Genomic DNA, 59,616 nt, shown 5'->3' on the forward strand with positions numbered 1-59,616 from the left:
GCTGCTCCTGCTCTACTCCCAGAAAAAAAAGACCCACGGCTACTAGTATCACGTTCCCTGCTTCGTCCCAGCGGCAAGAAGCTATCGGATCGGCTGGGCAAACAACAATCCCTGGTCAAACGCATTGAGCGGGCTTGTACTCTTGCTGCGCGCTCAGTATGGAAACAAGAGGTCGAGCATGCCTTTGTGCCATATCAGAAACTGGATATATCCGGGTCCGACACGCTGAAAGCTCGGCATTTTTTGTTCAGCGAGTCAAAAGAGGCCAGACGAGGATCGGAGGGTTTGCTTGATCAGCTGGGCCGTGTTTACCCGTCAAATGTCTCTTCGCCTCGGTCTCCTAATTCGATTCATTGAGACCAACTTTGTCGACAACTTGAACAGATTATTCACATCTCTGATCTTGTTCTCAAGACGCCGCCGCTAGCTTTACCCCTTGTTAAACAACGCCAGCACAGAGACGCAGAGCTGTGTGGTGCGTCAGTGGTGTAGGCAACCGGACAAATTGAACGTGACCGAGAACGCGCAGCTTCAAGGCCTAATTCGACAGTTTCAGAGAGCGTCAAGCTCTCGTGGACTCTGCGCCTTGTGGGCTTCAGCAATGCCTGCGCAATGTGCGACGATGCGACTAGCCAATGCTGTCCGTTGCGGACCCAGGCTCTGGATCAGTCAATGATCCTCGAAACCGTAGCTTGGCCTTGCGAGCTCTGCGTCAACTTGAAGAAGAGCGAATGCATGCTGAAATAGCAACGAAGCGCGAGGCTTTGATCCTCCTCATCCCATCCAAAGATCTAGTGAGGGTAGTACGCAACCAGCAAGAAGTTCGGCGATGCAACAGAAAACATAACCAAACCGAGAAAGGCTTTGCAATCATCGTGCTCCCGGACGCTGAGGATATTCCATCATTTCTAAGTGAACTCCCCTCAAAGACGACCCGCAAGTGCGTACACTAGACGACAAACCTACGCATACTCACATGCAGGTTGACCTGCACTCATTTTCCCTCCAAAGCATCGCGGGTCTCGATCTCGCCCGCCCTTTCATCCATTTTACACAAGCGTAGACTGGCGACGCGAGCGTGTTCAGAGCCCGGCTTTAATTTCTCCGTGTCTATGACAAACAGCCCAAATCGCTGCCTGCGAGTCTCTGCGCTCTGCGCTCTGCGGCCGAACACGCACTGAAGCACATTCCTGCCGTGCCGAACCCTCCGTCATATATTTTGAGGTTCTGGGGAGGCTATCATGAAGACACGGTCCACGACAGCTTTGAAGAAGCCTTCTCCCCCCCCCAAATTTCAAGTTGACGCGACCATGGTGAATGTCCACAGATATCTAACGACAAGCTTTTCTTGTCGGGTGCTAGAGGCCTCCATCTGTCTCTCTAATCGCATCACATTAAGAGCACGCATTTTCTTTTAATCACAACGTCCTCGCGAAAAAGAATCGGCGGATTGGCTGCAAGCAAGGCTCTCAGTTTTCACCGCCACAACATTGGAAAAGCGCTGGCCAGTCCACTAACGTCATGCCTCCCAAGCGAGACCTCCATCAGACGACACCGAGATGTTGTCTGGATTCCTATATCTAGCCTTTCGTACTCGGCTCCTATACCAAAAGGTTTTAGGCCAGACTAAAATGTCAGCTTCTAGCAACTTTTCTGGTTCGGCGCTTTGATATTTGTCGGCACGGACCTCATGGACGTCAATCATGGCTTGTTGTCGGACCCTTCAGGAACCTCATGGGTCCCTCCATCCACTCTTTCTCTCTTGAGAAGCCAGAAAGCTGACCAATATCTTCACAGCCACTCAGTATACGGGTCCCCAGCTCCGAATCATTCCCCACCCTGAACATCATGATGTACCTGGAGCAGTGCCATGAAGCAACGCCTGATCCGATGCCGCTAGTCATCTCGACTCAACTGCTGCTTCCCTCAGAACGTGCAGGCATTCCTGAGGCTGAAAACATATGCAGCTTGATGACGGCTATATAGAGTCCCTTGAGCAGATTGCCTCATGTTCTTGCCTGACAAGCCCAGCCTAGAGTTAACCGCAACGGCTGCTTGTTTTGATAAGGCAAGCGACGAGGCAATCGCCACGCCAGAGGTCCGTTTTGCATTCGAAATCCGAAATCTATCATAACAACCGGTGAAAACCATCATCTTCATGTGGTTACAGCTGACGATACCCCGAGCTTGCATAATGCAATTCTCTATTCCCCACGGGCGAGCTGAACATCTCCCGCCGTCTTTGCAAGACGCGATGCGCATCAACTCCACTGGCATGAACAATTGTGAGAACGGCTGGGCAGACAGGCGGGGGTTGAACAACCTCGAGCAATTTCCGCCCCTGCGGCTGTTCGTCTGCCCTTTCCACGTGATGTGAGACCCTAGCTTAGTCGCTCGATGGAGGCCCCCAACCTGTTGGCGTGTGGTCGCAACTATCTGCTGGCTCAAGTGCCTGACATCCTCCGGCTTTCCTGTCCCAAGGCGTTGGTTGCATCCTATAAAAGGTGCCTCTGGTACTTCCAACGCACCTAAAGGTAAAAGACAACAGGATGTATGATGTCTTTAATGCAGGAAGAATGTTCTTGGCATGCTTGTCGACAGGAACTCACAGCAACCTGCCTGCGGTGACGCTGAATGCCGAGTCGCGCAAGGATCAAGAGTTGCTCGTGACCATAGGCAGCAGGCATCAAATTCCCCGACAGAGAATTCACGCTATTGACACGCACTTCTCGGTCGCTTGAGGCCTTGTGGAACCGCTGACAGTAGTGGGCGGTTCGCTCGTTTTCTTTCCTTATGTTTGGAACGTTTTCAACCTTCTGCCAAACTATCTCCTCGAAGCCCAGCGCGAGATCAATCGGTAGAGTCTTTGGTGCGTCCACTAAGACTATCGTTAGTTTGATGCTCTTATCTACTGAGGCTTGAATATCGCGTACAGGGTCAAGGCCGGACCTGCAAGCTCCCCAAGCCAGGTGTACCAGCAGAAGCCCTGGTCTACTGAATGATGAGAACCAGTTAACTGGTGTCTCCATGGTGCTCTTCGTCTCGACTACCACACACTGGTTCAAGCTTTTGGATCTCAAGTTGCCAGCCAACTGTCAGTTGTCCCTGAACTAACCTCCTTTCCCTGTTCCCTGAGCTAGACAAAGCATTGACAAAGGACTCTTGCTGTTTGGACGAGATTAATCACTTGGACGAAAATTCGCATGCGTATGGGTGTGTATTTGCACTTTCTCAGGCATGAAAGTGTACCAACGCAGTAATCTGTTGAAGCTTCACGTTGGTGAGGCCTGCTTTCTTGGAGAAGATGAAGCATTTGTTCGACCTTCGTTGAAGGGGACAGTCCCAGTCAGCTCGTGTCCCATTTCTCCATGGGCCCTTTCCGTTGATGCCTTTCCCAAGCCTGATGACCAGCTTTTCAGCGCCATAACTGGATCATTCGGAGATGCGAACTTTGTGCAGTAGGTCAAACGCAGCACCCGCGGGGTTGCCTCATATCCAAGCCGAGCCAGTCACATCTCTTGAAGTTGCCAGTGCCCACGGTGTTCAAAGTGTGCCAGGACGGGAGATGCACCCGAGGTTCAGGATTTTGACTAACGGTAGGCTCTTTTCTCAATTTTCGAAATTTCATCATAGTCCACCAACATCATCTAGTACGTATGACCATGCCGGCGGTTCGCTCTTATCGGGGTAAGAACAACCTTGGCCGAAGGCACAGCTAGCATATAAGAAGGTGAATAATGGAACGGCCACAGGTATCTACAATATGGACAACAGGCCCGGTCAAGTACAGAAAGACTGCGGTCAACAGTGCCAATTGAGCATAATGTCCAACCCCGGTCATCAGATCCAAGCCCAAACGGCTCTCGGCAACCCATTGAATAGGCCGTTTTCACTCGTCCGCCATCGGGTCTTTACTTTTGCTCTCCTCAATCCCATGTAACGTGGCATTGTCCGTTGAAGGCATCCCTTAGGAGAGTGCGGGAAGTTTATAGACGCCTCGGCTTGATGGAAAGGAGTGCCATGCTGGAGGGTACGACGTCATGCGGAGGCTGCGTGTCACATTGGGAAATGTCTGAACGAAGACAGGCAAACGTCACTTTGTGAGGTCCAAGAGTGGAAAGTGGCGTTTCCCCCCCCCCAGGATGCTGGGAGATGGCTGTGCTGGAGGTGGGTGGGTTTCATTCTCTCCGAGTCAGGCACCAACTGATGCTTTGAGCACTGGAATCGGCAGTTGGTCACTGTAAGGCAAGAACAGCAGCACCCTTCCTTCCTCCCATCGTCTTTCTTGTTCCTTCCTCGTTCTTCCCTTGGTCATACTTTTGGGCCTGGAAAGTATGACCGTGCCACAACTGCGACCCTGAAAAGTATGACCATGGCTCTGGGACACTTGCCTGAACCTCTGGCGCTCCCACCTTGTGGCGGCGGGTCGACGGCCTTCCTGATTATTGTTTCGGGCGGCGCTTCCTGACTTCCCGTCCATCACGATGCGTCCAACCACGTCTTCGCAGCAAGCAGGTAGGTGCCTTGCCCTGTACCTGCCTTTCGACGGTAGGCAACCGCCTACAGAAACTGCACAGGAACTGCAACTACTACTATGGTCTGCGCAGTCGGCCTCGGCAGTGACGGACGAGAGTGCACCACAAATTCATGCATACCTTTTCAACCCCCGGTCAGTGGGACCCCTCCAACTTCGACTCCTCTTCTCGGACTCTTCTTCATTTTGCATTTATCCACGCCACATTGAGCAACGGAACACCCTGCTCCCAAGAGTTGCGAGATTACGGGCGTCAGCGCTTTTTCTTTTTGTTGATCTCGTCGCATACCGTCCTTCTCCCGGGGGTTGGGCCAAGGGAGATATGCTTTCTTCCTGTTTTCTCTTCTGGCACTGACAGCATCGCTATCAGTGCATAGCCATCATGCAAGCAACTTCACATACCAAACCGACAACATCAACAGTGCGATCCAACACCCTCCAGAGCCCGAGTCAATATACTCGAAAGTCCAACCTCATACTCTCGACAACCCGAGCCATCTTTGCCCCCGCTCCGAACCAATACCTTCGATTCGAATCAATACCCTCCACGATCCGAACCCATACCTTCGATCCGAATCAATACCATCCATGATCCGAACCCATACCCTCGACAGCCCGAATCAATACCATCCATGATCTGAACCCATACCTTCGATCCGAATCAATAACCTCGACAACCTGAGCCAATATCCTCCACGAACCGAATCAATACCCTCGAAATCTCCTTTTCCGAACACAATTTGATAATCGACAAGTCCCCGTCAGGAGCGTCCGCTATTCCCAGGCACACAAAGATCGATACCTTGATCCAATATCCTCGAATTTCCCTCCCCCATCCACTCCGATACTGGGTTGAGAGCCGACGTCTCCCCATTGATAGGCGTCATCAACCCAATTCGGTTTTGTCGAGATCTCGATTGCATACTCTCCACAACCAGAGCCAACACACTTGACGATACCTCCCTTCTCTAAAACAAAATCCCCTGCCCGCTAAGAGCCCTGTGTCGTGATGAACGGCTGGTGTGTTTGACTTTCCCATACAGGCGTTTATCTGCTAAGCGTCAACCTGTTTTGCAATCACGCACCTCATTGCTCAACCAATTTCCATCCTTTTCCATCCTTCGTCACTGCTCCGTTTGGAGAGGGTCGCTCGTTGGAACCTTTCCATCATCAGTCAGACAACCCCAATCATTCTCCGCTACCTTGCACTTCGTACCGGCCAACATTCGGCGGCTACGTCTTGAGAGCTTTGCAATCTCTCACGCAATCGCAGATGTGGTTAACATCTGTAAATCCATAGTCCGCTGCCCCACCCACCACTCTGCAGAACATTTTGTAGAACTAATGGTTCTGTCAAGCCCTGGCTAGTACCAGAATACTCATCCAAAATGGCACTCCATTCAATTCCCTACTGTTAAGAACGGTTAGTTCCTCGCTCAGCAAGCATGGCTTCTTCCTGTTTCTTTTCATCAAGCAGCATTCGTCTTAGGAATCCTTTTACGAGTCCTTGCGGCGCCCAAAGCATGCCATAGGATGGAATCAGCAAATTGTGCTGTCGGATATCAAGCCACTGGCCCCATGCATTTCACACTTCTGGCGACCAGGCGATCAGCAAGTTCCGCTCCGTGCAGAGGAACTAATTTGGGTCATCTTCAAAATAGACGCGTTTGGTGAGCATCCAACCCTCATCCGTCGAGGCAAGATTTCCCCTCCAAGTAGTCGCTGTCGCGACTTGGGTGTTTTCGTGGCGAGTAATTGGAATGCAGGGACACCACTTCAATCCCCTGTTCTCTTGCTGCTTCCGCCTCGCCTCCAACCGCTCTTACCGTTGATCACCGGATCTGAATCCATCCCTCACCATGAATACCCAAGGCCTCCCGCTTGTAGATTCGTGTATGTAGCGACCTGTCCTAGGGTGCGTTTTGCAAGGTTGCGGCTGCCCTGACCCCTGTCCTCTGAGTAGCTGCACCATGCTGCCCCGTCCCATCATCCCGGCAAAGGTGCCCATGAGCTCTGGCTTTCTGAGCAACAATTTGGGGCCGTGAATGTGGTCTGAATGATTCTCGTATTTTAGCAGCCTCAGGAGCGTTGCTTCGTCCGCTTCCTGCCGGCAGGGAATCGTCAATCTTGGTCCTTTATCGTGGATCTGGAATTGAGTTTGGAATGGGGGGCCTGGGAACGTTGAACTTTTGGGTTTTTTAGGCCAGATCAGCAAGCTTTTCTCCCCCTTCTTTTCGCCAGAGGTAACAGACTTCTTCGTGGACTCAAGATCTGGGTTTCCGGTCACCGAAATTTCCTTTGACGGAATTATGCACAGAACTGGTCTGACGCCTGATGACCAGGCATAAAGAAGATCACAAGATATTCCGGAGTGACTACGCTGCGCATATTGCAAGCCCTGAGACCGGCTAAATCAGCTTACGTGGCTCCGTCTGAATTGAACATTTTCCATAATGCACGAATCACGGATGCAATCTGCACACAAATGACCGTGGATTCATCTGCCGGATAGACAGGTGCATTTGTATCTGCTCACCAAAATATGGGCCGGTATCTGACGCCTGAGCACGGGCAAACATCGAGCTGATGTATATCAAATATGCTCGGCTGGCCGGAAATGCCGTTTAGACAATATCAGGAGGTTGAGAGGCGCCTCGGGAGGTGTCCGTTGCGAAAGGTTCCTTTTGCTTCAATCAAAGCCAGAGGGGCGTTTGCGTGCTGCAGTTCGACAACGATAATCTTGATGATTTGGCAATGCGACCATAGGGACATGGAAATCTTTCAAAGATTATCAGTCTTGACTGGGAATTTCGACCGGGGAGACCCTTGCAAGGTTGTTTTGAATCGTCAAGAGACGTGAATGTCGGTTGTGCGGGCCCGTAATGAAGGCTGGTGATAGGGTGATTCCTAGAGTCTCTTTCGGCATAGAACAGTTGTCTATTATCGCCCGCGGGGGGGCGGGGTCGTTAGCCGGCAGTAATATTCAGACGAGACCTCACGGAGTCTTCAGCGCTTCAGGAGCTCGCTATGCACTCACAGCTCATTTGAGGATAGCTTCCTCTTTATGTTTCACTAATATCCAATGTTTGCTTTCATCTCTTGTCTTGAATTGCGCGCGACGGTAGCAAGGTCCCTGCAGTATACGGAAAGGAGGGACATGAGGTCTGCCTCGAAGTCTACGATGAAGTTCACAGCGCCGAAGTGCTTCTCTTCAATGCGGTGGGTACGGACATGATGACCTAGTGGCTCTGGGTACGAAGCTGCATGCTCCAGGGTTCAAGTCAGCTCTTCGTACCGGCTGGAGACATAGTCACCATCAGTGAATATATGAATATGGCACACTCAAAAGCCCGCAACCATAATTTGAGTAATTGTTACATTTTTAGCGGCTGATCAATCACTTGACTGAGCAATGTTACCTTCGGTCTACTCAAACTGCTTAGCAGTAAAGGCTTAGTCCCGGGCTTGACCGTCGTACTTGGAGACTCCTGGAATGGACGCGCATCTCATCCGGGCCTTCAGCAAGTATGCGCGTCGCGTATTACAGGCTACCAAGGTGCTTTGGAATGAGCAGATGCACGTTGGCCTCGAGCAAGAGACTCCACGGTAACAATGTCAAGGCCTGCGCCGAAGAAGACTCAATCTCGACAAGGAGATTCACCATCTTCTGGCTTTGCTCAGTGGCAATAATGTAACACGAGTCCAATAGTTGGGGCGGGGAGACGAGGTGTGTGCCGTTGTTGAATAGGTCTTTGAGGTGCAAGCTGACGCTGAACTTACCTGGGACACCAGGGCATCGAAATGATTGTAGAACGCCTTTCGCCTTCGCCTTAAGATGTGCGTGGGAGATCGAGTCGTCTGAAATCAGAAACCAGAGCCAGAGAAAGGCCGCAGTTGTGACACTTTCGTATGATGAGTGGACGAACGTACAGGTAGATGGGCTTGACAGAGGTCTTTTCGAGCCCTCGTGAGACCAGAAAGTCAAAACATTGTTGGCTGGAAGCGGCACGAAGTTTGACTCCTGATGTCCTGAAAATCATGAACCACATGAGAATCTCATGAGAATCTAGCCCTCGCCAAGAAGTGCCATCATAAAGTGGCGACTCACTCTGTTTTTCAAGTGCGACTGACTTCCTCACCTAGCTGCCCACCCTAAGGTTGTTGTCTTGAGCTGGTAAAATAAGTCCCGAGGTGAGCGTGGGGCGACTGGGGTGAGCGGGGTGAGCAGGCGGGCAAACCAACGGGCGGCCGCGCGGACCAGCAGGGCCCTATTGCGCTGTGCATGACGGAAGTCGGCCGGGCCCGGGCCCGAGGCCCAAACACCGGCCCGAACCCCGTCTTTACGTACACCTTTTGCAGGCGCGCCCACAGCGCTCGTAGCTAGATTAATCAAGCCATTTCACGCACGCTGTTACAATAATTGTTCTCTCATATATAACCTATTCATCCCTGACAATATCCCGTAGTATTCACAATACAGGTCGCCAAGGGCTTTATATCGTGCAAAGAAATTCCATTTGGGCTTCCGTTCTGTGCGCCTATGCCCCTTATCCATCAAGCTAGGGCAGTCTACAGGTATTTGGCCAGTGAAGTAATGTCACAATCTCCGTCTGAGTCAAAATCCTCGAACCGTCCCTCTAATCGTTTCTGGAACGTGTCGTTAGCTGTACAACTGCCATCCTTCTCCTCAGGAAGCGCCCAGCTTTATCTTGCAACAGTGCACCATTCAGAGGCTCCGGGTTTTGGCCGTAGCTTGGTCCAGTGATGACCTTCGAATCTCCGTTCGCTTCAAGGGCCGGGAAGAATTGGACTGAACGGTTGCGTGCGGAGCGTGGAAGGAAGATGGTTTCTTTGGGTACAATGATCTGGATTCGTCGAACGCCGTCCTTTTCTGCGCGAGACTCTTCCGGCATCAGTTTCAAAGGCTTCCTGTCGTCAAGGGCCACTCGATAGACGCGGAGATACGAGTTGCCCATGGTTACATAGAGGTGTGACGGTGTCCAGGTGAACGCGAACGGCAACGTTGACACTAAGGTGTTCACGGAGCACCCCAGCTCGATGCTCGCGCTGGAAACCATCTTTGGCGGACTCTTACTTGGTGCTGTCGAGGATAGCTGCAGGATAATGACGTGCAAATTCAAACAAATTATGGCCTTGGGGGATGTCGCATTAGCTGTACCAGCTTTTGAAGGAGGTTTTGGTGCGGCTCCAATGGTGGAAACCCGCAGGAAATCGCCACAAGGTGAGAAGGAAATGTTGACGCAAATTCCGCGAGCTGCCTCGCGATTCCACGGTCAGTTATCTCTACACACAAATTGGAAAAGAAGGATAAAAAACTCACATTTCTATCGTGCTGTCACCTTCTGCTCCAAAACAAAAGTTGTTCTGTTTGAAGTCGGCAAAGAGAAGGGCAGTGCCTGTTAAATGCCAAATAACCAAAGAGTGTTTCGGATGAATGACGGGAGGGGTCTCGTAAAGAAGACTGTTGTACTTCTTCCGTATGTGGAATGTGCGTTTTGCGGCATCTCCCAGACCAAGCTGAAAGACAGCTAGCTCATGGCGAATGATAAAGTTGTTCCTCGACACGGCTCCGACGGGGTTTCTGTTTATCATCCCGTAGAGGCGCTATACTCTAACGTCCAGGCGGGATTGCCTCCCCCTGCCGCTCATGCTAGTGCTTTCAAATCGGCAAAACGATGGGCGAGGTTGTTTAGGCAGAGCAGAAAACCTATGCCAAGCGAATCGTAAGAACTTACTTACCGGCGTAAACCCGTACGCCAGCCCCCAAATCTTAGGAGCAGTGAAGTAACCCCTACCCTAAATCATAGGATCAGTAAGGTAGCCGCGGTTCATATACCCTCGATCCTTGGAAAAGTGAGCAGTGCCTCTCAACCCTAGGAACGGTAAACTGTCCACGAGCCTGGATCCTAGGTTCAGGAAACTGAATCCCGTCAAAATGATACCAGCGTTGCCTGAAAGTATCCTTCGGGGCGCAGAGCAGTGCCAACCTCCCGCCGTGCAGCAAACGCACGGTCGCTGGGGCGCTTATTATAATAACGAACGTAATTGCTTAAGAGCGGTTAGCTGTGAAAGACACAGAATTGATATCTACCACGTACTTTCAATACACCAGAAGTGTTATCGCTGTGAATATTATTATGAGAAGAGAGCCCGTCACCAGCTAACTGTTTCTTGGATTCTTGCACCTTCACGACTTGCTGCGATGAACGTTGGCATTATAATGAAGACTACGTAAGAGGGGATCAGCTAGCCTCTTTGAATGAGTTTCGCACGCAGAAGCGAACAGTAATCACTTCACGACTTTGGCCGAATCGATGAATCCGTGCAAGTGCTTGCTCTTCTAAAGTCGGATTCCTGTAAAGTCAGATTTAGCCACAAAATAATGCGTGCACAAATACCGACTAATGTGGCTCTACCAAATACGCGTGTGACGACTGTTAGAGTGAGCCTAACTTTCATCAGCTTCAGATGTATTTATCAATATTACTCTGAGGTTCTTGCTCACCCAACAGCGCCGCATGGCAGAGTAAGAAGCATCACGCGGACATTGGGATCCGTCTCGAACCTTTCCACTACTGATTGACGATCCTTTTGGGGTATCGTTCCATCAAAGCGGATGCTTTAAATACACTACTGGTCCAGACCTGCCTTAATGAGGTCCAGTGTAAGCCTCCAAGAGGAGAAAACAACACTGCGAAAAGTCTGGTTCTAGGCGTGACAGGAAGCCGAAGATCAGCCGACGCACCACTTCTCCATTGAGGAGACGTTTCTGATGCCATGTGTGAGGTCTCTTATTTTCGAAGGAGGGTCGATAGCAGACGCTCCAAGTTGTGGAGCTGTGAAATTGCCAGTCTCCTCCAACGCAGAACCGCTTGTTGACACTGGAGCTGTTTGGCAAGGCGGAGTGTGACCGCATGATAGAACCCCTCCGATATGAACGATCTTGTCGACACGTTCATTGCAAGTGAACTTCAAACAGCTGCTGTACTGAGCCGTGCCCGTGCCGGGGTTCGCGTCATCAAGTAGAGTCTCTGTTAAGCCAAGAGCAGATGTGCAGTGCAGGCAAGTAATTGATGATATGCCTCGTTGCGAGTTGAGAATTGTCTGGGCAGTTTTGATCCATCCATCAGCTTCCACGTGCTTGCTTGCGCCCCTGTCGTCCCTTGACTCGTAGTAAAGTCCCAAGTTGCAAAACAACCTTAGCGACTCCATCTGTTGAAGAACATTGACATGACATCGTGACTGGTGTGTTCCAGTGTTATCCCCAAGGGCTTCATTGGTCCGTGCGGATGTTTGCTGTCTGATGCCCTCGTATACCAATCTTTCTTGTGGTGTGAACTCAACTGTATGCACCAAGTCTTGACGCGGAGGAAGATTGATGGTTGACTTGGATCTTCGAAGCAGTCAGCATGCTGAAAGGCGCTTCAGCCTCAACACGGCCTCCTTGTCCTCTCCGGATTTCCATAATTTCGAAATGTTGGTTCCGAACTGCTTGGAATCGGCATAAGGATAAACACCGACAAATCTAAGTAGGCTAGTGAGATCACCGAGGCGGTTTTGGATTGGGGTACCAGTTGCCGCCCATCTTGATATCGCCTCCAGCGCACACACCGCTCTGGCCCTTCTCGAGTTTACGTTCCGGATGTAATGACCTTTTCAGCTTATTACACTGGCCATGGTCTAGAACTGTGCATATTGATACTCACTCTCGTCCAAGATAATTCTCCGTCAGCGGACAGAGAATATTGTCGATTTTCGCCCACTCTTGCTTGCTTTCCACTCGGCAGCAACTCTATGGTACGTAGTAAGGACAATGGTCACGATTTTGAGCTCCTCCGTTCCGGCCAGCTTCGGTATCTCATGGTGACGGCGGCAAATCAAAGAGTCTGCTAGAGGATGGCTACAACCTGTTAGAAGGCAGCTACACAAGTGTGAATTTGTCGCTCACTCATAGAGCTGCCGTTACCACGTTCCTAAGACTGTGTATGGATGAGCAGGCACTCATCATTCTGATGTTGCGTAGGCATACTCGGGGGTGGAATGATCACCAGGGTTGCGGAAACATCTTGCTTTTCTGCTGGGGCATTTTCGTTATGAATGCTCACTCCTTCTCGGAATCCATGTCTGTGGCGACTAAGGAAATGATCGTCAAAGTTTTACCGAGGCCCATGAGATCCGCGATTATTCCACCATAGAATGATGGAGGTTCTCGGGACTGATACACGCGGGAAACAGTGTTCATGAACTTGCAAATGGTTAGATTATCTAAGCCATGGCTCTGGTACCAAAAGTGTGATGTGGTTGAAGAACGTCGTGCGATACTCACATTGTTCCACGGTCCATCTCGACAGTCTCCCAAACGTTTGGGTATTTCCTGTTGAACTCGCGGCCCTTTTCTCGGTTCAACATGAAAGTCAAGGCCTGCTTCTGGTGTCTAGGATCATACATTAGTATTTACATGCAAGAGGAACCAGCCGGGCTTCACAGGTGACGCACCGTTTCAAAATTGCGCGAATGGCAGATGGCCGCGGCGCTTCCTCCAATTCAACATGGCTGCTCAATGTGTCCAAGAAGTCGGAAGGCTCTGGGAGCTCTTTCGGAGTTAGTGTGAAGGATGAGGAGATGATATCCGAGACCATTGGACAAAATAGAATATCGTTAGACAATTATTTCTGCGGATTACAACATTTGGTGTCAAGTTAGCAGATTGCCGGGTCTTGCAAGTAGACTTCATAGTCTTGGAACCAACCGCCGGTGTCATCAAACAATTCAAAAGGGCCGTAAACAGAGATCTCGAGTGAACAAGCCAATGCAAGATGACCGCGCCCTTTCTTCTTGGCAACGCTATGCCGTTGATCGAGTATGCACCTAACCTGTAGGTTGAGTGACTTCTCTTCCAGAAGCCCCTCAATCATATGGCCATAATCATCCTGAATTTGACCCCGTAGTGTTCTGTAATTTTCAGAGCTAAAGCGGCTGGATGAGTCCAGACATACGGGAAAGTAGCTCGAAAGGTGTTCTTGACCACGCTGCTCGCATGTTCCTTTCAAGTCACAAATACGGAGTTGTCAGCGATGGCACTTATCGTTGAGACGCGTCTGGATTGTCTGCCTACCATCCCAAAGCAGACAATTTCGCTTTGTCCGGCCGTTGCAATCTCAAAAAGGTCGGATGGTATATCCCACTCGTCGGCTACCACTCCTTTGGTACTATAGGTCGCCAAGTCGCTGCCATCAACAGCCATGAGCTGCAATCCAGATGAAGATGAAAGTTCTGGTTCGAGCGCTTCGAACAGGCTCCGCTTTGAGGACTCATCAAGCCAGTCCTGATAGGCCTCTGCTAGGTCGCGATCGCAGAGCGAGGGCGGTTGAACCTGCGTTCGGTTTCATCATCATGATCTGAAACGGGACCCTCGTGCATTGCTAGTCATGTGATCCGAATCTCAGGACAGAGTACCCGAAGGAATACAAACGATGGTGCTGGGAAAACGACTCCGAAGAAACGTCATAGGGTGGTCATAATACTCAGACATGGGGCAGTGTTCGGTGGCTCGAGGAGAACTTCTTGCGTCTTCATGCATGCACGGCGGACTGCAATGGCTTAATACCAGGCCGCGACGACATAGATGCTGAGTCGGACGTACTTCTACAGATTGATCTGATCAAAAGTGATGCTTGGAAAGATGCCTTGTGCATAAGCATGGATTGGACGTGAAGCAGCCACTCAGCCTAGCGGGCTGCCCAATAAGTATTCCAGACTGTCACTCTTTCGGCAGTCTGCTAGCCGTAATACAGTAACAACCCACAAATGACATGCCTCTCAAATCTGCCGCGTCCGCCGCTGCTAGGCGAACTATCAAGACTGCTTTTGACCAACTTGAATAAACCATCCTTCCCGAGGATTCAGTGAGGCCGTAATTGGAAAGCCGGACTTTAAACAAGCACTCGCCGCTTTTTACGCCGATATACTTCAATTCCACAAACATGCGTACAGCTTTGTCCGTCGTGAAAGTAACTCACCTACTAAAATTTCCTCTGTCAAGTCGCTACTAATACTGATTGAACAAGAGGTTGGAGACTAATGTTCCTCACGTCTTGAGGCCGTTTCGGGAGACGTTTTGAGAACATCCTTGACGATATGAAACGCCATGAAGAGCTTGTAGATCTCCAAGCTGGTGCTCATGGCATCGCGGAGATTCGATAGACCCGCAAAGAGATCAAATCCTGGCGAGAAGAAAGTCTTGCACAGGTGCAAAAGTGTAACGACAAACAGGCCAACAAACAATATGAATCGATTATAACATGGTCAAAATCTGAAGAATCAGATCAGTCGGCTATTCTCAACACGATTTCAGCCGATGGGGCTAGGTTTGCTGGCACTTGCTCGTAGGCTTTGAAGAATGATAGGATCAAGTTTTGGCTCCAGAAGACCCCAGAGTCGCCCGTACTGTGGCTACAAGGCACACCGGGCTCGGGTAAGGGCGTCTTAGCCAGCCAAATTGTTAGATTTATGAGGAGTGCCAACATGTTACCCGTTCACCACTTTTGCACTCACAGGTACGCTTCTTCTACAACATATGAGCAAAAACTTCGCTCCATACTTCTTCAATTACTTTGCAAGGATGATGAGCTGATTGCATACGTGTACGGCGACTGCGTACTTAGGAAGAAGCCACCAACAGTTCAAGCTCTTGAGAGACTCATTTACGCCCCCTTCAATATTTCCTCTCGCCAGCCACGAGAGACAGAGTACATATGAATCATCATAGACGGCTTGTTTGCGTGCGAGCCACGGACGCAGGCTAGCATGTTGAGCCTTATTAACGAAATCACGAGGAAAACAATAGGAATAGGCGATACAATTTGCAAAGTAATGAGTTCAAGCCGAAACTCGTCACACATTGCCAATAGGTCGAATACGCAACATATAATGTTCCTCACGGAAGATAAGAGCAGTTTCAAGCTTGCTATTAGGCAATATGTGTCGCAGTGGTTGCGGTTAATGCATGAGAAGCTCTGGCAGCTTGAGCTTTCCAGGAAGGATATTAACAGCATCGAAAGCGTCATCACAAATAAGGCTGATGGTATGTTTCCCATACAGAAAGCTCATTATGGCCACGATTGTACTAACTTTCACGCCTGCAAGGCATGTTTCTGTATGCTCAACTTGTTCTTGATTACCTATCGAAGAACGTTTTCTTCGGCGGCAAGGAGATGAAAGCATCCATTGACGATATTCCGAAGGAGCTGTCCGAGTTGTAAATTCGATTGAAACGCACCATCTGTGAATTGTAGCCAAGTTCGTCCAGCTACAGGGAGGTACTTCTTCAGATACTCGTCCAGCTGAACCCATGGTCTGCTGATCGCATCAGGTGCATATTTGGATGGATCGCTTTTGCCAAACGACCTCTAAAGAGGATAGAATTCCACTCCGCCTTGATATTCAGCCCTGGCAGCTCGAACGTCACCAACCTAGTGCCACAATATGTTTTGGACATATGCGAAGCATTGGTAGAGGAGCGGCCGGACACAACGTTAACTTTCGTACACATCTCAGTCAAAGAGTACGTTCAGGCACAAACCGCGGATACCATCAATCATGTTTTACTAAAGAATGTCTCAGATTTCTTCAGTCATCGTCAAGAAGTTTTGTCATTGAAGAGACTGAAGTTGTGACAGAACACTGTCTTTCCACATCGGCTTGCCTTATGCCCAGCGTGTAGTAAAGGGCATACATGGTTTTCACGTCTATGCTACGGAGCTTTGGACAGAATAGCTGCTTTATTGTGTTTTTACTTGCTCATCCGGCGGCAGTTCATCAGTTTTCAAGCTTGCATCTGAATTAGCACAAAAGCTCTAGAAGCTCGTATGCGCTACTATTACTCAGCTCCTAGCTTCGCAGACCTATCCAATGGATGACAGGTTAAAGTTCTTGGAAGACCAGCCTCTACTGAAGGAACTTGTAGAAACTTCACCTGCCGATTGAGCTTTTGTCCACGCGCTACCACGGGGTTCATATCAGAAGAGTTACGCCGCCAGCATGAGGTCTCCCACACTCAACTATCTATATGCGACGTTCCAGAATGTACATATCCCCCATTTTTCTCTTTCAGGGCTCTCAAGCGCCACATCAACGAGTACCATCGCTCAGAACCGGCCCTCAGGCCGATACGGCGAGCAGGCCCTTCGAGACCTTCGATACCATTCCTCGATTCAGGTGCCTTCCTCGATTCAGGTGCCGAGTCCGCGTCACACGGCTCTCTCGCTCCAGAAGGGCTATTGGAATCTTCATACGATGATCCATCTGGGGATGATGACATCTTTTCGCTAGACAACCACAGAAGAAGGCTAGAATCAGACTTCTTTGGGAGACAAGCCAGGGTTTAGGAGACCAGATTGACCGAGTCATGACTGGGATCCTGAGATCTCAAACACCGACAGTTGCAGAAGGGATTCGATCGTAAGCGAGAGCAACAAATCAGATGGCATTGAGCAAGTCAAGCTCGACTCAATTGGGTTCCGCGTATGTTCTATGCCAAGCTGCGACATGAAGTTGAGCCCAACTGGCGAAGTGGAGCAGTACAGCCGGCACTGCCCGGAGTTCATGGAATACCACTACTGGAAGCGGCATCATGCTGAAAGCATGGCTCGCTGTGCACTCAAAGATTGCGATATGATGTTCAGTAGCAACAAGGGACTACAGGCGCACTACGAACAGAGGCAAAATATGGACGAGAAATCGCTGTCAATGACTTTTTCAATGGCAAAACGGGCGTCCCTTCAAGGACGAGCACAAGTGTAGTCCGATCAGTTGACCAAACTGACTGTTCCCCGCTCAAGTTCCCAGAGCTCTCATATCTCGAACTTTGCTACGTAGACTCCAAGCACTCAATCAGCCAGCAGGGTTCCCAACGTTCCAAGTTCACTGGCTAGTGGCGTAGGTAGAAATACAAACACGCCCAAACCTCAGCAGCCAACTGCTTCGTACCGTTTATGCAAGGGGAATAATGAATAAAACAGGTTGTTATCCATGCCTTAGGGAGAAATCGACATGTAATTAAACTGGTATATGTCTTTGTGGAATGCCACGATTGGATTCGGCTGGTATTTTTATGTTTATTCGACTAACATGGCCCCCACTTACGATGGACAGTTACATGTACCGACATTGACGTCAGTATTCGAATGAGCAAGGTTTTACACAAAGTACAAAGCCATCACCACTTCAATGAACGTCGATTCAAGATGGCAAAGGATCAATAATACCCAAGGCAGGACGTCTGGGCAGCTCTGTTATGCGACATACCAGATGAGAGAGGCAGTAGCTGTATGATCATGGTGGCCATCATATGTTTTGCGATGACTTTGAGACTTAGAATATGGTTAACAGACCTTCAGTCGCTGGAGGATCCAAAGGCCTCGTGGTCACTAAGCGCATTGCGCCATTTCAGCATTCTTAGAATCCGTTCACAAATATATTCAGACATCTTGGAAGGCTGCCTTTGTGATAACAACCCAGCCTGACGTCGTCAGTCTTGATGGAGATCTCACACCTCGTTCTATAGGACACGATGCATGTTTCCCTTCACGCTGTTTATCTTGAACTGACTACGGTGTGTTTATTTTCTTGAAATAGCTGGCTCCTCTCGAGGAATCTTTCTGTGGACCGCGGAGCTCCGCTCTTCACGCTGAGACTTGTGGGGGGGGGGGGGGGGGGGGGGNGGGGGGGGGAATTTATAGAACTTCAGCGTTTCACAATACGCGCACGGCTGGCTACGTGGGTCTCCTGGAGCTTAACATTGCGAAGGAGATACGAACCATTGATCTGGGGTGCAAAATAGGTGTGTCATGAATTTGATACTTCCGCCTTCCTTCTGCGTTCCGTTTCGATTTCGACATGACGTTCTCACTCTCCTCCGAGTCCTTTTGGTCCCAGCAGTGCATGGCGGGCCAGGGATGCCCGAGATGATGGCAGAATTCCTGTGATGGGCAGGCAAGCGGACGATCTATACAGCTGACATAGTTGGCTCGGCAGGACGGAGAAAAAGCATGAACGTTAAATATATCAGTTAACTGCGTGGGCTACAAACTACAGGGCCGAGTACGATTTGCTCGAATATCCAGGTGACTAGCATCCACGTGCTGCCAGTTTCAATCGGCAGACAGAGTTTGATGAGGCACCTAGCCGCTTGAATGCCATCTGTCCCTCTATAGCGAGGTGTTCCGCTGGATTGAGGTCGTTCGCATGCGCGCACTGGTCACATGGGATCTAATGACCCGGGAGTTGTGAATAAGGTTCGCCATGTTCATGCCCGCACTAATCGCAGTAATTATCGCGGGAATGACTTGGCCGGACTGCCGATCTGAGATTGTTACCAACCCGCGAAGAACAGGTCAATAAACGTGACATGCAGCATCATCCTGCAAATTCTTGTTCGGGGGCTTGGGCATGTGGACTGCGGTTGAACTGACGCTAGCGAAACTGAAATCGGAATGGGTTCACTGCTATTGGAGGAGGATGCACCAAGCTGTAAGAGGTTGGATAAGAGGTATCGTGGCTTTGAAGAGCATGACATCCATCATGGGTTTTGTTTAACAGGTTCAAGGTTCCTTCGGGGGAGGTTGTGTGTAGGCCCCTGGTGACAGTTTGTTGAGGCTCCTGATAAGACTTGCGACTTCATTGATTTTGCCCTGGATAATTTGGCTGTGTTTCATTTTGCCGTCAACCTAGTGCCTTGCAGACTTGGTGGCCTGCACACCGTACGCAGTCTCTCTGCAACTTGATCTGGGCCAGCCGAAAGTCTCTCCATGTTGCGTTAGAGGCCTTTGTTCAAAGCGTGTGTTCGACGTGTCCCTGGTCGAACGTTTGGCCGCTGATGTATTTTCCCTCCGTCCTTGAGCCTTCCTGACTCCAACTTTGCTATGTAGGGCTGTGGATTCCAGCAGGTTCTTAACTGTATGATTGTTCGAGCTTTGGCATAATAGCATGATGTGACACAACGACCGGACCGAAGGAATGCGATCGGTCTGTGAAGGTGCGCATCTAGTCATATCCAATTGGTGTTGAAGATCCAAGATCTGGTTTGTTGCTGTCGTGCGGGAGAGCAGTGACGCTGCTCGCCTCCACGGCGAATAGGAGGTCCTGGATCTCTTGGGGGGTGGAGCACGCAACCGGGCAGAGCGCTGAAGCCATTCAGCGAGGGCGTCGCGGACTGGCTGGAAGGTGCAGGAATGCTACGCTATGCAGGGGGCTAATAAAAGCTCCTTGGAGGGAGAAGAGGATCAGAAATTCTATTATGGAGTTGAGCGGGAAGTAAATACTTACTATGGACTGTAGATACTCGCAGACTATCGTTGGCTTTTGGTTGTGGACGATAGGGCAATCCTATTAACGCTAACTCAAGATAGACAGACTGATTTGCAATCTATGTGGGCAGCTTTCTTTGGGGTAATTGCGCTGCATCAGCATGGGTGGTCAACTGTTCTGATGAAAGATGCCGCTTGGCACTTTCTGACGTTGTTCCTGATAATTAAGCGAAGACCTGGCAGACCATGGCGGCGCGTTCGAGTCCCCGAACCAGCGCACGTCAACGTGCTAGTCAGTTACCTCTGCGGTTCAATATCATTGTCACGGGGTTTTATTTCAATACCATCGAGCGAGCTAAGCAACTCAAAACGTCCTGAGGAAGTTGCGGCAGTAGCTAGTTAACTATTAGGCTATCGCACCAGCTTCGGCTTGCACAACCTGTCCACCATGTCGGAGTCGCCGTCCACAATTATCATCCCAGCGCCCTCCCTTTCGATAGATTGCCCTTCAGCTGCTTGGCAGAAGACACCGCGGGGCAACATGCCCTTGAGTCGCTCTAAATGCGCGCTGTTCCCTTCGGGGTTCCATGTTGTGCACAGCGACCGCTCTTGACATTGGTTGGAGGAGGGGGGGGCGGGTGATGCTTTCAAGGCCGACAGCTGGAAGAAATCGTCTTTCTTAATCGATGTCTCGTTGTGGCTAGAATCCGTATGGAGGTGATGATGATCTTGAGCCCGCCTTCACATATTCAGTGGCAGCTGAGGGGGAGCAGCCTTTCATTTAGTTTATAGCATCAAGGTAAGCCCTGGCTGATCTTGGACTTTCCATGTGGATAACATACCTCTGTATCTTCCGAATCTCATATGCGACCTTTTGGGGAATAGTCTTCTCGCTGGGCGGTGGAGAGGTGCGGCGAAGCCTTGCGTGCACCGCGTGGAAGAACTCCGAAACGCCCTGGTGGGCCGGCCATTGATCGGCCTTGGAGGGTGTGTTGTGCCTGTTGGTCAGATTTAGCTGAGGTAGGCGGTTGAAAAATGGGTAGGTGGTAAAGAATCAGCAGGTAGTTGAATCGGTCGTAGTAGAAGTCGGTATGAGGTTAAGAAATTAACAAGAGGTCGAGGCATTGGAGGAATAATGGTGGAAAGTAAAGTGGGCCATTGTACACCCACCGGAGCGTAATGGCCCACTTGTTTTCGTCCAACTGCACTAACAGAAAGCTCGAGGATGGGTACGCTACATACGGCCTGAGAACTCACACACACTGATGAGGCTATAACATTGTGTTAACGGGCCCTGCCACTCGGCTGCCACTCCTGTGGCCTGCTAGCGAGTGCTAGAGGCTGCTATACAGCCCTCTCTAGCGCCCTAGTGTCTAGCTAGTTCTTCTCTATAGTATATTATAGTTATTACTACGTTCTCAGGTTATAAGTTTAGCCTTATTAAATTAACCCTAAAAACGTTAATTTTAAGGTCCTTTTAACTACTCTAAGTTTATAATAATCCCCTTAATTATCTCTATTATTTTACTATTCTTTTTATATATAGATTAGCTAATTTTATTATTAATTACCTTATCTATTTACTTTCCTAACCCTTAATATACCCTAATATACTATAGTAGAGATCTTATTATATTCACCTTTAATTAAGTATATATAGGTAAGCTTACTACTTTATAAGTTAAACTCCTCTTAATAAACGCCTTATATTATTAATTTCTCTTATTATAACCTCTTATCCCTCTTATCTTATTACTATAGGTAAGCTATTATTATAACTAGCGCTACTATAAAAATAACCCCTATTAATATACTAAAGCTATATAGTAAGTCTAATTAGATAACCTAAAAGGTCTCTATTAATACTATACTTTAAGCTACCTAAATTAATAACTATATTATTAAGAATATTCCTAAGCTTAATATAGAAGTAAAAAAAGAGGCTTAAGTAGCTAATTAAAATATTACCTATAATATCCTCATTATAATTATAAAGAGCCTTATTAATAAGCTCTTTAATATAAACTAAGAGGATAATAGTAACCTATATAAGTTAATAGAAGCTTTAAAGAAATATATCTTAAAGGTCTCAGAAGATATTATTAGTATACTTATTAATAAGTTTAATAAAAGTACTATAGAGGATTATAAAATACTTTATAATATACTTAGATATACTTAGTACTTTAAAAGCTATATCACTAACCTTATTAGTATATACTCTAACTATTATTAGTTTATTATCCTTCTTAACTATTTTAAAATAAAGCTTTTAGATATTTATAAGTTTTATACTACTAATAATAAGATACTTATATAAAATAATATTATTTAGACCTTATTTACCCTTATATAAAATAAAGAGTAGAAGATTAATATTACTACTTTTAAAAAGACTACTAATATTAGCTAGTAGAGTATTAATAGTAAGAAGATATTTACTATATTATTAGTTAATAAGTCTACTACTAAGTATAATTACTATAGATATACCTATACTACTTAGTAGTATATAACTACCTATCTTAAACTTATTCTAGATAATTAGGCTAACTATAAGGCTATCTTAGTAAAGGCTAAGAAGTATATCTATAACGCTAAGTATAAGTAGGATATACCTAAGAATAAGTCTATCTATATCTATACCTCGCTAGGTATTCTTAGTTAATTCTTACTAACTAGTATTACTATTAGAAGACTAATAGATATCACTAAGTAACCTATTTATAATATTATTAGTAAGATAGTACTTACTATTATTACTAACTAGAAGATTCTCTATTTAGATATTATTCTTAACTCTAGCTATTCTAACTTTATTTTTAATAAGCATAGCTACTTTGTTATATATAAAGCTAAAGCTAACTTACCTCTATATAAAGGTACTAATAGAGAGTATACTTAACCTAAAAGCATTAGTATAATCTACTTCTAAACTATTAATTTATAAAACCTAACTAAAATAGTTAACTAAACTATTAATAATATTAAGTATAGCCCTCTAAGTCTAGCTAACCTTCTTAGCTTAAGAAAGTTATATAATATTAGTATTAAATATAACTACTATACCTTAGCTATAATATAAGTTTTATTAGGCACTCTATTTACTAAAGTCGACTAATAATTAAATATCTATATTATCCCTACTATTTAGTATTAAAAAGATATTCCTCTTAATACTACTATTAGCCTTACTATAGTTTACTATAAGTAGCTACTATCTCTTAAGCTTATATATTACTATTTTCTATATACCTACTTTAATTAAGTTATTAAAATATACTGCTATATTAATATTATATTTATAACTTAAGAGATTAAGGATTTCTATTATGAGGCTTACTATCTTATTAAGTCTATTAAGATTATTAGTAGAGATCTTCTACTACTATTAACTAGTATTAGTAATAGAATCTATCTTAATATTATTAAAGTTAAGCCTCTCTCTATTATAAGTAAGAGATATATTTTATACTTTATAGATCACTATAGTAGCTACTATTAGGTTATACTCCTACTTAACTATAACTATAAAGTTATTCTCAATATTATTAAGATATTTAGTAATATCTTTATTAATATAATATATATTAATATTAAGACCTAAATCTATAATAATATACCTAAGTTTAAAAAGGTCCTTTAAGACTTATTCTTCTCTAAGTCTTATATAAATATATCTATTACTAACACCTTATCTATAAATAGTACTATTAAAAAAACTAAAAAGACTATTATTAAGGTATCTTAAACTTAACTAATTAATATTAATCTTCTAGAGGAACTTTAGAACTATACTATTAACTCTACTATTTAGATCTTTAACCTTCTTCTATAAGCTAATAAGGGTAAGCTAAATCCCTATAAGATTATAGCTTATAAGCTTAATCTTATAGCTAATTATAAGCCTCTATATATTAAGTATCTTAAAACGTTTAGATATATTACCTATATATATAAGAAAGGTCCTAATAAGCCTACCTATTTAGCTAAAATAGAAGCTAAAGTAATAAAAAACCTTCTTATTAGCTATAGCTCACTTTATAGTTATATCTACTATATCTATATTCTTAATAAGAAGAAGGTATTCTGCTACTAAGATATCTAATTTTATAAATAGCCTTAGAAGATAGTTCTTCTATTTATTACTAAAGCTCTTATTACTAATAATAGTAACTATACTATTCACTTTAATAATTCTAACCTTCTAATTTATCACCCTATTATATTTAATATAACTAATACTCCTAAGAAACTTATTACTAATATTAATAAGTAGACTTCTAATAATAAGAGTATTAATCTAAGGCTAGCCTATATTAACTATATAATATCTTTACCTCTAGAGGAAGTCCTCTATTATTAGAATATTATAAAAGATATAACTATAATAACTAATAATACTATATAAATATCTTTAGAGACTAATATATAGGATAATAATAATAATAACTTATTTAAGAGTGTATTAGAAGATAAAAAAGCTAATTATAAAGATCTAGCTTATACTATAGATACTATTAAAGAGGTAATTAATATAATAGTCTTAAAGATAGTAATCTAAAATAAACCTTATTAAGTAGCTTAAAAGCTTAAGGAATACTACTATTAGCTTACTAAAGTTTATAAGTATAAGAAGAGGCTCTTTATAGCTACTAATATCTAAGTTCTAAACTGTACTTATTACTTCACATTTAGTGCTATTATTACTACTACCCTATTAAAAGTTCTACCTAATAGTATTATTATCCTAAAGTCTTATAATAATATTAAGTCTAACCCTTAGTAGTCTAACTAAAAGGTAGTATTTAAGCGTAAAATATAGCAGTTTTATAATAAAGAAGTATATAAGCTTATATACCCTTCTTATAATACTAAAATCCTACTTAGTAAGTAGGTATTTAATATTAAGATTAATAATAATAATAAGATTATTTAATATAAAACTTATTAAGTAGTCTATAGTAACTATAAGTATAGAGATTAATCCTCTTAAGAGGTCTATATAGCTATTACTATAGCTACTATAATCTATATATTCTTCACTATTATAGCTCTTTATAAACTTAAATATAAGATATATAACTTTAATATAGCCTTTTTAACTACTTCTATCCCTAATAATATAAAAATCTATATATACTAGCCTCTAAGCTTCTCTATAGATAATAGTAAAGTTTAGCTACTTTAAAAAGCACTCTATAGCCTTTATAAGAGCTCTCTCTAGTAATTTAACTATATTAATATTAAGATATAAAAGCTTAGCTTTACCCCTATTAATAGTAAGGTCTACTTATTTATTAATAAATCACTTAAAACTTATACTCTTATATATATTAATAATAATATTATCACTACTCTTAATAAGAAGATAACTAAGTAAGTTTACAATATACTTAGTAAAATCTACCCCCTTAAAAACCTTAGTAAAGCTATTAAGTTTCTAGGTTTTTAGATTATCTAAAACTATACTAATAACTAAATCTTTATTAACTAGACTAAATATACTAAAACTATCCTTACTTACTTTAGATATAAAGATATTAACCTTATTAAAACTCCTATAGTATCCTATAAAGAGCTATTAATAATATAAAACCCTAAAGAGTATATAGAAGAAGAATATACTATTTATATTAAAGAGACTAATTATTATAACTACCTCACTACTAATATATATCCTAATATATCTTATACTATTAGTAAGCTTAGCTAAGTTAATATTAAACCCTCTAAAGCTTACTTTTATACTATAAAGTATCTCTTTTAATACCTTAAGGAAACTATTTACTATAATATTATCTTTAGTAGTCCTAACTTAATAATTAACTATAACCTATATATTATAGTAGATTTATCCTTTATAGATAATAAGCTCTCTTATATCTTAATTAGTAGCTATATTATTTACTTTACTAATAGCCTAATTACTTAAAAGTTAAAGAAGTAGACTTTTATTACCCTTAATTTAACTAAAGCTAAATATATTAACTTAACGCCTACTATAGTTACTATAAAGTAGCTATACTATATAGTTAAGTAGCTTCTTAATTAGAAGATCTTTATACTTACTATTCTTTTTATTAATAGTACTAATATATATATTAATATTATAAACCCTCTTAATAAAGTTTAAACTTATTATATTAACTTCTACTATAAGTAGATTATTTAAGAAGCTATTTATAATAAAACTATTATAATCTATTAAATTAAAAGTAATAAAATACTTACTAATAACCTCATAAAAAACTTTAGCCTTTATAAGTATACTAAATTTATTAGAATACTAAGATTAATAGAAGGTCTTAATTAAGTATAAAAAGATAGAATAGAGGATATTAACTAGCTTAGAAAAAGATTAATCTAGGCTTTTTAAACTAATTAGAGGCTAGAGATTATCTAATATTTCACTAAGTTATTAAATAATTAAAAACTCCTCATTTTTAAGCTTTTTAGCTTAAAGAGCAATTTTAGCTAAAATAGCTAGTTTATACGTTAGCTAGTACTATAAGGCCTAAGGGGGGGTATTAATAGGCCTTACTACTTAGCTACTACTCCTATAGCCTGCTAGTAAGTACTAGAGGCTACTATACAGCTCTCTCCAGCGCCCTAGCGTCTAGCTAGTTCTTCTCTATAGCATATCATAGTTATCACTACATTCTCATATTATGTCTTGGAACTAATAGACTTTCTAAAGCCGATAGAATGAGGAGCAAGAGGAAGACTGCAACAGCAGCAATGACGGCTAGAGTAATCGTGGGTTATAGCAATGATGAAGATAAACTGCCTGTTAGGTCTTGAGTTTAAGTACAGCATCCTCTATCACTAATCTCCTCTTCTATAAAACTAATAGCTGGGGATGTTGACTGTCCATATTGCAATTGCAAACCTAGTTACAGTGCAAGCTGGGCCAGCCCCGCTTAATTTCAATAGATGGTGGATTCGGCGGGCGGCGACAATTCGTATAGATGTAGAAGATTGAAGACAACTTTGGCATTAAGTTCTGTGCGGGCCAAAGTGAGGTTGGTAAGTACCAAGCATTGCATTTCGTGATGATCCTCGCTATCCTCAACGTTTCCTTTTTTTTGCCTGTCTATGGGGCCGTCTGATTGAAACGATTGTCCAGCCTGTAAATATCGCGCCTTGTATGCCACTATGTCGCTCAGGTGCGGCCAAATCACCCGCCGCCTTGAGGTGGCATGAGGAGCGCGAGCAAGGTGAGTAGGGTGAGGTAGTACAAGATCTCAACTTACAGGCTACAGCGTGTTGAAGTCTGTTACTAAGGAGATACTTATAGTAAACAGTTGGACGGTATGCGCTACATTGGTGGCTTGCATTAGTATGTTTCAGGCTGCCCTCTCTCCTCCCCAACCGAAGGCTTCAATGTTCTGCTTGAGGAATGCGAATTATTCAGCGATGCTATCTCAGCCGACATAAATTCGTCTGCCTGGCAGCCGTTTGATATACTTTTATGATTCTCCTGGAGAATTATTTCCTAATAGGCTGCAATCCTGCTGCCATCTACTGCGCGGGCTTTTTCGACCACTCTATCAGGGCTCCAAAGTCATTGCAGACATGCTTCGCCTCCATGTGAACGACCCACGGATCTCCCTTCCGGCCGCCCTTGGCCGTCGAATCGGCGAAACATAATAGATCATCTAATATGTACTTGAAGAAGTGCGCTGTTTGCTCGCTCCACTTTTTACGTCTCTCTAGGATGTTGTTGCTGGGGAGTTTCGCAACCGGGACACTTTGTGCGAGGTTGACAAAGTCTTCTAGGATGACCCCCAGGCAGTATATTTAGTGGACTTCAGAGGTTTCGCAGAGGTCGAACGGGAGAGTTATCTCGGAACCACCTCCATGATGGCCCGAAGCTTGAATGAACGCTAGCCGGCTGTTATCAGCAAACGTATGACGAAATGGGTCTGTCGTATGGGATGTACGGAAATTCAAAGATTCCCACATACTGATTGTGTTATTAAGCTTTCCTATATCCATGAAAGCCTCTTCTGATACCTGCTAGGAGTGCTTCTCCCAGGGTTTTATCACAGCTGTGAAACTGAAGTCTGACAGTGGGTTAGGATTTAAGCTGGGGATTCTCTGTCGCCTGGAAGAAAACTTAGAAGGGAAGAAAGATTCTCTGGGGTGAACAAGTTTCATACCTGCGGGCACATCACCACTAAGATCGGATCCGGCACGATAAGAGGACTTAAGTCCTAAACTCCGGCTCGTCCAAATTTCCCATGTAAGAATGATTATTAACATGACCAGACAAGACAGAATTGCTCCCTCTGTGCACAGCCGAGTGTTTTCCCGAAAGGCTCTCTTCCATTGGTGCCTCCTAGACTTTGAATCTCTCATTCTGGGATCTATAACCTCTGCTCTTTCTAAGTCTTTGATTAGACTGGTTCCCTCCATGTGTAGTCTTGGTGCACAGGTGTGTTCAATTGAGGCCTCTAGACGCTGACGTGGCAGCGAATGCCGCATTCGACTGAAGAGATACCTGGGCAAGTAATGAATAATAAGGTCGAAAATGTCAAACATGAAAGGAATAAGTTCCGAGAGAACTGGGCCACCGAATTAGCCTAACACCAAAGGACGAAAACCTGGGCACAGGTAGCGAATTCCGGAATTGCGACGTCGGTCCCCACTCGGAGTTGGGTGGGTCGGTCGGACAGGTGCACCGGACTTGTTGCCGGGGTCGTTCCGGACCCTTTCCGGAATCATCCATGTTCCAGTCGAACCGGTAGTGCCCTGGAACCCTCCTCGGCTACCCTCGATGGCTGGGTACGGTGGATAGGTCGCAGTACCAAGGTTCGTGCAACCTACGTTATGAATTGCATCTTCTTCCGCCACTGTGGAAATCGCCAATTATGGTGTATTTTTCTGGAACACCCAGTCTCACGCCTTCGTGTCGGTAGGCACAATGTCTCATCTCATCGTTTGTTTAACTTCAAGGGCAACTCGCAGAGTTATTCTCTAGGTAAACCTGAGTACGTGTACTAGCAAGTCGACAATTCCGACGGCTATCGGAGCTCTGAAGATGCTGTCGAGAGCATTGTGACAACCGAGGGAAAGGCCCGCGTTCTCTCGCACATTGAGAGATTGCTGTGGCTTTGAGTTGTGGCACTGCTCTCAGTGACGCTGGTGGTACGTTTGGCTGCAGAGAGAAGCCAGCGTGACTGCTTGCGAAACGTGTCATCCTATGAGTTGGGGTTCGCCTCTGATTTGGGTGAGAATCCATTACCCCAGTCGCTTTTGGTTGGTATGAGGTGTTGTCTGACATGTCTTACTGGTAATATCGGTGGAATCTATGGCCTTGAAGCCTGTTCAGTTCACTTCTGGAATTGAGAGAGATGAGTAAGACGAGGTTTTGCTCAACCTCAGTGGTGTCAGAAAATGTATGTTGGGGACCCTTCGCCAATTATTGACGCGAATTGGGATGAGCTAGAGGCCGGTTAGTAGCGCTCTGGGTTTAACGGTGGTTGAAACTTGTACTGACTAAGGTAAAGCTGTTGAGTTGGTTCTCACGCGGGGCGAGACTTCAACTAAAGACGGACAGTACATACAGATGATGGAGAAACCAGGCTCAGATAGTATGTACTGCGTGAGGTGAGGCCTTCAGTTTCTGAGACCGACTTTTGCTGGCTATTCTGATATAGTACCACAGCGTTGACGTGGGCTATTCTTTGTATTGCGTCAACCAGCTGCGAAAGGCCGTGTATTTCGATCACTACTTCAAAGAAAAGCCCACAGCATGGTATTTCACACACATGGGTACGAAATTCTGGTTATTTTCAACAGTCCATGCACTAGGTAGCTTACTCTTTCCTAGATCACTGTGTCAATTACCTTCGGCAGGCTATTGAGTATCATGCGGATTTGACTCGGCATACGACTTTGACGAACACAAGCAACTGGTTAGCCCTATATGGACAAATCCGCATACGTTTCGTGATTTTGAAAGGATCCTAGCATGGGATAAGACGCGTGTAGGACCTGTAATTTTGTAGCTTAACATTCATTTATGGTGCGAGCAAATGTTTCATGCCTGTTAGTTCTTGTTTGGGTTGAAGCTTTCGTGCAACCTTGATTCACGTGGTTGCGTTTTGGATAGTTCTACGAATGACATCAAAATTGTGGTACACCAGAGTCCCAATTTATTTGTGTTCTATTTCCGATTTCTCGTGTATTAGGGGGTCCTGACAGCGTTCTAGTCTCGACAGATTTCATATCAATATGTAGATGGCCACTGGTGATGGTAGCATTACCTTGTGTGCTTTTCCGGACATGTCTGTCCATTTGTAGAGAATCTTGTTGTCTCTTCAGGTATGGCACAATATGTTGCCGTTGGTAATAACACTATCTTTAGTCATGGTAGCCACTGGGTTCAAAGTTGTGTCCGCACGGTAAAGAAGACCCTTGCAAATGATTTCAGCACGTAGGTTCATTATGGAATCGAAAAGAGCAACAACATACCCGACGGATGAGGTCAAAGCAGTCACTTAGTCTTTCATACTCGCCATTATGTCCATGAACTTGTCCACATTCTTCATCCCACGTCGACGCCATGGGAGCGAAACGCTTGCGAATATCTTGCAGACACTTCAGCTGGTGGAACATGGCCGGCATCGCGCAATACTGAAAGCCAGTTGTGAGGTTAGTAGCGGCCACAACGCCACCATTGCTAGGGATCATGTTGTCCCAGGCATTCTGGGCCTCCTTGGTTCAAAAGCCATAGGTCTTGCTGCCCATGATCACGGATGGCATTTCTGGCTGATGAGGCAGGCTGAACGAGGGTGAAAGCATAGCTGAAGCTGCAAGGCAGTCACAGGCTACGAGGATTGCAAAATGCCTGAGATGTGTTCCATGCTTAGGCACTTGCTATTATCTGGGTATCAATTGATGGATAAGGTACACACCATGGGTCGCGTGTTGATGCTGCAGCGGTCGTCTGAACTGGATGTTGTAAAACAATTCTGAAGAGCGTCTTCTGGGCCTACCAGCCTGACACATATCCTCTACGTCCTCGCCTCTTGACGGATGTACTAAGCGAAATCTTTCGGTTTTGCTCAGAGTCTGATATGCCGCTGAATCAAGGCTTCTCACGCCGGCCAAAGTCACGATTGAATTCATGGGGTCTTCCCGTGTTCTTCATCATATTGGCCTTCACCTCAGCTTTTGCTTTCTGCTGGAGATGGAAAGCTTGAATACGATTCGCTCCTGTCATCCTACCCACCGTAACACACGCCTTTTCAGCACACCCAGGGCTTCTACCGTTTGATCACCACACCCAAGAACTATGGTAAGGCCTTAGCCTACAAGACTGGTGGGATAATCAATGAAGAGACTCTAGTGGTGGTACGACGCATAGGGGGTTCCATATGTTCCACATGATTCACTGTCTTGGTGCCATCCGTGGAGAGTTTACGAAGTTGGCTATGGATAGAGCGCGCCGTTTTTCTTACAACTTCCGAAAAAGACACATCCTCAGCAACCTAGAGATACCACTTGGTACATTTCTTCGACTTCGTCCGCCAAGTAAGTTCAGTTTTCAAGTACATGTTGATGTTCGACCCTTACGCTAATGTTAGACACCAGGACATCTTGTACTTTGCGGTTTCCGCATTAGAGCCTCTGGAACTCGACTTTGGAGAACCTTGAGCTTTTGAGATGGCATATGAATGTAAAGATTGGAGGGTCCTCATGAAAGACGTTGGACAGCGCAATCTAAATACATAGAGCTTAGATAACTTAAATTGATCATAATCTACCTGCATGGATATCATTAGCCTCCCCATCGCCCTCGCCTATATAAAAAACGAGTGGGGTATCGGGTGGCCTACTCTTGAGTCATCCATGAGTCACTCATGGAATGATCACTCAACACAGGGCAGACAAACGCAATGGCTTACTCAAATTTGTGTAGGCTTCACCAGTGCAAACACTTTCATGTATCTACTGGAAGCACTATCACATTGCCATGATGCAGAGGTTGGTTATCTTGGACGACAAATCACAAAGGCTTTCCCTTTCTCACCACTCTCGCGCAGACACTATACACAGATCATCGACTTTCCGGCAGATACAAAAGTCCTGAAAGATATTGAAAATTGCTCAGATTGGGATCAATGTGAGTATTTGCTATGGTAGCACCCAGCTAACTATACCTGCGTATTCTATCCATTTCAAGCCTTGGTATTGGCAGTAGGCAAGTCACTAGACTAAGGTTCCTCGCTATCAGCATCGTAGACACCAGTCAGGTAGTGACGTCTCTCGACAGTTTTGGGTCTCTTGCTCTCGCTCGAGGGCAAGTCGCCGGACCTTAGTTCCTCGCCATCAGCACCGTAAACACCGATAAGATAGTGGCGCTTTTCGTGGGGAAGACGCTTGACTATGGAGTTGGTAGCAGCCTGGGGCCCATAGAATGCATTAGCGAGTTCATACTGCTTGATAAGACATTGTATGGGAGTCCTACGTGTCATCTCCGGTGGGCAGAGCGGAAATCAGGCCGGCTATGGAGAAGGCAACGGCGAGGGACTTGATGATTTGCATGATGGGATTTGATGTGTTCGAAGAAGACTGATGTCTGTGTTAAGCTGATAGGTGATACGTGGATCGAAGGGGCGATAGAAGATGAGATGTTTTCAGTGTAATTCGTTAATTCTCCTCACATTCTGTCACCAACCTCAACCCAGACGCACACGGCGGTGGCAGACATTGCGGACAAACACCAATTCAAGACGAACAGACGCGATGATTGCAACATAGATTCGGCCGATACATACATGGAATCATCTTCATCCTCAATAACCACCCTCCTTTGAGACAATGAAAAACAGCTTTACCCACCGAAGTGGGGAATTGGAAAAGCCGGATCAAGACTGCAATTTCCGTCCCCCATCTCGTCTCATTACTTGTCATCCAGTCAGTATTGGTGCTCCAACTCTGGTGGCCGACTCCAGCTCTCCACTCGTTGAGTGAAGTAAATGGACTTGTTTCAGAATGTGAGCAAAAGACCGCAGTTATACCGATTGTGCCAGTATCCCCGCAGACAAAGCCGTAAGTCAACCCAGAATTGGTCCATTTTCATCATCGAGTGATGAATGGGCGAAGGCTCTGATCGCGATACACCCTTCATGGACGAATATCATGCCAGGCAAGTTCCAGCTGCCCTTCTCTCCCAAATACCAAATAAATTCTTGCTGCTAACGATCTGTAGTTGGAAGAGACTTTGTAACTGTGGGTGATTGGAAACAGCACCAAAACCATCACCGCCCGCCATGCACTTCGATGGTCATGATGTATTCTCCGTAGCGGTGTTTCATCAGCTTCATTGCTTAAACCATCTCCTGAAGGAATTCAACAACTGCTCGAGAGCAGTAACGTCACACCTCGTCATGGTACACACAAGCACAAGCCTGAAACGGAGACACTACAGAACGTCGGTCACTGCTTCGATTATCTGCGATCCTCGTTGATGTGCTGCGGGGACACTGCATTTGAGGGTCAGACGCGTGATACGAATAAGCCCGGAACTCTAGGGGAGAGTTCTCTACACATGTGTAACGGCTACGAGAAGATAAGATCATGGGCACAATCACATCGCGTATCTATTCAAGATGGTTTTGGAAATGAGCGAGTAAAAGAAGCGACAGAAGCACTACACGCACAGGCACACAAAATATCAGCTAGAAAAGAGTTCTCTGATAATCAAATGTAGAAAATTTCCCACAGAGGAGTTTTATGTAGAATATGAGCCATTCGAGACATGTATGTCGGATTAAAACATCTGCAAGCTTACATCAGAGCCATCACAGTCAAAGGGCACAGTGACTGGAAAATCCACAAATATACCATGATCGAACCTAAGACTTTCAAGGCAGTTGGTTCAGTCATTTCTGCAGATCTCATGAATGTTGCGTTTGGAAAATCAACAGTCTACATACTGCTAGGGTGACGGCATGTAACACTCAGATCCCAGTCCGAAGCCGAAGATATGTACAGACTCTGTCTGAGCATTCCCAATTTCCGGGAAGTTGAAATTCACCACTCTATCCAGGCAGTGAAACATATGGTCCCGGTCGAGGTTGAGGAAACCTAAACCTGTCCCTCTCTGTTCCGTCTTTGGCGTCGTAACATGCTTGATGACTTGTCTAACAACGTACTCGCATTGGGGAAAGTGAAAATCATCCACCGTAAACAGAAACCCATTATTTCCGGCGGCTCTGGCTAGAACTGTTCCTGCGAGATTGGCTTCGTGCGGTTGAAGTCCTCATACCACACAAAGTCAGACATGCTGAACCACCAGTCCCGCAGCTCTGCGTCGAGACAGAGGTGGTGAATCCAGCCGCCTGCGGTCGGGTCGAAAACGCAACCGCGCTGCTTGGCCCCTTCTGGGTCCTTCAACCCGTTACAGTAGGTGTGGTTGTAAACGAGGCCGTAATCCGGGACGTTGGCGTGGCCGCCTGAGAGGAAGGTGTACTCTGGCTCTGTTTGCGATGCAAGAAGCTTGCGAACTTTTGCGAGCTCGCGGGTCGCATTCCATGCGAGACCCATCGACGCGGCCCAGGTGATGAGACATGCAGCGCTCAAGATGCCCCGAATTATGGTCCATCTTTAAAACGTCCTGAGGCTCTGGCTAAGATTTAGACGCTGACGGGAGTCTATCCAAGAGAGTTCTATCGTCTCTGGAGAGTTTTGGGCTGTTGAGAGGCTGCTTCTCAGTGTGGCAGATAAGGTGTTAATCGGGTTTGGGTGTTATGAGGATGATGTATTGACGTTTGCTTTGACCTGGCTGAGACAAACATGGAGATGTAAGGAAATGATCAGGTTGGCTGTCTGATGGTGATGAGCTAGCCCTTAGAGATGCGGGATTGCATCCCCCTTGATCATTGTTCCATGCACCAGAAACCACCAGGAAACACTCACTTCCGGAATGGCTGGTAAGATGGAATCGGAACCGGAACCGAAATGGTTTATGAGGGCGGCACAGTCGTGCTCGTGGGGACCATCAGGCCCTTTTGGAATGGATGGTGATCACCGTCACTCCGGACCCGACCGGACCGGGTATTGATACATCACGGAAGGATCACACAGCGTTGGACGAATTCATTGTGCTTCTTGTAGGCGGCTGGAAAGAAGCAGTCGCGGAAGAAAACAACGGAACGCCAAAACGCTAGAATAGTCATTTTCTCCCGATTTGGAAAGATGTCAAGACAATCCAGTCAGGATGGGGAACTGGAGGCAGCCCCTTTCTTCCTGCCCGACCCAGAAGAGTGCTCAATTGAGAGGCGCGAAGTTGGAGATCACTCTTCTCGGAGGGTCAACAGAGCGACCATTGCTGTCCATGTTGCTCTCTTGTATTTGAATGCCGCTTGGCTGGCTCAAAATCTGGTAGGCCTGCGTCAACAGACATCATGCACGGAAGTACAAGGCTTGTATGGTTAGCGCATCCTCCTCTTAAAATTCCTTGAGATCAAGTACTCACCTTCTTTTCACTTCGACAGAGCCTTAAGGGGCACCGACAGAAATGGAGCACGAGAAGTCGGAGCTTCCGCTCGGAAAGCGGTCGCCATTCACTAGCCTGAATCAAAGTATTACCGATGCAGCCTGGCAGACGATCAGCATGGACTCGTGGTGTAAGTCAATCTATCCGGCTGAGGATGTTTGTGCACTGATGCAGTTATCTATTTTGAAGTGGATTGGATCAAGATATCGAAATTGAAGGTTGAAGCAATGGGCGAAGAGTCCATTGAGTTTAGCAACGGATCCGGCTACTGTTTTGGTCTAGACGTATTCCACCAGCTTCACTGCCTCAATCACCTTCGCAAGAAAACCATGATGTACAACCACTTGTATCCGGATCTCGCGGATGACGAGGATATTCCGTAGGGCTTCCATCTTCGTAAGTGCCGTATGTCTTTGTCTTAGGTCTCCCAAGATTGACACCAAACAGCCCACTGCATTGAAAATTTGACTCAATTCGGCTTTCTCCTCAGTGTCAGGCAGACTTGACACTTATCCCTCAAAGATGGGCAGATGAATGGCTTGAGCCATGGGCGGTCTGGGAGAATCAGCGTCAATGCCGGAACTTTGACAAGACTCGCGACTTGGCGCGACACCAGCGACCCAGGACGGCGAACCTTTTGGTACATCCCCAGCTTGGGCCAGTAGCCTCTGGGCACTTGAGCCTCTCGGCCTTGCCCAATGTCCAAGAAGAACATGACGATTTGGGACGTATGTAAATTACTAGGAATGTAGCTATTTAGCCTGCCATTGAAACACGAGTCTTGAATATTGAGACAGAGTTCTTTAGCCAGGAGTAACGCTTGCCATTTGGTGATAATTAATGAATCTTCATATGCACCTTGCGCTTCAAGAAGCCAACAGCATGTTTCTAAACCTATAGAAAGGTAGCGATTATTGCTGGAGGCACAAACATGATAAACCCCAGGAAACATGGAAAGTGTGCCCCGAAGCCTCTGTAGCCTTGATAAGAACCCATGCCGCCCCAGCTGCTACAATTTGTGAAATACAAATTGCCATGTTGTGTATGGCCAGCAAGGATGTAGTACTGTGCATCGAATCAAGCTGACAAGTTTGCTCCCCTGTCACCTCCTTTTCCTAAGAAAATGCCGATAACTCGCATGAATTCAGCATGTACGGAGTCCAATTTGTCAGTGCAAAGAAAACACCAACTGCACCGAGAATAAAGGATGCAACTTCGACGCTAACGGGGAGAACAGAGACCCCAACCAGCCATGCTTCCAGGATGGCGAGACATAACTTCCAGGTCGCTATTAGATCTTTGGGATTACATAAGCCGCCTCTGAAGAAGCAGGGGTCGTTTGCCTTTCCTTTCCACAGTCTTCTCGCGAACATGGTGGTCCCCAGATCCGCCAGGTGAAACAACAATGCGGTTCCAGAAATGAGTCTCTCTGCGCCGAGTTGGCGCCCTGAAGAATCAAACTTGGATATCGTAACTACACTTAGGTCAGCAATTATTCTCATGGGCAAACTAAGTTTACTTAGGTCTGATACGTAGCTTTGCAGAGAGATCTTTTCATCAGCCTCCTATTCCAGAGTGGCAAGTACGGTTTGAGAACTATCATATTTACCTGCTTGTGTAGTGTAACACAAAAAACTATGCAAACCACGACGCCAGCTGAATTCGGCACACACGATGGGTGACATGAGGCAAGGTTCTGATGGTTTTAAGTAGTCGGACAATATGCTGACTGAAGGAATTTGAGACAAGTGCATGGTCCATCGTCTGCTGAAGAGCCGTGGCCTTTCGCATTGGGAGCGTCGCAAGCAGGATAATTGCTAAAGTTGAAGCAGAGAAGCATGCCAGGCCAGGGAACGACGGGGTCCAGACGTAGCCAACGAATCTGACGAGGACTGATCCCATGGAACTGAACTGACTGATCCAAAGGTTGGCAATTGATTGTTGCTCTGGTATGAAGTGTTCCACGACCAATGCCCGCAGCCCCAGTGACAATGGCTGCGCAAATATGTTCAGCGTACAAAGTGCTATATCGGCCATAACGTGAGCAATGGTCGAACGATCCGACATTGTGAACGCGGATATCAGGCAGTCGGTAATTCAGTTGCTGCAGCTAAACACAAAAGAGACAGAATCACACCGGCACCCCCAACCAAGACCAGTGGCCGTTGGTTACAGCGGCCCTCAGTCATGGCAGCGACGATCGGTGGTACGAGAAGTCCGGACCAAGGTCTTGATGCCACGAGAACCGGCAGAACAGACACGGGAATCCCGAGCGAAGAAAGGTAAGCTAAACCCGGCCCTGTTTAGTTGACCATATAATAATAAGAATACGGGTGTAGCTCACCAGGCCAAACACCTGCTGAATTTTCCACGTTATTTGTAACTGTCATCAAATTCAGCCTCAGTCTTCTGCCTCTTTCCTTGACACTTGGTAAGTTACCCTAGAAATGGATCCGTAAACATGAGCAGATCAAGCCGCCGAGGTTTATGAAATCTGGCAATCATGACTTTGAACGCCGAAATCCTGGCACGGAAAAGCCTGTACTCTGGAGGCTCAGTTTATGTGGAACCTGTCGTTTACTTCCTTCCAGAAGCCGCTGGAGATTTCCGAGACAGGTGAGGTTGTGCGAGCAATGCATGAGAAGCAGAAGATGTCGCAGTACAATTTTACAAAAGTGCCGAAGACACGGAAGTAAACATGAACCACCGGTCTTCTCATCAATACTTCGATTGTTGTGCTTATTCCAGACGCCTCTTGGTGCCACAGTCGACTTAGCGTGCCGCATTACCCCTGAGTCCAGTTGCTGCCGGACCGGAATGGCACCTGACCCAGGTGGCCACCGGAACCAAGAGTCGGGGGGGTCCTCTGCAGACTGGGCCGGCGCCACTTTAGCTTGGCTAGCCGTCGAATGTGTCTATTTGTGCATGTTGACATCGATTGCATGGTTTGTGGCTGAAGTCGTTAGCTTTACCAGAAGATGAACGCTACTAGTATTCGGGCGCGAATCAGCGACATCGAAGTTCTCGTGGGTTTCCAACCTATACCATTACTCGGCTCGTTGAAGAACAAGCTTAGAATTGAAGCTGATGCAAACAATACTCCAGCATACACTTCGATCAAATCGATTGTACCGTCCCATCGATTTTTCAATTGCAACTAGCTCCGAGGATGACGAATCTGGCGAAGATAAGCAGTCACAGGAACAGCCTGAAAAGCCCAGACAACGTGTTAGGGCCTCGTTGATCCCATTTGTACTTGGTTTTGCCTTCGCTGTATCGCTTGCGGCGGTTTTCATACTCATAATAGCCGGAAAGCCCGCCGACAGTAACTCTGGAGGCTATCAACTGACGCTGCAGCCGAAGTTGCCTCACCCGACCGACAGTTAGTCAGGTGCAGTCTTCGCTTCCCCTCCTGAGGGCTCAAGTCGGTTTGCAGCTACAAAAGCGTCATTTTTCCTCCCCATTCATGAGCAACAACACTCAGACGATGTTCGTCCTGTTTGGGTGTGGGTTGATCTCGGAACACCCCACAGGCACAAAGCGTTCCTCCGCATCGGCGTGGACTTCCTTCCTCGACAAGGCAACGGCAGTAAGTTCATTGCATGGTTTCAATGGTGGCCAGACGCAGTACACCAACTGCCGATCCATTTGGAACCCGGAGACTTGGTGGCCGTAGAAGTCGTTATGTTTAGTGGGAAGAGTGGAAAGGCTGTCATCAGGAATGATTCCAGGCGGCAGATCGTGGAACAGTGGCTGTATTCCCCGGCCCAAGACGCCATGCTAGATGGCCAGAGTGCCGAATGGGTGATGGAAGCCGCCCCATTGGTGGACAGTGGGGGATTCAAGAGGACGAGACTGACCAACTTTGGTCAATTTGAGTTGGAAAAGTGTGTTGCGTATACGGATACGCAGCACATTGTGGTAGCAGCAGACGGTGATGTCTACCAGATGAAATTGAACGGCGACATGGGGACAAAGACTGATGCAGTCAACGCAACTTTGACGATAATTAGAATATGATGGTAAACAGTAAACAGTGTTGACGCCAGCTGTGTTCTGATGGTTCTAATATAAGAGCCAATACGCAAACATCATGGTGTCTGTCACAGTCGTCCCACCCTGTCCCAAAATCTCGTCACAATGTCAATCAGGTCCATAATTTGATCAAAGAAGGTTTCTATGGGTAGAGAGTTCGAAATTCTCCCGAAGAATCCGTGGGCCTTAGCGAACAGCGTGCGAGCCTCTGTGATGTCAAGCCAAGGACAATTGACGGACTCCAGAGCCAGTTTACAAATGGCAAGTGTCGGCATGTAGATGAATGACCTAGAAATAAGCAAGATCAGCATAGCAATTTAATTGAGGCCGCGTTAGTATAGCCTCCTTATGGTATAGAACATCCTTGCTCGCCTTCAAAGCTTCCTTGATTGAAGACAGTATGGCCGAGTCTGATGCTTCTGTGGAGAGCTCCAACATAATTGAAGGAGAAGAAGGAGAGAGGGCCGTATCCAGTAGGTCTAGACTAGCCTGCTGGGCCTCTTGATATCGATAGAGTAGTCGGACAGAGATATGCAGATCGTGAAAAGTCGTCGTTCTTGACCTATCATGCACACGGAAAGCCGACATTAGAGTATTGTACCAGGCCTCCAGGCTCGACCTCAGCTCACAGGCGTCTGCAACGGAGGGTGAAGAACATACCTGATGACAAACGCGAGCATAACGGCATTGCACTTGCAACTAGTCGATGCTTGAGGAGGTGTCGTCTTGTTGTCCAGAATCTGGTAGGTCGCATGTCATAACCGCTGCTGGAAGTATCTTCACAAAACATGAATCAGTACACAGTACTGAAAGTCTGTGTTCTGTTGGCAATTTTACACACCGAGAAACTTTTGCGATGGAGTGCGTGCTCCTTGTCGATGCAGACAACAAGCCAGAGAGCTCGTTTCGTTAGTTGCGTTTGTCGTTTGCTGTCAACCAAACCTCGAAAAGCTAGATACGAATGGAGGCTGAGGGACTGAATAATAGAGACAACAACGCCCAAACTTCGAGGTACGTGGCTCATACGCAACTTGTGTGCTAGATGAAGCTAGAATTGGAACTCAAAGTCAACATAGAAGAGTTTCGTTAAATAGATAGTTGAGATTACTCACTGCTGTCACTAGTGCCGGTGACGAGATAACAAAATGTGAGTGTCTTTCTGCAAATGTGGAGACACATAGGAGAATAACTTACGAAAAGCTTGGGTGTTGAGTCGGGCCCAGACACGGACTATCTTCTCATCCAGAAAAGTGCCGCTCGAAGTCGTGGCGCATGAGGCTGTGGGAAGGCTATTGTTGAATGTTCTAGGAAGGGAGAAGTATGCTTCGATGGCTTTCTCGCAGCTGAGCTCCGTGATCCTGGCCTTTGAATATGCTGTCTCTTGGACTCTGTTAGTTGAAGCCAAAGAGGAAGAATAATTGAAAACACTGTTTCACCCTAGCAGCATAACTTGTGCGAGCCCGAACTGCTTCTCGATAGCTTCGGGGAGGTTATGTGTTACTTGTTGACGCGCCTCGGCTGCTTCGTTCAAAGAAAGACTCGTGGGAGACAAGCAAACAGGGGTGTCTGCCACACCAAACATCCAGTTGACGTCTTCCGAGTCGCCCCTGGAGGGTGTCAGCGGCATCTGAGCATTCACGAAGGATTGCGAGCGGTTCCAAGATTGGCGAGCCGCACCCAAAACTTCGGACGACTCATAAGTGCAGTCAGCCTTATAGCTTAGAAGGGAAGAAAGATACAAATTAGTCTCCAAAGCTTGACCAGTATTCAGCAGAAGTTGTGCGATGCACTTGCCTGGCAAAGGCCGCAAGGTCCATTGCCGTTGCCAGTATTTGTTGATTATGAGTAGGTAGCCATTTGCCGAGGTTTGCAGAAACTCCAACATACAGCGGACCTTTTTCTGGCGACATAGCTTGCAAGCTCCGCGACGGCGAGTAATTTTTGGCCGGTCAAACGATCGAGGCCCTTGATTCATTTGCTGCGTGGCTCATATGAAACGGGCCAAACAGTCATCGGTCTGTTTGGCGTTGGGATGATCGCGTGACTTTTGTATGTATCGTGGGTTGCCTACCGCAATCTTCATGTGGGGGTCTGACACTATGTAATCACGAGAGCACTTGGTACATAACGCACGCTGTCGCGAACATTCAGCATCGATAACGCCATATTGTGCCGCGTAGTTACATATTCTACCTTCCATCCTGGGAAAATGGATGCAGAGACAGTGCAAGTGATCTTGGGCCTGGGGTTGGTTCGAACGCAACGATCCCTCAGGGCCACAAATGAACTTTGCGTTTGAAGCTGGAGCAAGGGTGGTTGCCAGATAAGCCAATTTCCATGTCAGCCGCAAATCGGGCCGGCGGACGGTCCCGCGGGAGTGTTGCAGAATACATCACACTCTTGTTTTAATCAGCCCCTTTGCATCCTGTATGCTTCTTCAGCAATGGTGACTGAATATTTGGGGAAGTCTACACAAGCTGAATGGAAGCAACAGCCTTTTTCTAACAACTTTCATATCAGCAGAAAGCATTAGGACAACGTGCTATGCCGTTATGACTGCAAGCGAAGGGAGTTGTGTGGGACCCTTGCGAGCGAGGTTGCCGCGGTATTTACACCATACATGCACAACTGTGTTAGCAACTCCAAGTTGGAAAGTTAGCAGTGATGGGCATGCGAGTGAACGGCACGTGTTCCACTATTTACGGTCTGCGCCGCAAAGATAAAGTCCCTTGCGTTATGGGTAGATGGCACTGTTGGGCCTGTTGACCCTGAAGAGGAAGGTCGCTACGCTGAAGCGAAGTTTTCTGTTCAGCCGGCCTAAAAGTCCGTATTTCGAATTTCGGATCTCTCTTGTGCAAGTACGTAAAGCAAAGTTGCCTTATCGTAGGCCAATTAAAATGATGACAGGGGACAGCGTCCTTGCGTACAACCAAGAATCATTCAGTGGGAATGACGAAGCCCTAGCTACCCGGACCAGATCGTCCCAAACATTTCCTTTCCATTCCAATTTTCTCTTGATCCCAGCCATCCTCCCCGGTCCCCAAAGCCTGTTCGCTCAGATTTACACCGATTACATGCGCCTAGCAAGACGACAAATTAACACAACATCCAATAGCGTTCACGGTTTTTCAAAACTTTCCTATCGAGATTCGCTCGCCGATTTGGGAGCGAGTGCCACAGCCGAAGCGGCTTGTGGGAGAGGTGCCCTGCTCTACTTGCTCTGCGACCTTTAGGAGCACCGAAGATCGCAACTCGAAAAGAGAGCATTGCATCAGAGCGACGCATCCGGACTGGAGGCTCCGATTCATCTCACAGCCGGTGGGCCATTCTGTTTTCCCGCCATTACACGCTTGCCGGGGATCACGTAGAGTGTGGCTCCCACAATACTGTCGCCTGCCTCGATATGTCAACCTGAGCAATGGGGATGAGTCCCACAGTCGAGCCGAGAACGGTGACCGGACGCAGCCATCTTACCACCTGCGATTCGATGTCTCCTTTATCAGTTACGAGACGGACTCCTTTACCATCTTCGACATATTGACAAGAGGTCCAGTGGATATCGCTCCTAACGAGCCGCTGAATCCAGATCCTTTCGAGCACATTGCATTCGACCCTTTTATCGGTCTCCATCGGAAACGCGTCCAGCACGTCGCCCTTGGTGAGAGCGTCGAGCATCTCGCTAGGGCCATCATCAGCCTTGACTTCCATTCTTTGCCTCTGCTGCGAGGTATTTCAGTATTATCATACGGACCCGCCCCGCAACTGTCTCTTCCCCATCTTAACGTAGAGATTCGGCCTTCAGACGTTCACAACCACCGCTGCGAGATCATCGATGGGCCCTAAGAACTCGTTCAATCTCACCAAGTGTTTCGAGAGGGCCGGCTCAGACACCCTCAGTTTGAACCAAGGCCTCGCATGAGGCACCTTGGCAACCACGCAGCCGTGCTCAAAGCGCTGATGTGGCACGCGGCACATACCGAAATCATTGGCTTTCGTCAAGAATCTTTTAGTTCCATCATTGCCTTTGAAGATTTCGTGCTTGGCGCCCTGGGGCAGACTAACCTCGACCAACCCCGTTGCCCTCTTGAGCATGTTCCAGGCTGTGGGCTCCTAGGACACGAGCTTCAGGAGATGGTGTTGTGGACAATGTCGTTCGAGATTGATTTTTTAATGATCTGCGAAGAGTCGCTGGCGGACGGTTTCACACAGAGCTTGACAAGCTCACTTCAAAAGGAGTAGGAGGGGATGGACTGTGGTCTAAATATAGAATTAGCTGGGCAGAGCAAATTTCGATTGCGCTCAGCAATGGGCTGTAGATGAGGATTTTGTTATGGAGAATCCTAGCACTTCATTTTTAGACCTACCTTAGTCTTAAATAATCACAGACTCTGTTTCAAAGTAACATTCAAAGCAAGAACAAGCGGATAAGTAGTTAACTCAAGAGTTTCACCCAACTGACACAGGGGGCGCTACTAGTCTGCACCCTTGACGTTCAGGCCTTGGTCTTTCGCACAACCCTGTATGTGTGCGTTGCTGAAATTGTTCAAAGGTTTGCCGAGACTTTTAACAGCTTCCTCGACGGGATACGGAACGACACGAAGAAAAAGAGGCAGTTGGAAACCTTCGAATATGTCAATCCACAAAATCAGGATACCTCTGTTACTGACATTCAATTGTCAGCCGAGGCACTACTGGGAAAACCTAGCAATACTAAAGTCTGACGTATCTATAGAACTTTTAGATATATTATTAATACGCTGAAGGATTACTCTGGGGTGATTTAGTTATTTGGTATGGATTTTATGCCTATTCGCTAAGGAGATTCTGCCGGATACTAACGGGAGATTAATAGTGCAGGTTCAGCTAATGCCTCTGGCTATCATCTGGGGAGGTCTAAAATTCCTCGTCCAGGTAAAGCTCTTTCGAATGCAGTTCAATTTTAGTGGGACGCTTATGACCTTTGTTAGTGGTAGTGCGCTGGCCGCTTTGACAAGAATCTCGAGAAGATTGAGGGGCAACTGGCGAAACTCCCAGTTCTTTATTTGATCTTTCCGGTCATGAAGAGGTATATGGAACGTCTGTGCATAGTTCAGACGTAGTCCGCAGAATCTTGGGGGCTGCATACACCAGCCTCTTTGAGTTCTGGTACTCTGCGACCAAAACCCTTGAGAATCAAGGTAACTAGCTTCTCGGCCATTGATACCTGAAGTCTCAGGCTAATATTATTTTCGTCGCATGCTGAGACTCAAAAAAAGCTTTCTCTGCACTTGTCGAAAATAGGGATCTGACTAGTGTTGTGGACGACCTGGAGGGCTACTGGGGCTGTTTGTGCAGAATCTGCGATGGCGTTGAATCTCAAATGGACAAGATGATGCGGCAAAAGATTGAAGATCAGTCAATCATGGATGAAGAAATGCACAAAGAGATACGAGACGAATTCGTCATGGCTTCTCTAGAGCGTTGTGCAGCGGAGGACGACCGGAAGGCTGCCGAAGAAGAGAAAGAGGCTGCTAGGGCGGAGAGGGAAAAGGCAGGGGAGCAAGCAGAGTTGCTGAAGCCGAAACACAAAAGGAAACAAAGGAGAGAGAACAGGCAGAGATTGAGAGGGAAGCGCAGCAAGACTATCGGCACTCTGATGCTGTAAGGAAAAGACAAGAACAGCAAGACAAACTCAGTAAGCATTGCTCACACCCACCACCGCCATTTCTTCTATCAGCATTCGGTTATTAACACGAGGCACACCAGACACAAAACTTCGTCTATTCAAGGATAAGATTGAAGCTGACAACCATCTTAACTTCAGCGTGCGGGATGATATCCGGTCCGAGCTAGCACCCGGAACGAAGTGGCTCCTGGAACATTCCGTATTCCGAGATTGGAAGAAACGAGACTGTGAGCGCCCGATTCTGTGGCTCAATGGAAAACACAGCGCAGGGAAATCCTTCCTTTGCGGATCCGCGATTGACGAGATATCTTCTGAGTCGCCGCGAAAAGGGGTCGCCTTTCAGTTCATCGCCAAGGATAAATACTGGCCGAGATGTCACTTACGTCGGAACCTGGCTTCGCAACTTCTCAGTGTCCTGGAGACTCTGGCCATTGATGAACTTCCTCCTTCTATAAAGTTGTTCTTTCCCATTTGGAAAGGTACGGCCAAAGTTGAGAGCTTGATTCACGATTTGCTCCAAGGTCTTCCGGTGACCTTCATCTTCATCGATGGTCTCAACGAAGCCGACTACATCGATAGACCTGAGTCGATTGTTCAAGGGGGAGGACTTCCGACCTTGAGGCGCTCATTGCTACATCCATATCGACAAAAGTTGAAGGAAGCTTCCTTAGGGCTCGAATGATGTTGAGCGAACTGGACGATCTGAGCACGGAGACCGAGGACACGGAAGGCCGAATCACTTTGATTGAAAAGGGACTCGCAAGAAAGATGGAACATCTCTGTAAAAGAATCATCGATCGAATCAGAGCACGATACAAATCGAGAAACAACAAAGATTTGCCCCTCTGGAAGTATGTAAGCCACTCAAAGCCAAAACAAGCACCTCTAACTAGCGATCTAGCATTGTTCTGTCTCTGCTTACATTCTCCAAGCGACTAATGCGGTTGTCCGAGATCGCCGAAACCATTGCAATCATACGAACACCCGATGGACAAAACCTGAATAAATACAAGCTGGTGTCCTACGATAAAATTGTGGATAGTTGCATGTCCCTTGTGCGCCGAAACCGCGCCAGTGAGAGGCCTGGGGATGATGACCTCCTGCGTCTGTCCCATTCTTCTGCTCGGGCATATCTGATGGACAACTCTGATATCTCCGGCCCTCTCTCCGAGACTCCGCTAGTGGACAGTCTCATTATACGAAAGTGCCGTTTGCGCTACCTCCGCCAGCCGCGATACTCTCAGCTCCTGACAAAACGAACAGGTGGCGCATTTTACACTTCCCATGGTGAAAGGGTTGCCTCAACCAACTTGCTATCCTCGCAGCCAAATGCTGGTTTCAGCACTGCAACTCGTTGAAGATAGGGCCATCCAAAACATCAGCTGGAGGTCACGGGCGTACTGCGCCAACAGAAGCTAAGATCGGAGATGTCAAGTCGTTCCTCATGTCCTCAAACTTTCAGACATGTATTCAGGTTCAAAGCATATATGCTGTGGGCAGTTTCTTGCATAGATTTAATCCCCTCACCGACCGAGGCATTTCCACCCGGAGAACACTTCCACATTGGATCCTGAACCTGGATCCCGGGCTTTCTCGCGCCTATTTTACCTTTCAGGTAGAATGATGCCAGCTTCTGCAATTGACACCCATGTCCAACGACATCGGCAAAATTGATCGGTGCTTCTGGGGTTCTCTCGGTACAGGTAACTTTCTTTCGAGGCACCAGAGCCGTTACAAATGCTTCCGGATTGGCCAGGTCACTACACCGTCGGACACTACGGACAGTTGCAGGATGAAGCATCTGAGCTCAGATGGGAACACAATCACATTGATGTGGACTCGAATGAATGGGTAAGTTATATGTCTACTTTGTGGGATATTCGAAGAGTGACGAAGACTGAACTAGCTGATAGCGATCACGGCGAGTCCAGTATGCACCTCGAAAGGTGGTCTACGTCCCCAATTCCACGAATGATTAAATAAGCCTCCAGGTCGTTTTCTGCCGAAAAGACGAGCATCGATCGCTACTCAACGCAATGCTCGACGACTTTCAACTCCTTCCCTGTTGTACCTGATCTGACTTGCATCGTGGCACCGGACGCAGCCCATCTCTCCCCCGATTCTGCGTTGCTTAGAATCGGAGGCAAGTTCTTTTTTCGCAAAGAGGTCGGTTCACAAGACTTGGAATTTGTGGAGCTAAAGTTCGGCTTTTGCAGAGTCTTGGGAGGACGGTTGTTGTCGGGAAGACTTCATTGTACTGTGCAGAAGACGTATTCCTCGACCAAGGTTGGTGAGCAACGAAGATGAGAGGAGCGAGACGAGAAGAGAAGAAGCCATAAGACAGAGAATTTCTGTTTTCCAGAACCGGTCAAGATCAAGATCGAGGTTGGGGGCCAGGCAAACTTCCTCACCTTTTTCAGTCATTTGCAGACTATGCAGCAAGTCGAGGGTGAAGACCGATTTCGGTGAAGGGTAAAGACCGATTTTTAATGACCAAGAACCCTTCTGAGGATTCGGAGTAGACTATGTCGGTTTTCGAAGAATTAGATAGTCTCGGTTCCGAAAACCTGCCAGATCTCTCGTCACCCGAAAACTCCTGGACCGAGGGCTCAACCGACACCGAAGAATCATCCAACGAAGAGATCGGTAGCGATGGGCCCGACAATTCAGATTCGGGATCAGACGTTGACCTGCAGTCAGTCGAGGATGACGACAATGCAGGCGATGACTTGCAGGACATCGAGGTGGAATCAGAATACCACGGCGAAACGAGCGAGTCTGGGTCTCTGAAATCCCTCGACTCGTTTTCTCGATTTATCATCAGTTCCTCTGAATCCCGAAGAGGACGGAGACGAGAGCGCCGTATCTAATACCACGTGGCTCAAACATGAGATACTCATCGAGGAGGCGGACGAATATGAACCTGTTCAACTTGCAGCTCCAAGAGGGGTGTTGACATGCGACGCATGCGATCGCAAGAGGCTGCAGGAATGGTATCACTGCATCCCATGCAGTAAGGGAGACTTCGACCTGTGCAGAGGCTTCATTCGCCGCGGACGGTGGTGTTTCAACCTCGGTCATCGCCACTACACCCGCTGCTCATCTCTGCGTCAGTCGCTTGCTCCACCGCCGCCGCAGTCCATCTGTTGCCTCCGACCTGGCCGGTAGGGTGCGTCTCACATGCTGATGGTACCAAATTTGCCGCAATAGATGGATGGCACCAGCGGCGTTGCTCAACAGGCCCCGTACGCATTCGTTGCCGGCAGCCAATACGCAGAGAGCACGTTCCGTAAAGCTCGAGGTCAGCAAAGGCCGCGCGATTGCAGTATTGCTAGTGACGACGAGACGCTTGTGGCTTGACCGGATCTTTGATCATTCGTTCTTTTCCTCTGCTCAAATCTCTCCGCTTTACTCCCGCCGTACATTTCTGGACCTCGGAGATTTCGAGGAAGGACAACCAAATGGGAAATGCTCCAATAAGTTGTGTTGCGGCAGTTATTCTTTGGTATTGGTATGCCGGAGCTATCGTGGATGGACAGGGATAGCTGCCGACAGCGGAGGCATTGTTTAATGAACCAGGGCGATAGGACCCGTATGCCACGAGACGGGAATGCCGGCTGAGTAGCAAAAAAGGAAGATGCGGTCTGTGAGGCAGGGATTCGTCAGACTGTCGCAGCGGGCCGTCAAACTTTGATATCCCACATCATGGAGTCATGCTGGAAGAGTGAAGACGTCGTCAGATGTAGCAGTTTGGCTGCGTCCGAAACTTCACTGCGCCACAAGCTATGGCTTGAGGCTCTCCTGCGCATCGGTGGCAGTTCTGCCGACTGGTTGTCATGCTGGACGAGGTTGCGGCGATGGCTCATGACAATGAGGGGCGTCGGACGACCAGTCCAGTTCCCGGCCGGGAGCGCGACTTGCAAGACGAAAGAAGACGGTTTTGCGACACAGCGTTCGCTAAACATGTGCTTGAGGTTCTGATCGAGAAGAAGCCAGGCGAGGGAGACCTCGTCGAGTGTGCTGTGTTTTGGCAGCTGGAAGATGCAGATGGTGGAACAGTGGGAAACTGCAGCGGGGATGATGTTGAGGTCGAGCCAGCACCTGTCACCACAAGGCACCTACCTGCATGGAAGCATGGGCCATAGTGGTGCTGCTGTTTTGGTTTTGGATGCTCCTTGGCGTGGGAGCTGCACCTGGATGGTCAAATGTGGGCCGTTGTGCACCCCAGGTGCGTGCGTTGTGCCGGGCCTTGGTGATTATATAATAGTGACGTAGTGTTCTGGCTTTTCTACTGCCAGAACGCTACGTCACTGGAGCGTTCTGGCCTTTTTTTTTTTCGCCAGAACACTACGTCGCTGGACCGTTCTGGCTTTTGTTTTTTCCCGCCAGAACACTACGTCACTGGAGCGTCCTGGTTTTTTTTTCGCCAGAACACTACGTCACTGGACCGTTCTGGCTTTTGTTTTTTCCCGCCAGAACACTACGTCACTGGAGCGTCCTGACTTTTTTCCCCGTCGGCTCCCCTGAGGTTTTCCCACACACTGACAAGTGGCTTGATTATCGTAGACTCTCGTTAGATTTGCACAAAGCCTCCATGCAACCCCCCGGCACGCTTATCTAACTGGACAGAGAAATCAAAAGAGCGGGACGGGGCAAGGGAGAAACCCGCAATAGCAAGGGTTCTGACCAACACAGCCCCCTGTAATAGCTTCGTGCGAATCGAACGAGAGTCTACGGTGCCTTAATGTAGCTACGAGCGCTGGGCGCGCCTGGGTACAAAGTGGTGTGGCCGACCCCTTACGTAAAGATGGGATTCGGGCCTCGGGCCCGGGCCCGGGCCCGGCCGACTTCCGTCTCGCACTAGGAAGATGCTGACGTAATGCAGGTCGAAGGATTTTACGACCTGCACAGACCTCAGGACCCAATGATTGGTCGGATCTGAGACGGCGGCCCACAAGAATTCCTAGTGACGTCAGTGTTCAGTGTGTGTTCTACGTCCCAAGCATAAGCACACCCAGCTTCAGTCCCCTGTAGCAGGGCCACCCAGAAGTGATGGCAAAGGCGCAAAGACGGTCCGGACCATCTCTGGGCAGCAAAGGGCACATTCACGAGATCTCCTTGCTCAACGGAGTGCAGCTTTCGCGGCAGCACTGGCCTTTAGAAGCTGACCGACTCGCTGCTCGTTCAAATTGGGGGGAGCAAACTTCAGCGGTCGAGGAGCTGCGTGGAGAGGACCCGACGCACGATCTGCGCAATGCACTTCTCGAGTGCCTGCCCAGGATCGGGAACTTGGTGGGTGCAAAGACGATGCGGTGCAAAGACGATGCTCGTGATTGACGAGGGCTTCTGCGAGAAACAATAACATGCTCATGGAGGGTCACTCATCATGCGAAATGAAACCGAGCGGGGTCCTGGTAGGTCTACCTGACATGTTCGAAGGTGCAAGGCGATGTATCTTGACAACGGAAACATGGTGTCTGAGAGACGTTTGCAGCTGGGGACGGCCGAATTGCCAGATGTGCGATGTGAAGCTTTGCAAAGTCGGGATAGGCGGAGGTTGCCGAAAGAATGAAGCAGAAGCAGAGAAGAAGACGAGCGATTAGGTCCTGTGCTGCTCTTGGTGTGGCCGGGGACGTGCCTTATCCGCCTGGGTTGGCCCAAAAGCATGTGTCTGGAAGTCAGCGAGGGACGGCCCGAGCCGCAAAGGTGGGGCGGGAGGATCCATCAAGTCCACACCACGACCCGGCCTCAAAACGGGCGATAAAGTAACTAATACCTGCCGCGGGGCCTGGCGAACTCAAGGCAAGGTAGGTGTAAGGTGCCCGTGGACTTGGGCCTGGGCCCTGCAGTGTGTTAGGCCTGAAGAGCCTGTGGGTCATGCAGAATGCAACGCGACACACTACCTTGGGTAGGTAGGTAGAGTCCAATACCGCCAGGGCAGCTGTGTCACAAGGTACGTACCTGGTGGTGTTTGGGATGACTTGAGGCCCTACGTTGGCACCTTGCGCGAGATGCGACGCTTGGTTTTCAGGCTGACGACAACGCTCCGACGACAACATCCACAGCATTGCCTTCTCACATCAATCACGCCGGAGGAAAATGCCGCCAGCAGCCACCTCTGTGCATATGCCCTCGATAATGCCCATGACTTGAGCTTGGATGCCACCGCAGTCGCTGCAGAGGCTTTCGCCGTCGTCCGCGCGACCATGCCCAGACGAAAGAAATACATTATTATGGCGTAGGTCTTTCATTGCTTCCATCCATCCTCGTCTCTCCTGCGCGCATCTCTCTTCTCCTCGCCGTTCTCATCATTCCGGTGGCCCTCGTTATCACTGGTGTTTCTCTCGAGGCTGACAAATGTCAAAGGATTGCTAGGTATCTTCGAACCAAGCCCAAAGAGGTCGTCTTACATCATTGGCATAACCGCATACTTTCCATCGGCACAAGGGACTCCCCAAACCAAAGTCAAGGCGACTGCGAGCATACATTCAATCCCTACTACTCGTGCCATTGGGAACAAGCCCACGCCACCCCAAGAGGGCGAAGAGGGAAATTATTTCCTGGATCGACTGATCTTCTAACGCCGATTCGAGCAAGGGATCTTTGAGGCGGCTCAGAGGATGATGGGCGGGGAACTGTTTAGCAAGACATGTTACTTTGCCGCGGTTTCTTGTTATCGCATGGATTGGCGCTGGGAAGGTTTAGGGCTTTTCCTGTGGGTGTCATGATAAAACAGACAGATTGTGTCTCACTTGGCTGTTGTATGGAAGGACGGTTCTGCGGAGAGCCATATCCATCGCGCTCGCCTTCAATAACAATAATACCAACATGATCTGCCAAGTCTTTGCCGCAGCACGCTGCACAGTTCCAGATCATCAGATCGCGATCGCTAATTGCAGGCTAATTGCTCCGAGCAGACTCAAAGACGTAGCAGTATTGAGCTTGGCTCACCTGGGTTGTTGTGAATAGGAGGAAATGGTCGGTAATTGCTGTACAGACATGAGGGGGTTGTTTTTGGGTTGCTTCCGCCGGAGTGCGAGGGGATGGGGCTGTAGGGGGCCTTTTCTTTGTGTCGAAGTCTTCCCTGGCAGTCCGGTGCTAGAGGAGACCCCGATCATTAATGGGCGACAATGCATCCGGTCGAAGGTGCCTGGACGATTTGGCAAGGAGCGATGATATTCGCTTGCTTCGGGTGTTTTATTAGATCATCGATTTCGGGGACATTCCTTGGCCTGTATCGCACGGGGGGTTGGTGATGCGAACTTGGACCGGGAGGGCGCGAAGATGAGAACGGCGCAAAATGGGCACGTTGGATTCCTGAATGTCCACTCATAGTCACATTCATTGGTTGGAGCGGAACTTAATATGGGCCATTGTGCTCGCTGGGGTGTACATTGACCCACTTCTCCCTCGGGTTTTCTTCGACCTCGAAGTTTTCCTTCGAGCTCGAAATTTTCCTTCGACCTCGAAGTTTTCCTTTGAGCTTGAACTTTCCTTCGAGCTCGAAGTTTTCCTTCGAGCTTGAACTTTTCCTTCAAGCTCGAAATTTTCCTTCGACCTCGAGGTTTTCCTTCGAGCTCGAAATTTTCTTTCGACCTCGAAGTTTTTCTTCGACCTGCATTACGTAAGGGACACAACTGTCCCCTACATTACATAAGGCACGCAATGGCCCCGGCACTTGTGGCTCCTCAACCTCCCACAAGACGTGAGTGGACGTAGCAGATCGGCGGACGGTTGATTATGCTTTAACAACGTCAAGCGGCAGCAAAACGACAAGACCAAAACACGACATGGGCATATTTCCCACGGTCTTCCGCCGTTTAAACAGCGAAGATCACTTGCAGGTGGGCGACGATTCACCACCCGACCGCTGCACCAATCTTCCGCTCGTTGGTTCGCTCATAGGCCAATGAAGAAAAAAATTGAAAAAAGCCAGACCACACCTGGGAACCTCATAGGGACGTTCAACGCACTTGTACAAGTCATCGCACTCCTCAAATACCACCCAGCGAGTCTTACAATTTCGGTCCCAAGTATCGCATTGGCATTTGCAAATCTAGGGGTCGCGGAGCGATGGCGCTACCTCTTTTCGACGTGACTACATCGTATGTCAGAGGGGCTGTCTCTGTCGCAAACACCTGTGGCTGGTTCATGTTCCGTCTGCGACCCGCTTTCAAGTCATGGTGCGGGCTCGATATATCCTGTGCGAAAGAATCAGTGACAGTGGCTGGATGTCCGCGCTGTGCTGGCAACGTCCCTGCCCCACAGCTGCGCTGGGAAGGAGTGCAGGCCGAAAAACCACCACCAAAAGTTTCGAGCTGCTGGCGGTTGGGGGTCGTGCGAGCGGCACCTGCGAGTTGCAGCCCTGCTGCTGCTGACTGGAAGCTGGTCTCAGCAGCTCACCTCCTTCTTTTAGGGAGGAGGGGGTGGCATCTGCTCAACCAAGGTATGCAGCGACAGGAGCGGTAAGGTAGGAGCGACATTACCTTACCTTGCCCGCCATCAACGACGGGGAAGAAGCCCGCACGAGGTCTTACCTCTTACACCTCCATTGTGTGAAAAGTGCCTGGCTGCAACCGCTCGTTCCGTGTTCCTTCCTTCTCCTGCTACCTGCAACACAAGTAGCTCCACTGTAGCTGCCTGGCGTACCTAAGGTAAGTATTGCAGGCCGAAAAAGCCCGCCGTGCATTTTCGACTTTCGACCTTCGACCGGCACGCCCACCTCAACCACCCCTTCGCCCCTTCCGCCCCCATCGCAAGGTGCACTGCACTTTCCATTGTTTCCTCGCCGCGTCCTGCTACCTTCCTTATCTTTCATACATTGCGACAATCTATGCGACCCCCTCAAAGTCAGACTCTACCTTTCTTCGCGTCAACACTGCGCAAATGCCTTCGCCCCCGCAAACGTCCCAGGTCCAGCCCTCCTCCAGCGTCACCAACACAAAGACCATTCCTGTCAAGTCTGCATAGCCACCGTCCGATCAAGACTAGCCCTAGCCCAGCCGTCGAGCGTCCCCATCCCATGGTGCATCGGTCGAGGCAACCCCACGGGAGGTCCAAGTCCACGAGTGCATGCACCAAACCGGGCGCGAGCATCATTTCACCAAAAAGCCATGAGCAGCATCTTCAGAAGGATTGATTCAGGTCGCATGAGAAACTCTCTTTGAATTCGCCACTGCGCAAGGCGAAGAGACAGCCTTTGGTCGGGTTGCTGAACGACGGGGGCTCACAATTGTTCAGTTTGCTGCGAGGCGTGTGGGGTGTGCAACGCTGCATGGTGGTGCCTGTGGCGTTGTGGCTGGCGGCACAGATCCGACCAATCATTGGGTCCTGAGGTCTGTGCAGGTCGTAAAATATTACGACCTGCATTACATCAGCCTGCATTACGTTAGCATCAGTGGGCAGTGCTTCAGGTGCTTATGTACCTTGCTGGTGGACGCATGCAACGTTATCTCAACGTCGTTGGACTCACTTATCCACAGCACAAAGTAACAAACATGGTATTCTGGTATATTTACCCATTCTCTCCACAGAAATGTACACGGATAGCACACCCCCCCCCCCCCCCCCCCCCCCCCCCCCNGGAAACCCCCCCCCCCCCCCCCCCCCACGTGGTCATGATCGACAAGCAGAGGGCTGATGATTGAAGGCACCGAGAGAAAGACGCGTAGCCACTGGATGTCTCGACTTGGGACTGACCAGCAAGATCTCCTCCACTAACAGCACAACCTGAAGTGCGCAATAACCCAGTGCGACCGCATCCCGTCGAGGAAGGAGGGCAAGAGACGTGAGACAGTTCTCCGAGATGTGCTCCGGTGACATGTTGAAGCGAACGACGCAGTCTGCACAAGAGCATTTCATCCCTCGGACTTGATGTCGCAGCCGACGGAGCGGTGTGGGCGGCGATTCTGGAAATCTGATTTTTGGCGGGGTTTGCGTCGTCAATGTCGCGTCGTCAATGTCGCGTCCTCAATGTCGCGTCCTCAATGTCGCGTCTGTCGATGTTGGCCGACAGGCAGACGCAAAAAGGTGGGCGGGGGGCTTAATCATCAGGAGCTGGATGGACGTTGTCCGCGGAAGGCACCGTTTTCAAACGGCATCCACGTTCAGTCGCGTCACTTAGGTGCACCTGAGGCATGAGGAAGATGCTGACGTAATGCAAGTCGAAGTATTTTGCGACCTGCACGGACCTCAGGACCCAATGATTGGTCAGATCTGGGACGGCAACTCCCGGTCTGTGGGGCGCTGCACTGTAGTGTACACCGGCATTATCTGTGCTGCACCCTGAGGTGCCTGCTGCACTCACCTTGAGGTCCCTGGCAGTTGACGCCAGGGCAACTAGGTGCGTGGCACTTGGGCTAGGAAGCAGAGCTGCCACCCCACAGCGTTGGAAATGATGCTACCGAGCGAGGCGCCTGAGATTGCTCCCACACCATGTAGGATGTTTTGGCTTAAACTCGTCCGACATTGGCTTTCGCCCTGAGCTGTTCACTGATATGCACTTTGAGGGCGAGAAACGCGGGGTCCGGCGAACCGCGCACGGCGGCGAGGAAGGCGATCCAATATACATTTCTGGAGCATTGGACTCCTTACACGCCGAGCGCGGAGTCCGGTTGGAGACGCGCAGCTTCTTCGCCGTGTGATTGATGAGGAGATCCTGTTGACGGTCTGTCCACCGAGCAATGTTTGCCTGCAAGTCGTCAAGGACGTCGCCCAGCTATCTATCAAGAGGGTCCTGGATGAAGGTGTCCGGTTCAGCATAAACAGCGACGATCTAGTATAGTTCGGCGGCTATATCCTCAACAACTGCTGTGCCGTTCAGGAGGCCTTTGGTGTCAGAATTGGCCAGTGGCGTATTATTGCTGAGAACTCGATCTAAGGCAGCTGAATGGGAGAGAAACGCATGTTGGAGCTTATGTCGGCGGTGGCATAAGTGGTGGGAAAGCATAAGCAATAAGTCTTGTAGGTTTTATGATGTCTTGTAATTGAATAAAAAGACGTTGCGGAACCAAGCTTGGATATCATCTGCACCTTCGCTCGGTGTGCCGCTATTGCATACTGTCTGCAGGGATGGATCGAAATCGCTGGGCGGGGAGGCAATCAACATGCCGCTCAGGTCTCCCGTATCCACAGCGAGGAACCTGGCTATGATCTCGTTGTTCGCAATCATGTCGTTGATGATGTTATGCCGAGAATCGCGTCAATCAGGGCCGCCCCGCGCCCGACTATAATATCACACCTTCGGATGCGGAGCCTGGCTGCGGCTCATATGAGTTCGAGCCGCAACCGGCGAGCTTGCTCGTCGGTATGGCTTACTCGGTACAATAAATCGAGGCCGATGGCCACTGCTGCCGTCACGCAGACGGCAGAATGCGTCCAGAGGGAGATAGTTCCCTCACGCTCTGTGATCTTTTCATGCTGTTACAGGATGGTCAGCGCGGCGGAGATGCACGTGGTGCGCGTCCGTTGAGATTCGCGGATGTTAAAGGAGCGAAATAGCACCGGTCGGTGGATCATGATGATCTTGTCTGCTACCGAGATGGTAAGGCTGGCTCTGGCTAGGGGCAGCCAGCTTAGCAGTTCTTCGTCTTCGGCCGGACCTCGTAGGAGAAACGGCCGGATTGTCTGCACCGTAGCCCTGAACTTGGGGTCCGGGTACGCAGGGAAAAGCAAACCTGGGCCGAGTGTGCTCACGCACAGAGACGGCGTGTTCGCTTGCATTGTAAAGCAGGGGCTTTCCTCAAACCAGGCGTCTTCTACTATGTCTGACACGAGCTCCTGGGGGAGGCTCGTTCTGACTGGAAGTTGCACAGTGAGGTTCGTCACGCCTCACCACTGGGAGCAGAACCAAAGCCCACGTGTAACTTCATTTGTTCACAGCGTTGCGGTGAATCCTGCACTGGAAATTTTGCAAAGGGAACACCTAAGGTGGACATAGGACACCGCGGCGTCAGCCTCCCGCCTCCTGGAAGGGCTGTTGCCCATAATAGTGCGACACCTCATGTGCCCGGGCCCTCCTCGGAGCATCGTCCAGTGTGCTGACCCTCTATAGAAGCGTGATCAAACGCGTGACTCAGGCTGATTAGGTCGCCGGTTATGCATGCGAAGGAGAGCGCAGAATGATTCAAACGTCGTCGCTGTTTTGCACACGGTACATGTGGGCCAACAGCGCCGTGCACTGCAATCATGTGGCCTCGTACGTCCACCCTGACAAAGCGAAAATGGACATGTCCTGGCCTTCGCCTTTCACATGGTAGCCTACGCTTCTCAAGACGTAGCGGCACAGCGCCGCTCCCTCCACCGTCACTATGAGTAGCAGCACCCCGTTCGACCTGCCTGAGCTCGCCCAGATGGTGGCTGAGAACCTTAACATTGGAGATTATGGTAGCGCAGAGACAGAGACGTTGCTTGCGTGAGCCGGCCTTGATGGCATTGCAAGAGTGTAGAAAGGAGTCAGCAGATACATAAGCTCTTTCGTTGGCAACAGGAGCGAAACTCTCTACATCATGGGAATGACCTATTACTAGCTAGAGGGGCCGAGAGCTGCGGGCATGTTCGCTAGCGGCGTGTGCTCTGCTAGTAACTTGTGGTCGTTCCATTGCGCAGGTAACGAGCTCCATGTTACGGTGTTCGTAGCGTGGCTTAGGTCGAAAGGAGTGACAATGGACATGGAAGAGTTTGACGTTCTCGCGACAGTGACCGACATCACGGGACGCAGAACTCTCATCTACACTGGCACCAAAGGCGACACGACGGTGAAGCTGACCTGGAAAGGACACAGCAGACCAAAAGTCTCGTGTTTGAAATGCCCACTTACCTGCTTCCAGGCCTTCATGACTCTTTTTCTGGCTGCTCACTTGGACTACTCAGCCTGCGCGCGTCGGAAAGGAAAGCTGCTGACGAACTCCACGGGTTCCTCGAGGAAGTACTGGAACGATGTGGCCCACGAGCTGAAGTCCGGAGGCTTTGAGATTGAATTGCCTAGAGGGGGTGTTTCTCACCTCGATGGACAGATCGAGTCCACAGAGGACGACTGTTGGTATGTTGTAGTGCCTGACTCTACGCCGGCTCTTGGGTGCTTTGACGCTGCGGCAACTGAAAGCCACGTGAGTGACATGACCCGCCAGGCCTGGTTCGACGTTGTTTCAAAGTACATCTTCATCACTGAAGAGGATGGAGCTAACAAGCTAGCTGAAGCCCCTGTGTCCGCGCCTTACGCCCTCAGGCTATATAAGCTAGCGTGCTCTTTGATGGGGGAAATACCTTTCAAAGCACCCATGAGGCTGCCGGACGACATGGACACGCACCCTACCTGCGTGACAGCAAGGTGCGCGGATGGGGTGTACATCTCTGTAGGAGTAGAGGAGCCGCCCGAATCCGAAGACGACAACAAAGCCGTAGTACGGTTCTCAATCTGGGCCGTGAAAAGACTTTTTGACTACATTTACGCATACTGTCAGCTCGTCGGTTCGGGCGAAGGCTGCCTCCATCTTACTGAAACTTAAAGCAGTTCCAAAGCCCAATGGTGTTCTTCTGTTTAACGTTTGAATCTAGCAAGCGTGTGACCCACCTCGAACTAAGCCGGTCGAGAAGAATGTTTAAAATGCGCGGCGGCAATGGCCGCCGTCCGCACTACTGTAATCTGCTCCGAGTGCTATGCCACGATGGAGCATGTCACCCACGTTGCTGTGGTCTTCGCAAGGACTCCTATAGGATCGCTTCCCGAGCCCACGAGTCTGTGCAAGAGCCACCCCGAACTCGACTGCCACAGGTTGCTAAGACAGAGGGTGGACCCCCAAAACATGCTGAGAAAAGTGTGTGGCGACTCGACAGACATACTAGAACTCATGCTGGTCACAAACACAACCCTCTGCAGCCCCATCGTCGACGAGGTTCTCAACCCTCAAGTAGACTCCTCCCGGGACCGCATTGCTCGCAGATTATTGCGGGGGAGGAGAAAGCTCGATGGACATAATGAGAAGGACTTTGGCCAACATGGGCATGACAGAGCGCTACTTAGACGTGGGTGTCTTTGGTTTCGAGTCTGTAATAGACGGCGCCGAGGTCTGTAGCCTTGTGAAAACTCAAAACTACCTGCCCCCATCAGAACCTCTCGAGGATCATAACTACACCTCTACTTATGTGATAACGAGGAGCTGTGCTGTATAGCTGCGCTTGTATGTAAGCAGAGCGGCTGCCTCGCTTGGGGTTGATTTAACTAAGGGGACTACAGACGCAAGAGGAATGGAATGCGGCGATTACTCTAGAAGACTCAAGGCGATAAATGGGAGAACGGTGCTCAGGCAAGTGCGAGACGAGGACTCATCTTTCGTTGACTTCACCTATACAGGCTTGGTCAACCCCCTTCTGGGGGAAGTGCAGGCATACCACAAAGATCTAGTTCTCTCCACTATGTGGGTTGAAGAGTGGAAAGATCACGAATACCCCTATTTAGAAGGAGTAAGGGCTGCTATGTGGTGCGAGCCTCTAGACTTTCAGGGTAGTCTTGCTTCAAGACTTATGGTCGTAATGCTCAAATGTT

The 59,616-nt window shown here is 48.1% G+C and overlaps 12 protein-coding genes and 1 pseudogene across 13 annotated transcripts; 7 read left to right on the plus strand and 6 right to left on the minus strand.

Annotated features, from left to right (window-relative positions):
• Positions 1-10,797: 10,797 nt before the first annotated feature.
• Positions 10,798-12,020, minus strand: GCG54_00015294 (DNA repair protein RAD5A; the record flags this gene model as incomplete). Its single annotated transcript, XM_045415101.1, is given in 5 exon segments — positions 10,798-10,909; positions 11,061-11,174; positions 11,187-11,246; positions 11,301-11,898; positions 11,909-12,020. 5 exon segments carry the CDS (start codon positions 12,018-12,020, stop codon positions 10,798-10,800), a joined length of 996 nt encoding a protein of 331 aa, XP_045258274.1.
• Positions 12,021-12,098: 78 nt separating this feature from the next.
• On the minus strand, positions 12,099-12,641 carry GCG54_00015295 (uncharacterized protein; the record flags this gene model as incomplete). Its single annotated transcript, XM_045415102.1, has 3 exons — positions 12,099-12,224; positions 12,293-12,455; positions 12,604-12,641. The coding sequence occupies 3 exons, from the start codon at positions 12,639-12,641 to the stop codon at positions 12,099-12,101; spliced, it is 327 nt and encodes a 108-aa protein (XP_045258275.1).
• A 15-nt stretch (positions 12,642-12,656) lies between these two features.
• On the minus strand, positions 12,657-13,194 carry GCG54_00015296 (Helicase-like transcription factor; the record flags this gene model as incomplete). Its single annotated transcript, XM_045415103.1, has 3 exons — positions 12,657-12,831; positions 12,882-12,989; positions 13,052-13,194. The coding sequence occupies 3 exons, from the start codon at positions 13,192-13,194 to the stop codon at positions 12,657-12,659; spliced, it is 426 nt and encodes a 141-aa protein (XP_045258276.1).
• Positions 13,195-13,254: 60 nt separating this feature from the next.
• Positions 13,255-13,880, minus strand: GCG54_00015297 (uncharacterized protein; the record flags this gene model as incomplete). The annotated part of the gene is made up of 2 exons (XM_045415104.1): positions 13,255-13,584; positions 13,671-13,880. Coding segments are annotated over 2 exons (540 nt in total), but the record flags the coding sequence as incomplete, so codon positions are not given.
• Positions 13,881-14,367: 487 nt separating this feature from the next.
• On the plus strand, positions 14,368-15,313 carry GCG54_00015298 (uncharacterized protein; the record flags this gene model as incomplete). Its single annotated transcript, XM_045415105.1, has 5 exons — positions 14,368-14,387; positions 14,462-14,565; positions 14,655-14,713; positions 14,759-14,940; positions 14,962-15,313. The coding sequence occupies 5 exons, from the start codon at positions 14,368-14,370 to the stop codon at positions 15,311-15,313; spliced, it is 717 nt and encodes a 238-aa protein (XP_045258278.1).
• Positions 15,314-15,361: 48 nt separating this feature from the next.
• Positions 15,362-16,230, plus strand: GCG54_00015299 (uncharacterized protein; the record flags this gene model as incomplete). The annotated part of the gene is made up of 3 exons (XM_045415106.1): positions 15,362-15,638; positions 15,701-15,812; positions 15,864-16,230. 3 exons carry the CDS (start codon positions 15,362-15,364, stop codon positions 16,228-16,230), a joined length of 756 nt encoding a protein of 251 aa, XP_045258279.1.
• A 59-nt stretch (positions 16,231-16,289) lies between these two features.
• Positions 16,290-16,941, plus strand: GCG54_00015300 (uncharacterized protein; the record flags this gene model as incomplete). Its single annotated transcript, XM_045415107.1, has 2 exons — positions 16,290-16,367; positions 16,477-16,941. The coding sequence occupies 2 exons, from the start codon at positions 16,290-16,292 to the stop codon at positions 16,939-16,941; spliced, it is 543 nt and encodes a 180-aa protein (XP_045258280.1).
• A 20-nt stretch (positions 16,942-16,961) lies between these two features.
• GCG54_00015301 lies at positions 16,962-17,356 on the plus strand (annotated as a pseudogene). The gene has a single exon. A coding segment is annotated over exon 1 (395 nt).
• A 13,900-nt stretch (positions 17,357-31,256) lies between these two features.
• GCG54_00015302 (uncharacterized protein) lies at positions 31,257-31,527 on the plus strand (the record flags this gene model as incomplete). The annotated part of the gene is given in 2 exon segments (XM_045415108.1): positions 31,257-31,404; positions 31,415-31,527. The coding sequence occupies 2 exon segments, from the start codon at positions 31,257-31,259 to the stop codon at positions 31,525-31,527; spliced, it is 261 nt and encodes an 86-aa protein (XP_045258281.1).
• Positions 31,528-33,146: 1,619 nt separating this feature from the next.
• Positions 33,147-33,586, plus strand: GCG54_00015303 (uncharacterized protein; the record flags this gene model as incomplete). The annotated part of the gene is given in 2 exon segments (XM_045415109.1): positions 33,147-33,266; positions 33,278-33,586. 2 exon segments carry the CDS (start codon positions 33,147-33,149, stop codon positions 33,584-33,586), a joined length of 429 nt encoding a protein of 142 aa, XP_045258282.1.
• Positions 33,587-34,095: 509 nt separating this feature from the next.
• On the minus strand, positions 34,096-34,422 carry GCG54_00015304 (uncharacterized protein; the record flags this gene model as incomplete). The annotated part of the gene is made up of 1 exon (XM_045415110.1): positions 34,096-34,422. The coding sequence occupies one exon, from the start codon at positions 34,420-34,422 to the stop codon at positions 34,096-34,098; it is 327 nt and encodes a 108-aa protein (XP_045258283.1).
• Positions 34,423-51,233: 16,811 nt separating this feature from the next.
• Positions 51,234-51,655, plus strand: GCG54_00015305 (uncharacterized protein; the record flags this gene model as incomplete). Its single annotated transcript, XM_045415111.1, has 2 exons — positions 51,234-51,312; positions 51,441-51,655. The coding sequence occupies 2 exons, from the start codon at positions 51,234-51,236 to the stop codon at positions 51,653-51,655; spliced, it is 294 nt and encodes a 97-aa protein (XP_045258284.1).
• Positions 51,656-56,495: 4,840 nt separating this feature from the next.
• On the minus strand, positions 56,496-56,795 carry GCG54_00015306 (uncharacterized protein; the record flags this gene model as incomplete). Its single annotated transcript, XM_045415112.1, has 1 exon — positions 56,496-56,795. The coding sequence occupies one exon, from the start codon at positions 56,793-56,795 to the stop codon at positions 56,496-56,498; it is 300 nt and encodes a 99-aa protein (XP_045258285.1).
• Positions 56,796-59,616: the final 2,821 nt, after the last annotated feature.

The sequence above is a fragment of the Colletotrichum gloeosporioides genome, assembly GCF_011800055.1.
Source record: "Colletotrichum gloeosporioides strain Lc1 chromosome Unknown consensus_86, whole genome shotgun sequence".
Taxonomy (NCBI): Eukaryota; Fungi; Ascomycota; class Sordariomycetes; order Glomerellales; family Glomerellaceae; genus Colletotrichum; species Colletotrichum gloeosporioides.